This window comes from Solanum dulcamara, chromosome 3 (assembly GCF_947179165.1).
Source record: "Solanum dulcamara chromosome 3, daSolDulc1.2, whole genome shotgun sequence".
Lineage (NCBI taxonomy): Eukaryota > Viridiplantae > Streptophyta > Magnoliopsida > Solanales > Solanaceae > Solanum > Solanum dulcamara.
Genome location: NC_077239.1, coordinates 64721170 through 64793258, shown reverse-complemented (window position 1 = coordinate 64793258; position 72089 = coordinate 64721170). Strand labels below are relative to the sequence as shown.

The following is a 72089-nucleotide window of genomic DNA, read 5'->3' as shown; positions in this document are numbered from 1 at the left end:
GAAAAAAATACAAACCTAGGTGTCTCACAAGATGACATAAATAACTAAGTACCATTGCTCTATAATCGCAGTGCGAGCAAAAAACAACAATAAGAATAATACTAATAAGCAATAATATAAAGACATAGTAGGTATCTTACCTCTCTGTATTAATATAAAGTAATATGACATCACCCTGGGTATGAAACAAATGAGGATATTTGGTTCATACCATCCTCATCTTTCCAAGTCACCTCTTTTCTATTTTTGTTTCTCCACAATACTTTAACAAAAGCCACATCTTTGGTCCTCAATCTTCAAACCTAACTATCTAATATGGCAATTGTAGTTTACTCACAAGATAACCCATCTATGATCCTCAATTGGCACAACTTGAGAAGGGTCTCCTATGCACTTTTGCAACATCGATACATGTAAAACTGAATGAATAGATTCTATCCCGAAGGCAACTCTAACTCTTAAGCCACTTGTCCTACCCTATGAATGATTTGATATGGCATAATGAATCATGGAATAAGTTTTTACTTCTTACCAAATATCATAATACTCCCCATAGGTGAAACTTTTAAGAGTACCCATTAATCGACACAAAACTCTAAGTACCTTTGTCTCACATCTGAGTATGACTTCTATCGGCTTTGACTTGTCAAAAACTGCACCCGAATGAGTTTAACCTGCTCCACTATCTTCTGTACTAAGTCGGCTCCAATCAGCACACCTTGGACCATCTAATGAAGGATCTATATTTCCGCCCATACAAAGCCTCATAAGGTGTCATCCTGATGCTGGAATGATAACTTTTATTATATGCAAACTCAATAAGAGGCAAGTGGTCATCCCAACTTCCCTTGAGCATCTGAGTTATACGCTCAACCCGATCGTCAATCTGAGCGTGAAAGGTTGTACTAAGATTAACCTACATTCTAGTCTTTTCTAGAAAGACTCTTGAAGTTAGCGATAAATTATGACCCTCTATCAAAGATAGTAGATATTGGGATACTGTGCAACCTAACAATTTCTCTAATATAAAGCCATGCATAGTATTTGACCATAAAAGTAGTTATGACTGGTAAGAAGTGGGTTGATCTTTTTAGCATATCAACAATTACCCAAAATAGAGACAAACTTATTCTACGATCAAGGTAACCTAGTAATAAAATCCATATTAATTGCCTCCCACTTCCTCAAAGGAGTGGCCATCTTCTAGACTAACCTAGTTGGCTTCTGGTGCTCAACCTTCACCTTTGTCAATTAGGACACTATGCTAGAAACTCAACAATGTCCTTCTTCATGTCGTGCTACCAATAGATCTCCTTAATATCTAGTATGCTTTGGTGGATCTTGGGTGAATAGAGTAATGAGAATGGTGTGCCTCTTCAAAAACCTATTATCAAAGCCTACAACATCTAAAACACATAGCTGATCTTTGAATCTACATACTTTGACTCCTACTAAATCCAAAGCTAAAGGCTTCTGTTGTTGAGCCTTGCCTCCGAGCTTCTCTAAGCTGGGATCGTTGTATTGTTGTGCCTTTACCTTAACAACTAGAGGTGATATTGTTGTTTCCTGATCTATGACCTTAACCATATTAATGTCTAATAGTCTAAGACCCAAACTAGTTAGCTGATGGAGCTTTTAAAACATCTCTTGCGTCTCCACTCCCAAATATAATAGATTGTCAATAGACTTATGACTAAGGGCATTCGCTACTATATTGGCATTCCCCAGACGATATAAGATATCCATGTCATTTCAAGCTATCAATGTTGTCACAGGTTTAACTCTTTCTATTTTAAAACATACTAGAGATACCTATGATAGGTATATATATATATATATCAATATTAACGATATACAAATAATGCCTTAAAATCTTTAGGCATGAATAAATATAGCCAAGTTTAAATCGTGGGTGGGATAGTTCTTCTTATGCTTCTTTAACTGTCTAGAAACATACGTAACTACCTTTCTGTTTTGCACTAGAACACAAACTAGCCTAATGCTTTAAGCGCCATAATACATTGCGTATTCCTTTAGACCCTATGGTGTGGTCAGAACCGGTGCTGAAGTAATCTATCTTTAGGCTCATGGAAAATTTGCTCTTAGGTTGCAATCCATAGGAACTTAGTTGCTTTTTGAGTCAGCTTTATTTAGCATGCTGAAAGTGAAGAAAATCCTTTCACAAACCTTTTGTAATACCCTGCTATCCCAGAAAGCTATGAACTTCTATCGTGGTCGTGAGTCTAGTCCAAGTCTTCACGGACTTAGTCTTTGGTAAGTTAACTTGGATACTAGCATTTGATACAATAAGGACCAACAAGGCCATGTAACGCAACCAAAATACATACTTTAGGAGCTTAGCATACAACCTCAGATCTCAGATCACCTGAAGCACTTCTTGTACATGATCTCCATGCTCGGTCTCTAAACTAGCTATACCAGAATATAAATAATAAACACAATCTTTCTTGCTATCAAAATCTAAAAAAATATATATATGGAAATAAATTGCGCTATTCATCAGGTCCATAAATACTGCAGGGGTGTTCTCCAACCCATTCAAAATTTCCATATCTAGTCTTGAAGGTTATCTTCACAGCCCGTGGTCTGCTTCATGGCCTGTGAAGGACCCTGTGAAGTTCACCTGGTGCCCAAAAAGCTATAATTTCCAAGGTTTCCCTTTTTGAACTTCATTTTCCCTCTTTCCAACTTTTAGGGTCTGATGCTAGTGAACTTTTACCTAGACCTGACCGCCCATCAAAGATCAACCTGCTGCCCTAGGACTTATATTATGGGGGTGAAAGTGATCCTCCTAAATCTCAAGGTCTAGAGCAACCTTGGTCCCCTATCTAAAACCTTTGGGGCCTAGCTCTCTTTTGGTGCCCTCTCTCAACTTTCTCAGTCATATACTACTGATTTTAAAACACTTTTATATTCTACACAGTGGCAAGAATTCACATTATTTATATATTTTCATTATGGGTGGTTTGAGAATAAGCCTGATAACAATCATAAGCTGAAGAACTCAACCCTTATGACTTAGCTCTATAGCATGATTTGAGTAAGCAAAAGGGTAACATTCTAATATGCCTTGTAGCTTCTGGCTAATAGAATCTGGTGCACAACACATTTATAAATAAGACTTTACTAAACACGACATGAAGACTCCTAAAGATATGACATTCCTTTGATACCAAGTTTGTCACACCCCAAACTCAAAGGGCATAACATATACCTAATACCAAAACTTAGGCCTGAGTAGCCCTACCGTACCACTTGCTAATGGAGCATGAGATCTAGACACTATCAAGAAACCAAACAAGTATATCTGGGCTTAAAAATAAGCCCTCGACCGGCTAAGCACTTGTCAATATCTCTAAAAGAAAATAGCTACTCCAAACAATTTATATAAAGCAATAACTATCTAGCACACAAGCCTGTTGGGGCCGCCAAGGCCACTATGGTATCTAGAAAAGCATATGTCACGACCTAACCCCATAGGCCATGACGGGTGCCTAAACTGGACACATCTGTATACCCGACCAACTATACCTAGTCTGTCTCCTGATCACACTCAAAATACACTAATAGGTAAGAAAACATACAAGCCGACAAGGCTATTGTAACCTATGTGTTCGTTCCATGATACACATATATGCGAGCCGATAAGGCCGCCACGACACAGGGAACGCCCTAAACCATAAGTCATATCAGTGCAACTGTACATTTACGCATATGCGACTCATATACCACTCATATATAGTTCATATACACTGCATTTACAACTTATATACACTTATATACATACACAACTTACATACGTACAACCTACATCCATATCCACAGACCTCTAAGAGTAAGAAAACAATAACATAAGGCGGGACAGGGCCACCACCGTACCCATGAATAAAACTAATATGCACATCAGAGTTTAGTACCCAAAATTAGGCTCCAGCACAATGGAGCACTCTTGGACTACTAAGTGGGACTCCTACGCTGGCGGATCCCCAACCTGTGTACCTGTACCTGCGGGCATGAAACACAGCCCTCCAAAGAAAAAGGGGGGTCAGTACGACGTATGTACTGAGTATGTAAAACTTAACATAATACAACTGGAGGTATATCCGAAATAGAGAAGTAGGGAACAAATTATCAAATCAGAGACTTGTACCTGTACTCTGTGAATCACAAAAGCATGCATGCTCAATTTATACAATATAGCCGGCCCTTTCAGGGGTCCGGTGAATCACATCTGTAGGACTATTACAAGACTGGCGCCATCACCACCTTATTCCAATCCATCATCATATATATACATACGTACCCAGCCCTCTAGTGAGGGGCTCGGTGAGTGATGCAGTGAATTGTGCACGATAACGTACCCAGCCCAGGACTCGGTGAAAGAAGGGTTACAGTATACACGAGTAGAGTCGTGAGTAACTATATGCAATTTAAATTGACATCAAAGACTCAACTATGTAAGAGGACTAAACTATCGTCTGAGGATTCAAGTAATAGTATAGTCATTCTAGCTGCCCTCTAAATGCCATTAGGGGCTATATTAATTAGCATCTCGAGGTCCCTAGACGTATACTAAAGTATTACTATTCACTTAAGAACTCCAGAGTATTTGCCTTCGTATAGTCCTATGACTAGGAATCCATATATTCATTAAGTCCTCAGTATATAAACGATTCAAGGCAAGTAACTTAACTATCATAAAAGCTCAACATTCAGAAATGAATAAAAGACATTTAGGGATGGAATCACTTTAGAGATTATATCACTATTTACTTACCTCTACGACATGCCAAAAGAAGAGAAGGGATAGGCTTCACATACCTCTTATGGACTTCCCTTAATCGTGTTCACGTCGTTGTCCTCGAAACCTATTTAACATAGAAGTAATGCAAGTATTAACAACATTAGACTTTTCAGCAACTTAGACTACCCATGAGTATTCATATCATTCATCCCTTCGCTCGCCTTCTCGACTAGTCCCTTAACTAGTTAAGGCGTTAACGGAAATCGAACAACACCTCCCCTATAATGTGCCCTATACGAATTTCCAATCATGTCCTTAACATCTACAGCCAACCAACAACATAACTAGAAGCTCATATATATGCATATTATAGTAACATTACACAATATAAACCCCACACAACTCATTCGAAACTACGATACCAAAACTAGGGTTATTATCCTTCCTTTCGTGAATTCTTTAATTGTGTAAAATAGAGGGTCGTGTGGCTTCAACCAGCAGATCCCACGCCCTTATTAACTCATATTCCAGCTTCACAATACATCACCACACGACCAGCAGTGACACACCACAAGCACAATGCATTATTCAATTATAATTCAACTATAGCTATTCCAATTTTGTTTATTTCGAATGTCGAAATTTTCACAAATTTTTCCCAACTTCCATCAGCCCAAAAGGTGTGTAATACTCCCTATAATTACATCATAAACTTCAAATTAGAGGAGAAGACCTTACCTTTCCCGGAATTGGCTAGAACTCGCCGAAATTGTACCTCGGAACTTTTGTTTGTGCGATATAACGTCGTGGCAGCTTGCTGAACGATTTTTGCTGCAAAAAACTCTAATTTTACACTACTAATACTTATATATCATCTTGGTATACGCTAGGTACTTAATTCACGGAATGAAATCGGGACTTGCCTTATTTTTCCCTTCTAGCCGTCACGTTTTTCTCCCTAGATTAGGGTTTGTTTTCTATTCACTTTGGCTTGAATTTTGGGATAAGAACTGAGGTAAAGTCACATATTACATATATATAGGTGCTCCTAGGAGGTGACACGTGTCAGCCTCTAGAGGTGATACGTGTCCATCCCCTATTGGGCCACCGCATCCATGCGTTGAAGGAGAGGCGACCACGTGGAAGTGGGGCCCACCTCCCCAAGAAGGTGGGTCACCTACTTGAACCCAAGCAGGTGGGTCACTTTCTTTCTTGAGGTTCTTCCATGTGTCACCCCCTCGTTGGCTGCCCCGCGTTATTTTTTCTTCCTCGTGGGTTCATAATCTCCCCTTATTTTAAGAGCCTATGTCATTCGTGCTACGCAAGCTTGGTATGTATTCAAATAGCTTAGGTATGTAAAACTTCTAAGTTAGGGGCGTACGTAGGTACATCGAGTCTTACGACTCATTACTTGGCCTCCCACTCCTTCCGACTTCTCTTGACCCTATTTTCAACCTTCCCTACTATGGGGTATCACATTCTCCCTTTGTAGTGTTGTTTAATAGTGTCGTAGCCTATCCGTATTACATGATAATGTCCAAGGAACTTAAGAGACATTTCAAGTTTAAAAAATGTGGGGTGTAACATCCTTCCCCCTTTAGAACATTCATCCTCGAATGTTAGAAAAAACTTCTCTTAGCACCTCATACAAATCGTAGAGAGATTCTTTATTGTTTCCATAACACATACTTCTATCCAAGTACTTAATATACGAGTTTCAGGTGTTGGGGTTACTTGCTAATGTCGGTAATAGGTGAGAATACTTGCGTTTCATGTCTTCCTCGGCTTTCCAAGTCATTTACGCGCGATTTCTATTCTACTATAACACCTTAACCGAAGCTACATCCTTAGTTCGCAATCTTCTAATCTGTCGATCCAGGATGGCGATTGGCTATTCTTTGTAGGCTAGCTCTTTAGTGACCTAGATGTCATCCAGGGAATGCACTCGGGATGGGTCACCTATACATCTGCGAAGCATTGATATGTGGAAAACTGGATGTACTACTTTCAGGTCCGCTGGCAAGTCTAGTTCGTAGGCAACCTTGCCTATTCGGTGAAGAATCAAGTAAGGGCCAATGTATCTCGGGCTCAACTTCCCTTTCTTGCCGAACCTCATTACTCCTTTTATGGGAGACACTTTCAAAAACACCCATTCCCCCACTTGAAATTCCAATGGCCGACATCGACTGTCTGCGTATGACTTCTGCCGACTTTGGGCAGTTAATAATATTTCCTGAATGAGATTTACCTTTTCCATTGCCTATTGGACTATGTCTGGACCCATTAGTTACGTTTTGCCAAAATTGAACCAACCGATAGGTGACCTACACTTTCTGCCGTATAAAGCTTCATACGGTGCCATCTGGATGCTGGAGTGATAACTATTATTGTAGGCAAACTCAATAAGTGGTATATGATCATCCCAACTACCTTTAAAGTCAATTATGTAGGCTCGTAACATATCCTTTAGTGTCTGAATAGTGCGCTCGGCCTGTCCATCAGTCTGGGGATGAAATGTTATGCTAAGACTTACTTGTGTTCCCAAGCCTTCCTAGAATGACCGCCAAAAGTGGGTTGTGAACTGGCTCCTCTGTCCGAAATAATAGACGTGGGAACTCCATGAAGTCGTACTATTTCCTTGACGTAAAACTTTGCATAGTCCTCGGCTGAATATGTGGTCTTGACTGGGAGGAAGTGGGCTGATTTTGTTAGCCTATCTACAATAACCCATATAGAATCCTGCTTCCGGGGAGTACTAGGTAAGCCAGTAATGAAATCCATGTTAATCGCTTCCCATTTCCAGGTTGGAATCTCCATCTCCTATAGTAGCCCACCTGGTTTTTGATGTTCAACTTTAACTTGCTGGCAATTCGGGCATTGGGCTACGAACTCTGCTATATCCCTTTTTATACCGTCCCACCAATATAAACATTTCAAGTCGTGATACATCTTGGTTGATACCAGATGAATAGAATAAGGGGCATGATGTGCCTCTCCCAGTACTTGCTGCCGCCAACCTGCAACTTCAGGTACACAGACTCTGCCTTGATATCATAATATCTTCCCAACCGTGACTTCAAATGAAGTGTTTTTCTTTTGGAGAGTTTCATCCTTATACTGTGCTAGGACAGGGTCCTGGTATTGACATCGTTTTACTTCCTCCATGATCGAGGATTCAACAACTCCTTGGATAGAAACTCCATCATCACCTGAATTAGCTAAGCGGACTCTAAGGCTAGCGAGCTGGCAGATCTCATGGATCATCTCCTTCTATTCTGGTTCTACCTCTGCCAAGCTACCCATTGACTTACGGCTGAGTGCATCCTCCACCATATTCGCTTTCCTAGGGTGGTATAGGATTTCGACATCATAGTCCTTCAATAATTCCAACTACCTTCTCTGCCATAAGTTGAATTCTTTCTTTTTGAAGATCTACTAAAGGCTTTTGTGGTCCGTATAAATGTCAACATGTATACCATACAAGTAGTGTCTCCATATTTTCAAGGCATGAATCACCGCTGCTAATTCCAGATCATGCATTGGGTAGTTCTTTTCGTGTTTTCTGAGTTGTCGGGAGGCGTAAGCTATAACTCTACCATGCTGCATCAGAACGCACCCTAATCCAATATCGGAAGCATCACAATAAATAACAAGGCTGCTTGGTCCTTCTGGAAGAGTAAGGATAGGAGCCGTAGTCAATTTTTCTTTTAATAGATGAAAGCTTCGTTCACAGGCACCAGTCCATTGGAATTTAGCCTCTTTTTGAGTCAGTCTTGTTAAAGGCGCTGAAATGGAAGCAAACCTCTCTACAAATCTTCTATAGTACCCTTCTAACCCCAAGAAGCTATGTACCTCCATAGGGGTTGTAGGTCTTGGCCAAGCCTTTACGGCCTCAATCTTCTGTGTATCCACTCGAATACCGTTAGTTCCAATAATGTGTCCAAGAAAAGCCACTGATGTTAACCAAAATTCACATTTAGAGAACTTAGCGTATAGTTTTTGGTGTTGAAGCACCCCTAGTACCGCCCGTAAATGGTCCGCGTGTTCCATCTCTGATCGTGAATAGACCAGAATATCATCAATAAATACGATCATGAACAAATCTAGAAATGGTTTGAACACTCGGTTTATTAGATCCATAAATACCGCTGGAGAGTTTGTCAGCCCAAAAGACATCACCATAAACTCATAATGCCCATATCGGGTCCTGAATGCGGTCTTTGGTATATCTGCCTCTCTTACCCGCACCTGATGATAGCCTGACCGTAGGTCTATCTTTGAAAAATATTGGGCACCCTGCAACTGGTCAAACAAGTCATCAATCCTGGGGAGGGGATATCGATTCTTAATTGTTACCTTATTCAGCTGCCTGTAGTCAATACACATTCGCAGCGATTCGTCTTTCTTTTTCACAAATAGCACTGGTGCTCCCCATGGTGATGTGCTGGGCCTAATAAAACTCTTCTATAATAGGTCCTTCAGCTACTCCTTTAGCTCTTTTAACTCCACGGGTGCCATTCTATATGGGAAAATAGAGATAGGCTGAGTATCTGGTGGCACATCCACAGTGAACTCTATCTCCCGTTCTGGAAGGAGGACTGGAAGTTCATCTGGAAACATATTTGGATATTCATTAACCACGGGCACCGACTGAAGAGTTGGCACTTTTGCTTCCAGATCGTGTACGCGGACTAAATAATAAATGTACCCCTTGCTGATCATTTTCCTTGCCTTAAGGTATGAAATAAACCTACCCTTTGGTGACGCTGTGTTTCCTAACCACTCGACAATTAGTCCATCTGGGAACTAAAACCGAACCATTTTATTTTTACAGTCTACATTGGCATGACAAGAAGCTAGACAATCCATACCCATAATAACATCAAACTCCATCATATCTAACTTTATCAAATTGGCCAAGGTACGATGACTATACATATTTACCGGGCAATGTCTATATACCTGCTTTACCACAATAGAGTCCCCTACTGGTGTAGCAACCTCAAATGATTCTATTAACTCAGGCTTAATTCTAATTCTACTAGCAACAAAAGGAGATATATATGATAAAGTAGAGCCTGGATCCATCAACGCATATACGTCATGAGAAAAGATTGATAATGTACCTGTGACCACATTCAATAACGCTTCCTGGTCTTGTCTATTAGCCAAAGCATATATACGGTTAGAAGGACCGCCAGAACTAGAGGCTCCCCCACAGCCTCTACCACGGCCTGCTGGTATCTGCATTCCCCGCCCCATTGGGCGCATAGCCACAGAAGAAGAAGAACCCGCAACTGACCCTGTTGGCTGCGCCATACCACTTGGAGTACTTTTAAGTGGACACTCCCTCGCAATATGGCCTTGACGGCCACAAGAAAAACAAGCACCTGTAGTCCAATGAAATTCCCCAAAATAAGGCCTATTACAACGGGGACACTGGGCATCAGCTGTCTTGACTGTCGAGAACTCTGGTTCACTTGTATACCTGAAGCTCTAGAGCCTTGTCCTACCTTTAAATATCTAGCGCTTTCAACTCGTTCACCAAGAAATTGTGGAGGTACATTTCGAACTGGCTGGGAGGGATACCTACCAAACTGCTGGAATTGCCCGCTACGAAATTCCCCTGGATAACCATCTAACTTAGCCCTCTTAGGCAAACTTCTATCAAACTCTCTGTCAGGCTGACGCCTGCTATGTCGCTCTTCTACCCCTTGGGTATACGCTTGTATTCGGGCAATATCCATGTCTAGCTGAGAAGCCACGACCATACAACTATCAACCAAATAAAGATCCAAGCCCATGACGTATCGATGCACCCTATCTGCCATATTAGTTACAATTGTGGGGGCATGTCTTGCTAATGAGTCAAACTCGAGGTTATAGTCTCGAACACTCCTGCCGTTCTGCTTCAACTGCAAGAATTTATCTACCCTGGATCGTCTCATTTCAGCTAGAGGAGCATCCTCGCCCCTCGAAAACTCTCAAGACTCGTGCCAGTTAGCGGCTACGTCATGTAGCCGATATGAGGCCAATTCAACTGACTTAGTCTCCAAAACCCTAATAATTCGCAGTGTACGCTGCATTTGTCGAATGAATTCCTATGGATCCTCTACAGTTCTCGATCCGTAAAATTCTGGAGGGTTACAAGCTAGGAAATCACGGACCCTCAGGCTGTCTTGTCTATTAGCATCATCTGGGCAATGCCTCTGAGCCTGTCCTGCCATCAGTTCAGTCAATAGCTGCACTGCATCTCTCATAGCTCTATCCTCCGCCCCTTACTATGGGACGGGAGGTTCCTGTACTAGAGGTTCAGGATCGGCAGCTGTTGCTGCCCTAAACTCCTCTGGAGGTGGCGGCGTAGTAGATCTTGTCGACTGAAGTACGATCCTTGGCATAGACTGGGCCCTGGCCTTGGTAACTCTCTGGGTCTGACTAGTTTCCCCTGCTACCGACTTGCCCTTCTGGGCAGTGTTCGCTTTCCTTGGAGGCATTACTATAAACATATAACTCGGTTAGTGAAGGGTCATCCTGAAAGTATAGCTCTATCGCACGATCTAAGATAAGAAAAGATAATATCCTAAATGTCTTGTAGCCTTCTATTTATAGATGTGGTGCACAACATACCGATAAACAAACCTCTACTAGACACAGTCTGTGGACACTCCAAGAAAGAACTGCTCTGATACCACTTCTGTCACGACCCAACCCCGTAGGCCGTGACGGGTGCCTAAATTGGACACACCTGTATACCCGGCCAACTATACCTAGTCTGTCTCCTGATCACACTCAAAATACACCAATAGGTAAGAAAACATACAAGCCGACAAGGCTATTATAACTTGTGGGGTCGTTCCGTGATACACATATACGCGAGCCGACAAGGCCGCCACGACACAGGGAACACCCTAAACCATAAGTCATATCAGTGCAACTGTACATTCACGCATATGCGACTCATATACCACTAATATATAGTTCATATACAGTGCACATATAGCTTATATACACTTATATACACACACAACTTCCATACGTACAACCCACATCCGTATCCACAGACCTCTAAGAGTAAGAAAATAATAACATAAGGTGGGACAAGGCCCCCGCCGTACTCGTGAATAAAACTAATATGCACATCAGAGTTTAGTACCCAAAATTAGGCTCCAGTATAATGGAGCACTCTTGGACTACTAACTAGGACTCCTACGCTGGCAGATCCCCAACTTGTATACCTTTACCTGCGGACATGAAACATAGCCCTCCAAAGAAAAATGGGGGTCAGTACGACGTATGTACTGAGTATGTAAAACATAACATAATACAACTGGAGGTATGTAGGGAACAAATTATCAAATCAGAGACTTGTACCTGTACTCTGTGAATCACAAAAGCATGCATGCTCAATTTATACAATATAGCCGGCCCTTTTAGGGGTCCGGTGAATCACATCTGTAGGACTATTACAAGACCGGCGCCATCACTACCTTATTCCAACCCATCATCATATATATACATACGTACCCGACCCTCTAGTGAGGGGCTCGGTGAGTGATGCAGTGAATTGTGCACGATAACGTACCCGACCCGGGACTCGGTGAAAGAAGGGTTACAGTATACACGAGTAGAGTTGTGAGTAACTATATGCAATTTAAATTGACATCAGAGACTCAACTATGTAAGAGGACTAAACTATCGTCTGAGGATTCAAGTAATAGTATAGTCATTCTAGCTGCCCTCTAAATGCCATTAGGGGCTATATTAATTAGCATCTCGAGGTCCCTAGACGTATACTAAAGTATTACTATTCACTTAAGAACTCCAGAGTATTTGTCTTTGTATAGTCCTATGACTAGGAGTCCATATATTCATTAAGTCCTCAGTATATAAATGATTCAAGGCAAGTAACTTAACTATCATAAAAGCTCAACATTCAGAAATGAATAAAAGACATTTAGGGATGAAATCACTTTAGAGATTATATCACTATTTACTTACCTCTACGACATGCCAAAAGAAGAGAAGGGATAGGCTTCACATACCTCTTATGGACTTCCCTTAATCGTGTTCACGTCGTTGTCCTCGAAACCTATTTAACATAGAAGTAATGCAAGTATTAACAACATTAGACTTTTCAGCAACTTAGACTACCCATGAGTATTCATAGCATTCATCCCTTCGCTCGCCTTCTCGACTAGTCCCTTAACTAGTTAAGGCGTTAACAGAAATCGGACAGCACCTCCCCTATAATGTGCCCTATACGAATTCCCAATCATGTCCTTAACATCTACAGCCAACCAACAACATAACTAGAAGCTCATATATATGCATATTATAGCAACATTACACAATATAAACCCCACACAACTCATTCGAAACTACGATACCAAAACTAGGGTTTTTATCCTTCCTTTTGTGAATTCTTTAATTGTGCAAAGCGGAGGGTTGTGTGGCTGCAACCAGAAGATCCCACACCCTTATTAACTCATATTCTAGCATCACAATACATTACCACACTGCCATCAGTCACACACCACAAGCACAACGCATTATTCGATTACAATTCAACTATAGCGATTTCCAGTTTGTTTATTTCTAATGTCAAAATTTTCACGACTTTTTCCCAAATTCCAGAAGCCCACAAGGTTTGTAATACACCCTATAATAACATTATAAAATTCAAATTAGAGGGGAAGACCTTACCTTTCCCAAAATTGGCTAGAACTCACCAATATTGTGCTTCAGAACTTTTATTGTGCGATGTAACGTCGTGGCAGCTTGCTGACCGTTTTTTGCTGCACCAAACTCTAATTTTACACTACTAATACTTCCATATCATTGTGGTATATTCTAGGTACATAATTCATGGAACGGAATCGGGACTTACCTTATTTTTCCCTTCTAGCCGTCACATTTTTCTCCCTAGATTAGGGTTTGTTTTCTCTTCACTTTGGCTGGAATTTTGGGATAAGAATTGAGGTAAAGTCACATATTACATATATATAGGTGGTACTAGGAGGTGACACGTGTCAGCCTCTAGAGGTGACACGTGTCCAGCCCCTATTGGGCCACCGCATCTATGTGTTGAAGGAAAGGCTACCACGTGGCAGTGGGGCCTACCTCCCCCAAGAATGTGGGTCACCTACTTGAACCCAAGCAGGTGGGTCACCTGCTTGCTTGATGTGCTTCCACGTGTCACCCCCTCGTTGGCTGCCCCGCGTCATTTTTTTCTTCCTCGTGGGTTCGTAATCTCATCTTATTTTAAGAGCCTATGTTATCCGTGCTACGCAAGCTTGGTATGTATTCAAATAGCTTAGGTATGTAAAACTTCTAAGTTAGGGGAGAACGTAGGTACATCGAGTCCTACGACTCATTACTTGGCCTCTCACTCCTTCCGACTTCTCTTGACCCTATTTCCAACCTTCCCTACTATAGGGTGTCACATTCTCCCTTTGTAGGGTTGTTTAATAGTGTCGTAGCCTATCCGGCTCACATGATAATGTCGAAGGAACTTAAGAGACATTTTGAATTTAAAAAATGTAGGGTGTAACAACATAAACGCTATATAGGTTGTCAAAGCTATCATGATCTCTATGCAGAAGCTGAAAAAAGGTATATATCTAAATTGCAACTATCAAATTGAAGCTAATCAGTACACAAGGACAATATGGCCAATAACGTGGATACACAATTCAACACACTAGTCTGCAAGCCTTGAAGAGTAGTAAAGCTTGGCAGGAAAGGGCCTCGACCTACCCAAAAATACATATAACAAAAGCTAACAAACCTACAAACTCTGGATGAAAGGGCCTAGCCAACCTAACAGAAGTCAACTGTGCTACTAAGGAGGTCTATCTAGTCGTTAGTCGAGGCCTATAGGCTTGAATACAGTGCCCCCAAGCAATAGGGCGTCAATATAAAATAATGTACCGAGTATGAAAGGCAATAGAGTACATGAGCATTATAATATATTGAAAGTAATCAAGTAACGAAATCAAGAATAAGTTAAGCGTATTGACATGCTTCTGAATTTAAGCATGCCAAAAATAATCACACAATAACCTAACCAAGCCCCCATAAGGCCGACAGGTACAACAAACAAACAAGACCACCTACCCAGGCCCCCATAAGTGTAGAAGGTGCCAATTAAATTTATATACCCTTATCAAAAGTCCCCTAGCCCCATAGGCAGTCACATCTCCCTTTTAGGCAACAATATAGCCCCGTAGGCAACGCATAAACTTCATAAGCATCAACATAGCCTCGCAGTCAACTCATAGCCCTCTTGGGAAATAACATAGCCCCGTAGGTAACACATAGCCTTCTTAGGCATCAATATAGCCCCGTAGGAAATTCATAACCCTCATAAGCAATAATATAGCCCTGTAGGCAGCACATAGCCTTCTTAGACATCAATATAGCCTCGTAGGCAACTCATATCCCTCTTAGGCAATAATCACATTCCTACAGCTAACCACAATAGCCTAAAGGGAAACTATAATAATTCAATAGGCTAAAAGTTAGCAATAAGGTAACCTAGTAATAAAATCTATATTAATTGCCTCCCACTTTCACAAAGGTGATCAACCTTCATCTTTGGAAATTAGGACACTGTGCCACAAACTCAATCCTTCGTTATCTATTGTATGCTTTAGTGGATCCTGGGTGAACAGAGTAACTAGAATAGTGTGCCTCTTCCAAAACCTGTTGTTGAAGCCTGCATTATTTGAAATACATAGATGATCTTTGAATCTAAGGACTCCATCTCCTGCTAAATCTAAGGCTAATGGTTCCTGTTGTTGAGCCTTGCCTCCGATATGCTCTAAGATTAGATTGTTGTATTGGTGTGACTTTACCTCAACAACTAGAGGTGATGCTGTTGTTTCTTGATCTATGACTCCAGCATCATCTGAGTCTAATAGTCTAAGCCCCAAACTAGTTAGCTGATAGGGCTGTCGAAACATATTTTGCTTCTCCATTCCCAAATACAATATATTATCAATGGACTTACGACTAAAGGCATCCGCTACTATATTGGCTTTCTGGGGACAACATAGCATAGCCATGTCATATTCTTTAAATAATTCAAGCTATCAGTGCTGTCGCAAGTTCAACTCTTTCTATCTCAAAACATACTAGAGAAACCTATGATCTGTATATATATTAACATTAAAGATACACAAATAATACCTCAAAATCTTCAGGCATGGATAAATATAGCCAACTCTAAATCATGGGTAGGGTAGTTCTTCTCATCCTTTTTTAACTTTCTAGAAACATACGTAATTACCTTTTTGTGTTGTACTAGAACACAAACCAGCCTAATGCTTTAAGCACCATAATACATTGCATATCCCTTTGGACCATATGGTATGGTTAGAACCGATGTTGAAGTTAATCTATCTCTTTGCTCTTGGAAACTTTGCTTGTAGGTTGTAGTCCACTAAAACTTAGTTGCTTTTTGAGTTAGCTTTGTCAAGTGTGCTGAAAGTGAAAAAAATCCTTCCAAAAATCTTATGTATTACTTTGCTATCCTAAAAAGCTACAAACTCGTGGTCGTGGGTCTAGGCCAAGTCTTCACGGCCTTAATCTTTTGTAAGTCAACTTGCATACCATCATTTGATACAATGAGGACCAACAAGTCCATATAATGCAATCAGAACTCATACCTTGGGAGCTTAGCATACAACCTCCGATATTAGATACCTAAAGCACTTCTCAGACATGGTCTCTATGTTCGGTCTTTGTACTAGATATACCAGAATATCAATAATAAACACAATGACAATAAGTCTAAGAATGGCTTTAAGATACTATTCATCAAGTCCATAAATACTGCAGGAGTGTTTGCCAACCCAAAAGACATTCGAAATTCCCATATTTAGTCCTGAAGGCTATCTTTGAAATATCACTCTCTAGAACTCAAACCTAGTGGTACCCTAAATGTGAATCAAGCTTCTAGAATCATCAGGCATCCTGGAGCTAAAAACCCCCCACAACCTTGTGGTCAGGACCTTCCCCGGACCCTGCGCATAGCAGGAGCCTTAGTGCACCGGGCTGCCCTTTTTAATCTTTGGTAGTGAATATTTGTTTTTTCTAGTCACCTTATTCAATTTTTGGTAGTCTATACACTTTTGCAACAATCCATCTTTCTTCTGCTCAAATAATAGTGGTGCACCCCATGGTAATGCACTAGGCCCGATGAAGCCTTTATCTAATAAATCTTTCAGTTGGTCCTTTAATTCCTTCAGTTCTACTGGTGCAATTCTATATAGGTGAATTGATATTAGCTAAGCATCTGATAAAGTTGCGATAGCAAAATCAATCTTTCATTCTAGGGGAATAGCAAAAAGCTCGTCTAGGAACTCATTAGCCACTGAAATAAACTAAAGAGCAATAAGTAACCTATTCAAATAGTCTCTAAAACATGCCTAACATAGGACCGCTACTAATAGAATAAGAATCCCAACATAAGAGAACTATAACAACTCAAGCAGCCAATAACCAGCAAACATGGCTACGAGTATATCAACGATAACAACAACCTTCTTGTATATCTCCTAAGCTTTAAGAACACATGTCAAAAGAAGGAAATAGCCTTAACATACCTTTCAACTGAAGGCTTAAAGCTTTCTGTATGAATCTTAACCAACCTATCATAACACAACAATTGCATGAATTAACAAGGCTACGAAAATGAATCATAGACAATTAATAAAGTGTTAATGTCATACTTATGACCATCAAACTCCAACGCATAAAATGAGGTCAATAACAATAATAAATGGCAGCTAAATCCAACAACAATATGCTAACTACATCTCAAAGGAGTGACGAGCTCTCGAGGCACTATTCGTAAACATACTTTATGTCATTCGATCCAACAACCTTCTTACATGACTATGATAAGAAGAAAACCAACCCCCATTCCCTTCAACACCTTAAAATATAATTAATATATAATAATAATAACTCAATTCAATAAGACAAAGGGGCTTTTTGGAGCAACAATATCCAAAACACCACTTCATGGCTCAAAAATCTATAAAAATGATACTACAGCAAAGGATTATGAGGGGGGGTCGTAGGGGGATGATTTCATTGAAAAAAACTTTGAAATATTAATCTAGAAATCTTCCTCTTTGAAGTAACAACTACCAAAGCCAAAATCAACAAGAAGATACTACAAGTCATCGGCAACTACAACTTTTGTAACTAGAAGCTTAGTATCTCGATTCAACAAATAGATAAGTATATGAGATACTTACCTTGCCAATATATATCCATAATTACTACCAAGTACTCAATAAACACCTTTTATCTCACTGCCACAACACCCATGAATATATTTCACGAGATCGATGGGGCAAACTATACAAAAATGATAAGGTTGCTATGCAAAGCAACTTCCGTTAAACTTTCGAGTTGAAAGAATAAATATCCATGGAGAATTTAGGGACTTTTTCTCTGATTTTATATGAATTTTTGGTGATTTTTATGAGTTAAAATGAAGCATGAAAAGCTTCTATAAAGCTAAACCTAGGGGCCAACTTAGACTTGCCTTCTTGCATAGTCATATGAAAATGTATATATATCTGTATTCAAAAGTCGTACGAATGACCGGTTTGATACATTGGAAACTATACTCATAGACCTTAGATTTGATAGGTCAGGGGCCTTCTAAATGCTTCTATATGAGTAGAAAATCTCCAAGATATTTGACCTAAATTTCAGAGAAAAATTTAAACGAAATAGATGATAACTTTCACCAACTTTTATTTTTCAACTTGTTTGACTTCGAAACTTTAGATACGACCCTTGAATAATTGAAATATGTAATACCACATCCTTCTTAACTTATTAATAAATTTTAGTCTTTCCAAAAAGGGTACGGGTTAATTATGACATTTTAAAAAATTAGGGTGTTATATCCCTCCCTCCTTAGAAACATACATCCTCGAATGAAAAAATCTTAGCCACGTGGTTAAGTCCTTAGGAGTTGCCGAAAGTTTAGCAGAGTATCTTTTGTAAATGTGACTATCCTGGAAACTGAAACATAAAAAATTTCAACCTAGGCGTCACACAGGAGGACACAAATAGCTAAGTACGATTGCTCCACAATAATAGTGCAAGCAAAACACAACAACAACAACAACAATAATAATACTAATAGGCAGCAATATAAAGACCTAGTAGGTATCATACCTCACTGTATTAATATAAACTGATATGCCATCACCCTGGGGTATGAAATAAATGAGGATATTCTCACCTTATGCCATCCTCAGCTTTCCAAGTCACCTCTTCCTTATTTTTGTTTCTCCACAATACTTTAACAAAAGCCACATCCTTGGTCATCCATCTTCGAACCTACTGATCTAATATGGCAGTTGGAGTTTCCCCACAGGAAAACTCATCTTTGATCCCTAATTGGGACAACCCGATAAAGGTCTCTTATGTATTTTCTCAGCATCGATACGTGGAAAACTATATGAACATATTCTAGCACCGAAGGCAACACTAACCTATAAGTTACTCATCCTACCCTTTGAAGGATCTGATATGTCCCAATGAATATTGGACTAAGTTTACCCTTCTTTCCAAATCTCATAACACTCTTCATAGGTGAGACTTTCAAGAATACCCATCCATTGACACAAAACTCTAAGTTCATTTGTCGCATATCTGAGTATGACTTATGTCGGCTTTGAGTAGTCAACAACCACTCCCGAAGAGGTTAACCTAATCCTGCTGTAATAAGTCAGGTCCAATCAACCCTGACTCACCCACCTCGAACCATCTAATGAAGGATTTGTATTTCCTCCCATAGAAAGCCTCATAAGGTGTCATCCTAATGTTGGAATGATAATTATTATTATATGCAAACTCAATAAGAGGAAAATGGTCGTCCTAACTTTCTTTGAGGTCTAGAACACGTGCCCATAGCATATCTTCGAGTGTTTGAATTATGCGCCCAGCCAGACCATCGGTCTGAGGGTGAATGTTATATTGATATTAACCTACGTACCTAGTCTTTCCTAGAAAGACTCCTAAAATTTAGCGGTAAATTGTGCCCCTCTATCAAATATAATAGATATTGGGATACTGTGCAGGCCAACAATTTCTCTAATATAACGCCATGCATAGTATTTGACTGTAAAATTAGTCTGGCCTGGTAAAAAGTGGGCTGGTTTTTTTAGCATATCAATAATTACCAAAAATAGAGTCAAACTTATGCCATTGTAGTCAACATCATCATTTTAAAATCTGATTGTATGGTAAATATTGTCTTTGGTGATTATTTCATTGCTCTAAAGTAGGAAACAAACCTACCTTTTAGCATTATCGTATTACCCTTCTACTCTCAAAATACTTCCCAGTGAGAATTAGGATAACATACGATAATGTGGAACCTGGATCTATCAAAACATAAATACACTGGGAGAAACCACTTAATATACCTGTCACAATATCTGGCGATGACTATGAATCCTGATGACCTTTAGCACATATATGCAATTCTGGCCACTGCCAAAACTAGATGATCCCTCTTGGCATCGACATCTACTGATAAAATCTGGAACCACGCTCTAAATATATAATTAGGAAGATGATCCTGTTGCTAATCTATCTATCTTTTTTAAACCTTGCTTGTTCCTAAATGGGAAATACCTTTGTATCTGACCCTCTAGGACACAAAATCACATATTGTGGATCCCTGATGACATCTCTTTACATGTGTATATTGCATGTATCATAATGTGGCGCAACTGATCTAAACTTCTCCGGGTCCATGCATTGCTGCGAGCCTGTCACGACCCAAGCTAGGCTTTAGGTGTGACATGGTGATTGGAATTCAGAAGGACTCAACCAAGTCTCTTAACATAATATTCATGAGTATACTAAGGTAAGTAAAGCAATAAAGCAAAGAAACAGATGCAAAAATAAAGTCTCAACATGGAAAGTGTCAATAGAAGAGAACAAGTCTCAAACTCTAAATGAAAAGACAACAAGACTCCACGACATCCAAAATGCCTCTACTTAACTAGATGAGGACATATGACAAGATCCTAATGCATCCATGACAACATATAAAAGCCATAATAATGATGAAAAGATAAAAGTCTTGTCCTCGAAGCATCAGGACTCACCAACTATAAAAAAGTAAAGCTCAATATGATATAATATAGGCAAAAAGTATACGTTAATACATGAATGCACTAAGTATGTGAGAAGTAAGGATGAATAATAAAAATAGGACATAGTCAATATGAACATAAGATGCATGACCAATATCTTAAAATATGAGTAAAACCTTGAAAACCTTAAAACATCATAATCACGTGGTAAATACATCAAAACTAATCATGAGGACAAATATATTTACATATAAATTTTGTGTGGGATAGGACCTTATCCAACACTTAAGACCATATGGGCTATAACATAGAATCCGATGTACTCCTACATCGAGAAGGGGGAGACTATTTGCCAATGTAGACTCTGTGATGGGATATTTCTTTAACTTTAAGCTATTTTTGGATCCACTAGCCACGCCATATTGACACTTTAAACCTACGCGGGCAATGTAGTTAGGGACTAAATATTGCTACTAGGATTCCCTTGGGTAGCTACTTTAGCTACCGAATTGAACCCCACCTTAAAGTCCTCTCGGTGCTTGGTCATTATCCAAAAGGAATTCATGAAAATATAGTCATTAACATCATTAGGAAATTTAAAAATAGATATCAATCCTTATTTTAAAACAATTGTAAGAGTAGCTCATTCATCATCTTCATCATTAGTTTGTAAGAAAAACTCATCACAACCTTTATACTTTGCTTGAAACATCATTGGAACATCATAGTTCATCATCATTCAGTACTTTTCATGAATCATTCATAAATCTTGATAATCATTCATAATCATTCATTGAAATCTTTTGAAATTCATGATCATAAACCCTTAAAATCATAGTTGAAAATAACATATAGTATGGGTAATTGAAATTTAATTTAAAATCATGCAATATGAAGTAAATTTTGCATAAATTGATTAATAATAATAAGATAAATTATAATTGATATGATCCAATGCAATTTCATGAAAGACTAGGGCTTGGAAGAAGAATTCATAAAAGAGAATTTGGAAAAACCTTGGGGCTCCATGGATGAAAAGATCCATGGATGAATTGCCACATTCCTTAAGGTTTAGATGCCCTAAATTGCAATGAATTGAATTATTGACCTGGTTTCCTCTTGGAATTAGCTTAAGGAAGAAGAAGACCCTTAAGAGAGAACTTTAGAGAGAAAATTTTGGAATTTGAGTATTAGGGTGAGAATGAGAGAGTTAGGAGGGATTAGGGTTGTTAATAGGATAGAATAAACCCTTTAAAACCATCCACATTCATTAATGAGTCAGTAGGGAAAATACCAAAATACTCATTAACTTAACTGAAATGAGCAACTACACGGAAGGGCCACCATGGTCCATGACGCCCTCTACGGCCTATGGTGGTCGTTGTGGTAAGGGGAATTGGGCATGGGTTTGAGGGGTGACTTCCAAGAAGGACACCACGACCTGTGGTGCCCACCATGGGTCGTGGTAGCCCTTGTGATTCTCACCCTATTTCCAATTTGCACCAGGCTGGATCACGATGCCTCTTCATGGCCTATGGTCTCCTTTATGACCCGTGAATGACTCCATAAAGTTCACTTGGTGTCAAAAAAGCCACAATTTCTAATGTTTCTCTTTTTGAACTTTGTTTTCCATCTTTCCAACTTCTGAAATCTTACAATCTCCCCCTTAGGAACATTCTTCCTCGAATGGGACTCAAACTACCAAGAATAGAAAGGAAAGAGACATAAAAGCCCAACATGAATGCCAAACATATCGAAAAATGCATAAAATATGGAATATTCATTCTCAAGCTAAAACATGACTTTAAAACTTATTTCGTGAATATGAATGCATATGAAAATATGAGAACGACTGAAACATATGGTTTGAATAGACCAGATCATGAAAGAACACAATACCTCAGCTAGGAATGGAAGGAAAGAGATAAGGATATTGTGAGATCATATTAGCTTTGGCTTCCCATGTAGCACCTTCAACCTCTTGGTCTCTCTATAACCTTAACTGAAGCTATTTCCTTGTTCCTCAACTTTATAACTTACTGGTCTAGGATCTCAACTAGAACTTCCTCATAGGGAAGACTGTCTTTCATAACAACATTGTAGAGTTAGGATCACCAATAAACTTCCTTAACAAAGACATATGGAACACCAGATGCACCGATGCCAACTCCGAAGGCAAATCCAACTCATATGCCACCTTGCCAATCTGCTTTAAAATCTGATATAGGCCTACATATCGGGGATTAAGCTTCCTTTTCTTGCCAAAACACATCAAACCCATTATTAACCTCAAATTTCAGTTCCTTTCTCATCACATCTGAATAGGACTTTTGTCGACTATGGAAGTCTTCAACCTTTCTCTAATCAATCTCCCCTTTTCTATAGACTCGTGCACTAAGTCGGGTCCTATCAAGGCAACTTCACCAACTTCAAACCAACCATTAGGATACCTACAGATCCTACAATATAAGGCCTCAAATGGAGCCATCTGAATGCTGGAATGGTAACTGTTATTATAAGCGAACTCGATCAATGGCAAATGATCATACCAGTTACCTTTAAAGTCAAGGTCTTAATAGTACACTCGGCCTGACCATCTATCTGGGTGAAAAGTTGTACTAAGCTTAACTTGAGTACCAAGACCCTTGTGGAAAGATCTCCAAAACTGAGATGTAAACTGAGTACCTTGGTCCCAAATGATAGATAGTGGGAAACCATGAAGCTTAATAAACTCCCGGATATACAATCTAGCATAGTCCTTAGATAAATAAGAAGTCTTAACATAAAGAAAATGAGCTAACTTAGTCATTCAGTCAACGATCACTCAAATCAAATCATGTTGCCTATGTGTACGAGGCAAACCTGTAATGAAGTCCATATTCAAGGCTTCCCACTTCTAAGTAGGAATTTTAAAATCTTGAGTCAAACCTCCTATTTTTTATGCTTAACCTTCACTTGTTTACAATTAGAATATTTTTCCATAAATTCTGCAATATCCCTCTTCATGGCATTCGACCCATACACTTTCCTCAAATCATGATATGTCTTTGTGGAACCAGATGAATAGAGTACCGTGAGCTATGAGCTTCAAATAATATTATTTCCCTCAAGCCATCAACATTGGGAACACACAATTGTCCTTGATATCTTAAAACACCATATCCCTCCTAGAAAAAAGCCTCAATGGATTTTTCGGCAACCACTTTCTTCAAACTCAACCAAAGTAGGATCATTATCTTGTTTTGCCTTAACATCCGCCATAAGAAATGATTCAGAGCCTCTTTGAATGATGATACCACCATTTTCGAAATCAACCAATCGAACATGGAAAATATGGGAAATACAACTCATGGACAACCTACTAAGGGCGTCGGCAACCACATTTACTTTTTGGATGGTACAATACACTCATGTCTTAATTCTTCAACATCTCAAGCCATCTTCTTTGGCGAAGATTTAAATCCTTTTGACTAAACACATACTGCAGACTCTTATGATCGGTGAATACATCAACATGGAAACCATAAAGGTAGTGTCTCCAAATCTTCAAAGCAAACACCACCTCCGCTAACTCTAAGTCACGAGACAGATAGTTATTTTCATACACCTTGAGTTGCCTAGAATCATAGAATATCACTTTACCATTTTGCATTAGAACACAACTAAGACCAACTCTAGAAGCATCACAATAACCAATGAATCCATCGAAACCTTCCAAAAAAGTCAGCACCAAATGAAAGTAAGCCTATCATTCAACTCTTGAAAGATTTTCTCACATTCCTCGAACCATTGTAATTTCACCTTCTTTTAAATCAAAGTAGTCAAGGGCGATGTAATGGATGAGAAACCTTCCACAACCCGTCTTTAATAGCCAACTAAGCCCAAGAAACTTTGAATATCAGAAGGAGAAAAAGGTCCAGGCCAATTCTTAACCGCTTCGATCTTCTTAGGATCAATCATAATACCTTCAAAGTGACCATACCGAGTTCTAAAAGTCATCTTCATAATGTCATATTCCCTTACTCAGAGTTGATTATAACCCAATCGAAGATCAATTTTATAAAAGTAGCTTAGTCCTTGAAGTTGATCGAAAAAGTCATCAATCCTTGGAATGGGATACTTATTTTTTATTGTGACCTTGTTTAATTATCAATAGTCAATACACATACAGAGAGAACCATCCTTTTTCCTAACAAAGAGAACCAGAGCACCCCATGGAGAGATACTCGGTCTAATGAAAACCTTATCCAATAAATCTTTCAACTGATCCTTTAACTCTTTCAATTCCATTGGGGCTATTTGATAAGGAGGAATAAAGATAGGTTGGTAATCGGGGAGAAGATCGATACCAAAGTCTATTTCCCTTTCGAGAGGGATACCTAGGAGGTCATCGGGGAAAACTTCCGAAAGCTCATTAACCACCAAAACTGACTCAAGAGTAGAAGCTTCAGAATTTGTATTTCTAACCTGGACTAGATGATAGATACAACCCTTAGAAATTATTTTTCGAGCTTTAAGGCACGAGATAAATTGACCTTTAAACATGGAATTACTACCTTTCCATTCTAAGACTAGCTCATTAAAGAATTGAAACTTAACCACATAGATCCTACAACATATATAGGCATAACATGCATGAATCTAATTCATACCAAAAATCACATCAAAATCAGTCATATCAAGTTCTATAAGATCAACTGAGGTGATTCTATGGAAAATTGAAACTGGGCAATTTCAATAGACTCTTTTAGCCATAACTGAATAACCAATAGGAGTATAGATTGGAAAAGGCTCTAACAAGATCTCAGAACTAACAATGAATTTCATAGCAAGATATGCAGTAAGAAATGATAGAGAAGCATCCAGATCTAACAATTCATAAACATCAAAGTCAAAGACTTTCAACATATTGGATGAAGTACCCTGCTAGGTCAGGCAATCTGAAGAATCACTAGGCTCAACCTGCTGACGAATCTCCCTTCCCTTCCTAGAAGCCACTGAAAAGTCCCTCTTCTTATGTCCACTCTCGCCACAACCATATCAACTTTTTGTACCGGCCAAGCACTCCCCTAAATGATTCTTACCACACTAGTAGCACAAGGAGTATGATTTTTCCTTTCCATCACTCTTCCTTGAATACTAGCTAGATGTTTCCCTATTTGACATTCTATGATGGTTAAAGTCATTTTCTCTCCTAACATTCCTTTTGCTCATCCATTTCCTCTTCTTAGACTTTGTGCTCACATGAGTTACTATTTGTTAGTTCAATAAAATGGTCACCATCCGAGCCAATAAAAAGATATCATCACAAAATTCTGCATTAGAGATATTGACACTTGAAAAGGGTTACCATCTTGATCAATCTTTTGATAGCTCTCTTCTTGATGAGATATATTTTGAAATGCATAGGACACGAGTTAGAAGGAATCCCTATAGACTTCAACTCTATCACACGATAAGATCATGAAAGAAGTGATGTTTTTTCTAAGAAGCCTCATAACCTCCTATTCATAGATGTGGCGTGTGTTGACACCCAATTTTGGCCTGATTTTTTTAAAAATTAATACTTTTAAGTTTTTAAATCTTTAAATATTTCCATTTTTTTAATTTTAGAATAATTTATCGATAATTATTCTTAATTTTAAAATATTAAATTTTTTTCATTGATTTATTTTGAACCTTAGTCAATTTTAATTATTAATATTTTTATCATAGTTTGTTAAATTTTTGAATATTGTCTTATTTTGTTAAATCATTATTTTTCTATAAATTATGTCTTTATATGTGTCATTAATTACATTTGTTTTCTATTTATTTTAGTATTTTTAAACATTGTCTAAGAAATCATGTTGAAGCCTAGATAAATATTAGATTATCTGGATATTTAACTAGCCCATATTTTAGGCTCATAATTTTATAAAGTGAGTAATTTTTTTTATTATTCTTGATAAATCTTTTGGAATGAGTAGTATAAAGAAGTCAATTAGGGCAACCCGAAAAAAAAAGTTTCTTGTTCTCCCTTTGGAGGAGAAGCTGCCACCCCTATATTTCTCCATCTTCAAAAAAAAAAAAAAAAGAAGGGAAACTGCCGCATACACTCAGTTGAGAGAACAATCTAGACCAAACACCCCCCATTTCCCTTTGTTCGCTGAAACCAGTAGCTCCGGCGAGGAGCTCCAAGCTCCGATGAACCGGGCTCCATAACAGCAATAACAACAGAACCCACACCATGAACTTCGGTGAAGCTCTGCAAATCGACAACCACTGCGAGCTTCAAGCTCCAAAGCCTCCGCTAAGCAGTAACTAGAACAACACAACAACTCCAACTCCAGCAAATGGTATTTTTCTATATTTTTATCTTTCGCTATTTTGTTTTATTTTATTCTCTGTATTTCAGATCTGACTGGAGGAGTTCAAACTCCGGTCATCGTTATTTATATATTTTTCCATTTCTAATGTAGTTTTCCGGTGAACTTCGCTCTTTCTTTACGTTTTGGTACTTCTATTATCACTGTTGCTTAGGTTCTTGGCGGATTTTTGTGTTATTGTGGTTTTCCATTGATTTTACTTAATTTTTTAGTAGCCTGACCACCTATCCTTCTTATTAATGACTGTGTCATAACTCTATATAGTTTGTGTTTGAAGATTTGCCCCGATAAAAGCTTCATGTTGCTTCAGCTATAATTAATTTTGTTTATTATCTTTATTCTTTTCATTACCAAGCTTTCTTGCTCATTATTATTATCATTAATTGTGTTATCATAGTACTTCATTGTTATGTATTAGCAATATTTAGTTATACATATTAAGATCCTTCCAACAATAAAAAATAAAATAAAATACTTCACTGTTATGTTTTTCTTAGACTTTTCCTTTATATTATTGTTATTATTGTTATTTACATTTTTGCTTCTCTTTGATTAGGTGTTTTGGTTTCATAGGTTAACTTGTTGAATAAACTAAAAGTGGCTAATATAAATTATATATTATATTTTGTAAGTTGAAATAGTCAAATTGTCATTTTATTTTACTTTGTCTTTCAATGGTTGTTGCTATTTTTGCTAATATATATATATATATATATATATATATATATATATATATATATATATTTGTTGACTATTTATAAATTTTATTGGAGAAGTTGAAATTTTGGCAAAACTTTTGACTATAGTTTTAATACTTGGTTCTGTTATTTGACTTGGTTTGATGATTCTGTAAATGGGTGTTCATAACTTCGTTATTGTGACCATTTTCTTCTCACGAATTATTTATTGTTTCATACATAAACTTGCTACTTTGATTTATTTTTTAGTGATTTCATTTTTTAAGTTGCGCAATTTTAATTTGGTTACTGTTTTTCTATGTTTTATTAACTTTATGGTTATTTTAATTTTTTACGGATTATGTTTGCATTTTCCAGTGATCCGGATATTCTTCATTCAATTATTTGTTTATTGTTATTTATATTTCCTTAATCATTTTACTTTTTTGGGTTGGTTGTTTGATGTTGTTTACTTTACTTATATTGCTGATTCTATTTTTGTTTACATATGATTTATTAAAGTTGGTCTCATTCATTTTTGTAATAGTGCTAGACTCGTGTTGCTATATTATTTAGCTGTTATTATTAGTTTGTTATGACTGGTATTATTCACTTGTTGCATCTTATTAGTTAATACGTCATTGTCTTTCGTTTGTTTCATGCAATTTTATGATTGGAAATATATTGCAAGCATTGGCCAATGAAAAAATCTCTCCGTCGGTTTTCGAGGCCTCTCCATTTTAAAAGACGGAAATTTAATTTAAGTTTATATTATATATTATATGTTATAAGTTGAAATAGGTCGATGAAAAAATTACCGTCGATTTCCAAGGCCTTCCATGTTTATAAGACGGATTTTATTTTTAGTTATTATTATTATTATTATTATTATCATCATCATCATCATATTTATTCCTTACTAACACTTCTATTAAGTCTTTTACAGGTACTCAGAATTACTTCCTGAGAAAGCTATTCGAATTAAGTTCGAATAATATGTTTAATTTATTATTGTGTATATTATTGACGTTAGGCAAACATTAGACCGTTTCTTATATTATTATTTTAATTTATTCTTTATGTATATTTTATTACATATTTGAGAAATATTTTCATCTCCTCAATTTAAAAGCTGAGTTTAGCTGGGACCTGCAGTTGTGGATTTCGAAGGATGCTGATACCTTCCCTTTGAAATAACTTGAACCCCTTACTTAGGATCCATTGAATTTGTAGACATTTTTAAATAATTGAATGGTTTCTAATTATTCTAAAATTATGGTGACTCCTTAAGTTAAACTATTTTCTTTTAAAATCTCTTTTGAACAATTGAATTGATTTTTTACGGATTCCCATGACGTTCTAATAGGGATGTAACACTTATTACAGTTACGCCTCTGAGCTTACTATAAAATATAATTCTATTTTTTGTATTATATATACACACATATTTTAAAATAATTTTGATAATAATTTATTCATTATTAATATTTTACCAAGTGTCTGTACATGTATTCGGAGATATTTTCTGCAAATGATATTCGAAATTATTTTTCTTTTCATATGATAAAAGAGTTCTTTGTTCATATGAATAAAGGGCTATTCTTTTAATATTGCATAAAAATTACCTTTTTTATATATATATATACTTTTCTCATATTTTTCTACACATAATTGATGATAATATACTTTACTTACTTAGTACATACTTTTTTTTTATATATATATTCTTATACAATTTTAGTGTATATATTTTTATATATATGTTTGTTATACTTGCAAATAATAATTTTATCTCCTCCCTTTTTGATGAATTAAGTCTAGCTAGGTACCACATTTTGTGGATTTCGAAGGATGCCTAACACCTTCCCTTTGGAATAATGTAAACCCTTACCTAGAATTTAAATTAATTTTTCGCAGATTGAAACGTGAGTCATACAGGTCATGCATCAAATAGGTTTTTCCTTATTTTCCTAAATAAATTAGGTGGCGACTCCATACAATAATTAATCTTTTTCAGAGTCCATATGTTGTGCTTTATATCTAACCTCGGTTAAAAATAGGGCATAACAGCGTGCTTCACACTAATGAACAAGACTTTACTTGATGCGGCACGTTAGAATCTCTAAAACACTTTAAACCTTATACTCTGATACCAAGTTTGTCACAACCTAAGATAGGCCCTAGGTGTGACATGATGATCGAAATCCCAGAGGACTCCAACAAAACCTCTTAACATAACATTCATAAGCATATATGAAGGAAAGCAATAAAGCTAAAACATAGATGCAGAAATAAAGTCTCAACATGGAAAGCCTCAATAGTAGAGAACAAGTCTCAAACTCGAAATGAAAAGATAACATAGACTCCATGACATCCAATAAGCCTATACTAAACTAGATAGGGGCATAAGATAAGATCCTAGCTCACCCGTGACAACATATAAAATCCATACAAATGATAAAAAGATAAAAGTCTTGTCCTCAAAGCATGATGATTCACCAACTATAAGAAAGTAAAGCTCAACTCTATCTACGAGTGGGAGGTGCATGATGATTGTCTGATCCTACATTATGCTATAATGTAGGCAAAAAATATGCATTAGTACATAAAATGCACAATTTGAGTAAAAAAAAGTGTAACCATTCTAACATGCCCTGTAGCTTCCTGCTTATAAAATGTGGCGCATAATACATTTATAAATAAGATTCTACTAGATGCGGTTTACATACTCCCTAAGATACGACATGGCTCTGTTACCAAGTTTTTCACACCCCAAATTTGAAGGGTGCAACTGGTACCTAATGTCAAAACTTAAGCCTGAGCTAGCCCTGTCGAACCACTTGCTAATGGCTCATGGAACCTAGACACTGTCAAGAAAATAAAAAAGTATATCTCGACTTAAAAATAAGCCCTCGACTGGCTAGGCCCCTGTCAACATCTCTAAAAGAAAATGGCTACTCCGAATAATTTATATAAAGCAATAACCATTTAGCACACAAGCCTATTCGTCAAGGACACTATGGTATCTAGGAAAACATAAACACTACACGGGATGTCAAAGCCACCATGATCTCTATACAGAAGCTAAAAACAGGTATATCTCTAAATTGTATATCAAACAGCTATCAAACTGAAACCAATCAGCATAAGGCCAACATCGCTAATAACATGGCTGCACAACTCAACACACCAGTCTGCAAGCCTCAAAGAGTAGTAAAGCTTGGCGGGAAAGGACCTCGACCTACCCAAAAATATATATAACAAAAGCCAACAAACCTGCAAACTCTGGCAGCTCTGGATGAAAGGGGATAGCCAACCTAATAGAAGTTAATTATGCTGCTGAGGAGGTCCATCGAGTCGTCTGTCGGAACCTGCAGGCATGAATACAGCGCCCCAAGCAATGGGGTGGCAGTACAAAATCATGTACCGAGTATGAAAGACAATAAAGTAAATGAGCAGATATCATAATATATTGAAAGTAATCAAGTAAGGAAATCAAGAATAAGATAAGCGTATTAACATGCTCCTGAATTTAAGCATACCAAACATAATCAAACAACAACCTAACCAAGCCCCCATAAGACCGACAGGTACAACGAACAAACAAGACCACCTACCCCGACCCCATAAGCCTAAAAGGTGCAAATTAAATCTATATATCCCTACCAGTAGTCTCCTAGCCATGTAGGCAGTCACGTCGCCCTCTTAGGAAAAATATAGCCCCATAGGCAGCACATAGCCTTCTTAGGCATCAATATAGCCTCACAGTCTACTCATAGCCCTCTTAGGAAACAACATAGCCCTGTAGTCAACACATAGCCTTCTTAGGCATCAATATAGCCCCGCAGGTAATTCAGAGCCATCCTAAGCAACAACATAGCTCTGTAGGCAGCACATAGCCTTCTTAGGCATCAATATAGCCCCGTAGGCAACTCACAACCCTCTTAGGCAACAATCACATTCCTGCAACTAAGCACAATAGCCCCAACGACAACAATAACAATTCAATAGGCTAAAAGTGAGCAATTTAGATATAATAAACCTATTTAAATAGTCTCTAAGTTGTGCCTAACATAGGGCCGCTACTAACAGAATATGAATCCCGACAATAGAGACCTATAACAACTCGAGCAACTAACAACCAATAAACATGGCTATAAGTATATCAACGATAACAACAACCTTCTTGAATAGATCCTAAACTTTAAGGAAACATGCCGAAAGAAGAGAATAACCTCAACATACCTTTCAACCGAAACCTCAAAGGTGTCTGTAAGAATCTCGACCAACCTATCATAACACAACAATTGCTTGAATCAACAACTCTACAAGAACTAGCTATAGACAATTCATAAAGTGTTAATGTCACACTTATGGACAACCAACTCCAATGCATAAAATGAGACCAATAACAATAATAAACGGCAGCTAAATCCAACAACAATATGCTAACCACATCTCAAAGGAGCGACAAGCTCTTGTGGCACTATTCCTAAGTGTACTTCACGTCATTCGATCCAATAACCTTCTTCCATGACTTCGATAAGAAGAAAACCAACCCCCAGTCCCTCTAACACCTTAATATCATTAATATACAACAATAATAACTCAATTTAATAAGACAAAGGGGCTGCCCGAGGCAACAATATCCAAAACACTACTTCATAGCTCAAAAATTTATAAAAAACGACACTAGAACATAGGATTATGAAGGAGGGTCATAGGGGAATGATTTCATTGAAAAACATTTGAAATACCCATCTAAACAATCTACCTCTTTGAAGTATCAACAACTGAATCCAAAATCAACAAGAAACTACTAAAAGTCATCAACAACTACAACTTTTGTAACTAGAAGCTTAGAATTTCGATTCGACAAATAGATAAGTGTACGAGATCCTTACATTTCCAATATATATCCATAGGTACTTCCAAATACTCAATAAACACCTGTTATCTCGCTGCCACAACACCTATGAATATAAGTCACGAGATCGATGGGGCAAATTATACCAAAATGACGAGGCCACTATGCAGAGCGACTTCCGTTAAACTTTTGAGTTGAAAGAATCAATATCCATGGAGAATTTAGGACTTTTCCTTTGATTTTATATGAATTTTTTCTGATTTTTATGAGTTAAAACGAGGCTTGAACATATAAAGCTAAACCGACATAGGGGATAGGGGCCCACTTTGACGTGCATGCTTGTGTAGTCTTACAAAAACACAAATATCGCTCTATTCAAAAGTCGTATGAACCAACGATACGTTAGAAACTAGACTCATAGACCTTTGATTTGATAGGTCATTGACCTTCTAAATCTTTATTGATTAGGAGAAAAGCTCCGAGACATTTAACCTAAATTTCAAAAAAAAATGAAAATGAAACTTACGATAACTTTCATCAACCTTTGTTTTTCAACTTGTTTGACTTTGAAACTTGAGATACGACCGAAGAAATTCTTTTTCATAGTCTGTTAATTTTCTTCTTGTTGTATCTCGTCGATATGATAGGTTGATTTACATGTGTGTGATCGATTGGAAAGCTCCTTCCCCTTTTCGCCTAGAAGAGGGTCAGTCTCAAAGAAAATGAAAGCAGTTGATTTGATGCGTTCCGGAAAGAGCCAAAATCGCCAGTTCTTCTAGATTGCAGTCAAGGAAGGCACTCCTTTTGAACTACGAGGGCCCTAACTTTTGAATGTGAATCAGACTAACCACCTGTTCATTTTCTTCTATTTGCAGGTACACACACTTGAGGATCAAGACTAGAATATCCATGGATGGACTCTGACTCTAAACGTGTGGTCTTTCCCAGCCTTACCTTCTGCTGGGTATTTTACCATTAGACCAACATTCTGTTTCTTCTCTGCTTCAGTCTGTATTTTCAATTCCATTACCTTCTTCCTCGGCATCCTCCTTTTCTGGGTCCTTGTTAGTTTGGTCCCAGTGCTTAACGCCAGGTTCCCTCCACATACATATGAAAAGTAAGCCAGTTGTATTAGCGGGCGAGATCGATTTTTTGTTCGAGGTTCAAGAGGAAGGAGAGGAACCACCGCCCAATGATGCTTTTATGAAAGTATGGTCACCAGTGGCTAATACCTTCTCAAGACTATTGAAATATGTCATACCACATCCTTCTTAACTTATTAATCACTTTTATTCTTTCCACGAAGAATATGGGTTAATTTTGACATTTCAAAAAATCGGAGTGTAACATTTCTTTAGAGAGAGATGAAATCAAGTGACTCATGATAAGTTGGTCTTATTGTATCCGACTCATAAAATTTGAATTTGGCTTAGATGAAAGTATTAATTAAAATTTTATTTTCATATTACAAATGACAAAATAATGAATAATTTTGAAAGGTTGATCTACATCTTATCCTCGATCCAAAATAAATGAATTTCTGACAATTTTTTAGTGGTTCAAATTAAATGAATTTTTGAAAGCTCAAAGATATATTATTAGTTTTTCTTCAAATTACCCTTTTTTTAATGAAATTTTCAATTATCTTTTAACTTTAGAAAGAGTTTGGGAAGAAGCAAAGAGTAATATTTGATAATATTCTTTATGTAATATTAATTATTAACTAACTTTTCTTAAGGATTGTGTAACACCTAGAAACTCATTTATTTCGAAGCAGAGGGCTCCTAAAATAAAGAAAAAATTATCTAAATATATAATTTATTTTATTATATCCTTTAAAATTCTTTACAATTTGAAAAAATTATAAAAATATTTAATCTCTCTTATTTTCGGATATATCACTTTATGCGATGTATTGATCGGATATATCACTTTATGTGATGTATCCGGACATACATGATGTATCAGGACGTTGAGTGATGTATTCGAAATTGAGACATGATGTATTGAGACGTTGAGGAATATATTCAAAATCGAGATACGATACATTACATTTTGTAATGTATCCAAATTCTATCAAATTTAAGAAATTTTTATAATTTTTTAAAAAATAAAAATATAACGTAATTAACTCTTTATGCCACGAAAAGATTTGTGTAATTCCTACTAAAGTAATTGCATGCCTCTCGTTTCTCATCTACATTGTGATGTAGTATTGAGTGTTGAGAGCCATTTTTCCTGGAAAATGGCGACTTTAGGACAGCTGCTTCCAAGCGGCACTGCCGCTGGGCTAAAGTGTAGGACCCTTTTGCCGTCTCCCTTCACTCATCCTCTCACAATTACAACTAGGTACATTCATCCTCTTACTTTGGCCAATTTATAATTCAGGATTTTAAGACTACATTATTCTGGAACTTAATTTAAAGATACATTTTTTAGAAAATACGTCAGCACTGGCCACCAGCTTAAGTTTCTTGGGAAAGTTTCTTTTAACAAGCTGACACTTTTGTGGGTGCAGAAATTTCAATGTGAAAATGTCTATTCAGGCGACTCAAGCTTCCATAGTGCTCCCCGAAAATCGCATCATAGTGGGTCTTTTTTTTTTTTTTCTGTTTCTGATGGAGGTGTATTGGTTAAGTTGGGGTTGTTATACTACAATATCTGATGAATTTTTGTTATGTAATTTGAGCAGTTAGGTTGTGGGGCGGTGTCAGTGGACTTCTTGGCTGCTGTTGCTTCTTATCCTAACCCAGATGACAAGATACGAAGCACAAGCTTTGAGGTTCTTTATTTTCTCTTCATCGTGTTCTTTGACCTCACTCTCTTTTTTTTTTTTTTATGTTGAGAAAAGTGATTATTCTGGTATAACAGGTTCAAGGAGGTGGTAATACTGGGAATGCTTTAACTTGTGCAGCTCGCCTAGGTCTAACTCCTAGGATTATTTCAAAGGTCTGTCTGACTATTCTAGCTAGCCTTTTGGAATTTCAGTTCTTTATGCATCCTCTACTTATTGATTTTCTATATAAGAAATAATCCCATCTTAAAACTCGTTAATAATGCAAAGTTTTGTTTCCTGCCCAATACTCTACATTACTAATATAACTCCCACTAATACAATGTTTGGTTCCAGTGTAGCTCCCTATAATCTATAGCTGCATATCTCTTTTTGATAACCAAGAAATCATTGGTTCGAAACTAGGGAGGGCATGGGCTCACGCTCTATCCGGCTCCCACATAATACTAGCTTCTTGTCAGGTGCAGTATTTGAAGTTATGACTTATGACATTCCCCGAATCATACAATTCCATGCCATTTGCTCACCATTGAACCATAGCACTGGGGGCTGTAATAACTGCATAATTTATGAGGATACTTATGTCATATTTATACAGGATTGACATGTATTAGCAATTCCAAGATAAGCTTTGATATCACAGTATCTGCATAACAATTCATTTATTGTAGTCCATTACTAGTATTTCAACCCAACGACCAAATGGTGATGCCTTTCATTATGTTTGATTGCTAAAAAACAGTCTTCAGGCAGTAGCAACTTTAGAATGAGCACTCCTCAAACTTGACCTGCTGAAACAAGATTTTTGGGTATCTCTGATATTGTTTATTTTTTGGTAAAATCACTAATCAGATACAATATACACATTGCATTATATAGGAGTTCAAATTAATGAAGTAAGACAGACAACACAAAGACCAAGAAGAAGAGAGACAACAATCACTTTTAAGTTAAGCAGAAGACAATGTTACCATAGGCCAAACATAGAGAAGAAAGAGAAACAAAGCCTCTTTTTTTAAGCACAACAAAGCCTCTTTTCTAATTTCCTTTTCGATTCTTAACTTCTGTAACCTTTTAAAGTCATTGAAATCTTCACTTCATCTCTTATTCCAAGTTGTTTTCTTAGGTTGCCAATGACTCTCAAGGAAAAGGGTTACTGGAGGAACTAGAAGCTGATGGTGTAGATTCGTCTTTTATCGTGGTGAGCCATTCAGACATATAGTGCTTCTAGTGCTAGAAAAATGATAACTTGAAGGCCTTTCTGTGTTTTTGTAGTTTGTTTATCTAAAAAAATGGTGAAATTGTGATTCTGCCTCTTTCTGTCCTCAGACTTGTTGTCATGTACTCGTCTCTAACAAGAGGTATCTTATTACTTATACCATTTGTTTTTAATTCCAGGTGTCAGATGGGGGAAATTCTCCGTTTACCTACATCATTGTTGACAACCAAACGTGAGTGCCTTCTGCTCTGTTTGCCGCCATTACAGACTGCCTTGGTGGTGATTAGTTACAATTGTGAAGTGGTTTTCCTGACATATGAATTTATAGCCGTTAAGTTTATATCCAAGTGTTAGTTGCGAGTTTCTATGTAATTTTTCTTTAATTGTCTTTGTCAAAAGTTATATGTTATACTATTTTCTGGAAGGAAGCTGCAAATTATAGCATTGTGCCATTGAAGCCATAATCGAACTAGATTTCAAGTGTCTGAGTACTTCTCAGAAGTGGAGCAGTGCTGCTTCCCATCCACCATATATATATTTATTTATTTTTTTTGGGGGGGAGGGGGGTTAATAGAGACTACACCATTGTTTCACGAACTCATTCAGTCTCCACTGTACAAGTTACTTCCATTCTTGCTAAACACTGAATCAGCAGGAGGTTTTCTGTATACAAGCGATAAATAAACCCAAATGTTCATTGATTTGTCAGTCCCCATTTATACCATCCTACCAAGTACCTACTACTAATGTGTAGTTAACTAAAACCTCTCAATTTCCTAATCTTGAGCTATTCATACACTGATACTCACACCTCCGAAAAGCCAAAACCCTGCCAAATTATGATATCTTCTGAGCTGCTAAAACAGAAGCACAAAAAGCAGCCTGAGAAATACTAACAGAAGCATCGTAGCACTATTCAATTGATCTGAAATCCTGAAACACCAATATCTGATTCTCATACCCATAAATGGCTTAGGTTGTAGTAGCTTGTTTTGCTTCAACATAAGGTGAGACTGTACTCTATCCTCATCGGAATCACTCCTGCAAGAACTTCCTGAATCTGAATAAGATGCCCACCATTACCAAAAATAAATAGATAAATAATGAAAATATTATGTGCTCTAACTGTGTTGACTTCTTGTGTTTTAGTTCCCTTATTACTGCTTCTGGTAAGTGAATTGTCTCTATAGAGAAACTGGGTTGAAATTACATCAAAAGCTTAACATGTTTTAAAGATGGAGAATGACATGTCTTGGATACTGCAATATCTTTGCAGCTTATATACTAATCAAATGAATTGTGCCTTGATCTCAAGCTTGTTGGGCTTGGTTATGAATTTTCCAAAATGATTCTGCTCTATTTGAGCACATTTCATTTCAATATTGGTTAACAGTTTATTTTTTAAGGCAAGTTAGAGTTTCTCCATAGGTAGATGTTCTCGAAATATCGCATTTTCCCTATACCACAATATAATTCTCTAACTGAACTGAGAACTTCTAGCAAACACCAGACCTGACGATAAGGAATCTTATTCTCAACGAGTAATTGGTATTACATATTGATCATTTAGCTAAATATGCATTTATCCTTGCAGCTTGCTCACTGATTAAATTTAATTATGGAGGTTCTAGCAGTTAATTTAATGAAAATGGGTTGCCTATCTATTGATGAACTACTTGTGTTTGATGTTTCAGGAAGACTCGCACATGCATTCACACCCCTGGCTATCCACCCATGATACCTACTGATCTTTCCCAATCAAATTCATTGTCAGCATTGGATGGTGCTAAGCTTGTCTATTTCGATGGGAGATTGCATGAAACTGCTGCTATTGTAGCAGAAGAGGTATTTTCCTCTCACTTCTCTCTCTTCAAGCTTTCTGAGCTCACATAAATACTCCTGTAGTGAATGCATTTAAAATGGAAATGAACTGCATGCTTTTGGGTTTTCCAGTGCAGGCAAATAGAAGGGGTATACCCATTTTAATTGATGCTGAGAGGAAAAGGGAAGGATTGGATAATCTTTTAAGCTCTGCAAGCTATGTTGTTTGCTCAACCAAATTTCCTCAGGCAAGCTATTCACTCTTATAAACTACATCTGTCTAGTTTCTTGGCTGCATGAATATGCCTTTTGATCGAGTTGGACTGTCACTAATCTTCATAAAGAAGAATTTGTAATTTTGAGCATTGACTTCTAGCATGGGTTGCCTGATTCAAATTGTGGTTGTATCTTCCATGAGACAGCACTAGTGGTAGTATTGACTGGTTTCATGGTTTTGCTGACATTATTATCAACTGTGGATGCCTTTAAGTTTTCTGATATGGAAAACAAGATGTTTTCTACCTAGGTTCAATTTTGGATTGGGATAATTTCCTATAATTCCTCATTAATCTTTGTCATGGACCTTTAATGCAGTCCCATGAAATGATTTGACTTCCAAAATTCAATAAGATTGAGGATATCAAAAGAAAGGGAGTCTCACTAATTCTTTTAACATTGAAATGTCCTCAATGTTACGGTATTACGCGAAATCGAAAATCCAAATCGAACCGACAAATTGACCAAAAAAATCTACTTGTGGTTTGGTGTTGATTAAAACTATTAGAATAGGAGTAGGTATATACAATCCTACTTAGAATAAGAATAGGAATAGGAATAAGAATAGTAATAGTAAATAGTATCCTACTTGGTAAAGAATTGTATTGTAGTGTCTATAAATAGTGTCTCTATGTAATAATGTAGAGATACAATTCAACAATATTCTTTTCCAATATTTCTCAAATGGTATCAAAACTTCTAGGATTTTGGTAGAGAATCAAAGAGATTCTGCTGCCGGCAGGAGGCTATGACCATATATGCCGCCTGTCTGGTCAATGATTATGTTAACAAAAGTAGGGTCAATGATATTTGCAACAACAACAACAATCCAGTGGAATCCCACAAGTGGGGTCTGGGGAGGGTAGGATGTACGCAGACCTTACCACTACCTCATGGAGATAGAGAGGTTGTTTCCAAAAGACCCTCGGCTCAAAAGTCATAGTTCCAAGTACGAGAGAAAAAAAAAACAATATATATAGCATAAAGAAAAAAGAAAAAGAGAAAAAATAATAAATAAATAAAAAATAAAAATAAAAATAAAATGCAATGCAAAATTTACAAGACAAGAACAATAACTATAGCAAAGTACTGCAATAATCAAAGGCAATAGCAACACAACTATAAAGACACGCCTAGACCTACGACCACCCTAAATCGACACACGGTAAGACACCATTTTATCCCTACTAGCCTTCTACCCTAATCCGCGACCTCCACTCTTTTCTATCCAAGGTCATGTCCTCGGTGATATGGAGTACCGCCATATCTTGTCTAATCACCTTTTTCCAATACTTTTTTGGTCTACCCCTACCCCTCCGCATAGCCCCCAAATCCAACCGCTCGCACCTCCTAACTGGAGTGTCGACACCCCTCCTCTGCACATGCCCAAACCATCTCAATCTCGCTTCTCTTATCTTGTCGACTGCGGATGCCAATGATATATGCATGAACCCTATATTTAGGGGAAGGAAACTCAGTCAGGTCACTGTGCGTCAATTTTCGGTGACTTTTTAGGTTGTTTTGTGTCAACCCCATATCCATCAGTGTTTGTGTAGTAACTTCATCAACTGCAGAATGGAACACGAAACTAGCGAAAGTAGTTGTAATATCCCTTAGATTGGGAAGTGTCATTATCTTTGGTAGTGAAGGATTTTAGCTCACAAAAATCTGCGATTCGGATTTGTCAATCTTTCCGTCCTGATTCGAGTCTTTTGTGTAGCACCGCGCCATTTTTCTGTTGACTACTTTCTCATATCTGATTTGCGTAGTACCGTGGACTTTTCGGAACTACTTTCTCATATCTGAGTTGCAAAGCACCATGTGTCTTTTCAGTGACTCTTCAAATTTGATTTGCGTAGTTCCATGCATTTTTTCGGTGACTCCTCAAATTTAATTTGTGTAGGGTCGTACCATCATTCTGACCCTACCCATATAATTTTTTTTTGTAGGGTCATGCCATCATTCCGACCCCACCCTATAATTCTCTTTCTCAGTAGGGTCGTGCCATCATTCCGACCCTACCCATATAATTTTATTTCTCAGATTGTGACCACTTTCAACCATCAAATCCAATAATCCGACGCATAAGCATGTTTCGGCCTGTTTTATGGCGACTTTCTTGTTTAAGATCTAATCATTCCTTGATTTCAAGATGATCCATATATTTTATATCAGGTTTTGAGCATTTTTTGCTTCAGATTTACTTTTGCCAAATAAAAAAGAAAGGTATACTCAGATATTTGGGTTGGATTACAATGATATTTCTCTTTGGTGGCTAAAATAGCATATGTTCGTCTATTCCTGTCTATGGTTGTTGTTCGTCATTGGCCTTTTAATCAGTTGGACATTAAGATTGTTTTTCCTTACGGTGATCTCGAGGAAGAAGTCTATATAGAGCAACCACCTGGTTTTGTTGCTTAGGGGAAGTCGGGTATCCTTGTATGTCAATCGTGTAAGTCACTCTATAGTCTGAAACAGTCTTCTCAAGCTTCATTTATAAAGTTCAATATTGTAATTTTATCACTCTGTGTTTTATCGACATTATGCATCAAATTCAATATTTCATAAGAAGATTAAGCAAATTGAGATTGACTGGCATTATGCAAGAAATCCAGTATTTCATAAGAAGACTAAGCACGTTGAGATTGACTGCCAATTTTGTGAAATTGAGTAATCAACTTGCAGATATCTCACCAAGCCCCTCATCGGTCCTCGTATTAATTACATTTGTAACAAGCTAGTTACATATGACTTGTATGCACTAGCTTGAGGGGGGTGTTAGAATAGGGAGTAGGTATATATAATCCTACTTTAAATAGGAATAGGAATATGATAGTAATAGTAATAGGAATAATAAATAGTATCGTACTTGGTAAAAGATTGTATTGTAGTGTCTATATGTAGGGTCTCTGTGTAATAATGTAGAGACACAGTTCAATAATATTCTTTTCCAATATTTCTCACAAAAACGCTGACAATTTTTTGGTTTGGTTTTGATATTAACCAAGAAAAAGTCAACTGAAAACCAAACCAAATGAAACGGCCAACAATACATGTCATTTTCTTAAAAAATATCATATTTAAATATTTATCTTAAAGAAATTTGTATATGTGTTATTACTTTTTCATCTTTTTTTTCTACTTGGCTTGTAATTTTATGGAGTCCAGAACTTAAATGACGGGAAAAAAGGCCAAGTCAGCCGGATTAATGTCATAAAGACCTTGCATCTTTCTACCTATAGTGCATGAAACTATTGCGCTCTAGGAGCCTTAGTAATGTCCCAGGCCTAATGACCGTTAGGTTTCCTTGGCTCCTATAGCGTAAAAATTTCGTGCACTACATGGATCAATAATTTATCCTACATTTTCTGAAATGATTCTACTGCCAATTCGTACTAGATTTGACCTAAAAGTGCTTAGTGTAGAAATTTCATGCTCTATATTTGTGTAAAGTACATGTGCGAGCAAACCTCCACGACATTGGTACACACTTGTCTTTACTCTTTAGTCTAAAATATATCGAGTTGCGGGTTGCATGTTGAGATTTGCTATGATGCTCAAATAGTTTGACTGGTTTTAACATCATTGTTTCACATACTTTGATCTAAACATGAACCGCTCCACAACCTGCCCGAATGTCATTCTTACCGTTGCAGTTAGGGGTGTACATTGGTCAGTTTGGTTTGTTTTTTCATTTAAAAAACCTAAACCATTTATGTCGGTTTATTAAATCTAACAACCAAATCAAACCACATAAAGTCAATTTTTTCGATTTCTGGTTTTTTTGGTTTTGTTTTTTTTTAAATAATTATACGGTGATTGAAAAAAAGATCAAATATATTTTAACTTACCTATGTGATAGGCTAAACTTTAAAAACGTTAAATGAATAGAAATTTTCAGAAACACTGTGAAATTCACATGAGTACAAAAGACTTTCGTTGAAATAACAACGCTCTTTATGTTAAATTAATAAGATTAAAGGCTACAATCAAATTGAATACTAAATAAAATATTTACAAAATAGATTGTTAACTTTGAATCTGAAAAACACAAAATGAGATGTGCTTTTTCTATCATCAACATTGCCTGCATAATCACTATCACAATATCCCACAAGGTTAAAACATCAGAAGAACAATAAAAAAGCCCAAGGTCGATCATACCTTTTAGTTAACGAAGAATTCTTCTAGTGACCTTCAAGTGAGTGAAGGTAGGAGCCCCATGAAGCGACTTACTATTCCAACTGAAAAAGTATATTTGGTCTTGTACATATCAAGTACCTTAAACATCCCACAAGACATTTTTCAATAGAGTGGAGTCCACCTTTTCTCCATCATCAAATTTGACAATTTTATTCCACTTTCCATTCCATTGGGGTGTTCACAGGGTTGCAATCGAACATGTTGAACTTCTTCAAAACCTCCTTTTTATAGCTTTCTTTCTTGAGATATGGGGATGCCTTCTTCCCTTTGCTTCATTTCTAGGTCCAAGTAATATGACATGAACCATATGTCTGTCATCTTGAACTCAAGGGACATCACTTTCTTGAAAGCTTCAAACAAAACTGGGTTGTTACCCGTCAGAATAAGATCATCAATATAAAGACAAACAAGCAGAATATCTACTTTAGTATGAACTTTAATGTAAAGAGCATATTCATGGAGGCAACGAGTAAATCTATTGTCTTGAAAGTACTTGTCAATGCAACTATTCCACGCTCGTGGAGCTTGCTTCAACCCATATAAGGCTTTCTTCAACCTCAACACCTTATCTTCATGATTTTTGATCACAAAGCCCAATGGTTGCTCAACATAGACTTCCTCTTCAAGATATCCATTCAAGAATGCCGATTTGACATCTAGTTGATGGATTTTTCAATTCATTTGCGCTGGCAAAGAAATCAGCTGATGGATCATCTCCATGCGGGCAACCGGTGCATGACTTCCTTGTAGTTAATGCCATGCCTTTGCTTGTAGCCTTTAGCCACAAGTCTTGCATTATATCTCTCCACCTCTTCATGAGCATTTTTCTTTGCCTTGTATACCCATTTGACTCTAATTGCTTGATGATCCTTGGGAAGAGTCGTTAACTCCCAAATGTTGTTCTTCTCTATTGACCGGATTTCCTCCTCCATGACTTGTATGCACCTTTTTTCTATAATAGCTTCATCAAAATTCATTGGTTCATTATCAGTAAAGAGACAATACAAAAAATCAAAATTAGTAACTTCTTTTGTGTTATCATAGAGTTCTTGGATGCTCGTCATCCTTTGCGGCCTTTCACTTGCACTCTCTTGAGTAGACGGAGATGCAACATTAGCTGGTGAAGAAGGTGGGGTTGCATCTTGTGCAAGTATCATGGTCTCTGGTTCTTCTTCATCTCCAAGGTATGGAAGAAAATCATATGTTCTTTCTTCTTGAGCCTCCCAATTCCATGCTGCTTTTTCATCAAATTCAATATCACAGACTCACCACCACCTTGCTATTGTTTGGGCTGTATAACTTGTAGCTTTTTGAACTCGCGTCATAGCCAACAAACACATACTTGACACTTCGATCATCAAGTTTAGCTCTCCCTTGATGTGGAACAAGAGCATAGGCTATGCTCCCAAAGATTCTCAAGTGCTTGAGACTTGGCTTTCTTCCTCTCCTTGCTTCTTGAGGCGTTTGATTTCTCACATTTTTTGTTGGAGATCTGTTGCTCAAATAAACTGCACAACAAATGGTCCCGGCCCAAAATTCTTTAAGCATACTTTTAGCTTTCAACATACATCTTGCCATATTAAGAATTGTTCTAATTTTTTCTTTCTGCAACTCCATTTTGTTGGGGAGAGTAAGGTACCGTTAGAGGGAGAAGAATTTCATGAGATTGACAAAAGTCATTAAATTCTTTTGAAGTGAATTCGCTTCTTCTATCGGACCTTAATGCTTTTATTTCATAGCTGCTTTCTTTTTATACAAGTGCTTTGAAAATTTTAAAAGCAACAAAAGTTTCTAATTTTTTGCTTCAAGAAATATACCCAAGTCTTTCTCCTAAAATCATCAATAAAGAGCAAGAAGTATTTACTATTACCAAAAGAAGGTGGATCGATTGGACCACACACATCAGTGTGTACAAGCTGGAGTGGCTTGGTTGCTCTTGACATGGCCTCTTTAGGAGAACTCCTCCTTGCATGCTTTCCATGAAGACAAGCTTTACACAACTGATTGGGATGGTTGATTGACGGAATTCCACATCAACCATGTTCTTCTCCTATTGATTTGAGTGCTTTAGAATTCAAGTGCCAAATCGCATGTGCTAACACCATGAGTCACTTTGCACATTAGCCTTCAAATACTTTGCATCGATGGTCTTAAGATTTAAAGGGAACAACGTATTATTTGCCATATTTACTTTAGCAATTAAGTTGTTACTTGAATCTCTAAGCCAAAGATGCATCTTTCATATGAATATCATATCCTTTTTCAAGAAGTTGACCTAGACTCAAAATATTACTTTTCAATTTTGGCACATAGTAAACCTCGTCAATCAATTTATGGCCACCATCCTTATAGGATATCAAAATCGTACGTATCCCTTCAATTTGGATCTTTGAGTATCTCCAAGAGACACATTACCTTTCACCGTCTTCTTTATCTCTATAAATTTGTCTTTGTGTCCACATTTATGATTGCTTGTTCCATTGTTAAGATACCATGAACTGCACTCATCTGTATCTTCTTCTTTAAGTACCATTAACAGTGTTTACTCATCTTCGTCTTTGTTGTTGTCAACAAGGCTAGCTTTCTCTTCAACATTAGTACGACATTCCCAAGAGTAATGTCCAAATTTATGACAGTTATAGCACTCTATTTGAGATTTGCCATGCCTCATTCCATATGTACCTTGCTAAGCTCCACATCCTCTACCTCCTATTGTCCATGACCACGAGCTCTGAATGATTAATGGCTTTTATCTTCATTGTTGAATTTGTTAATATAGCTTCTTCCTCTTCCACGGCCACCATGACCGCACAGCCTCGCCATTGTCTATTTCCTCTATAACTTTTTACACCTTCAAATCTTTGAAGGATGCCTGAGTTTTAAGAAGTTGCTCTAGTGGCTCTTCTTTTCTCCTTTTCATATTTACTTCGTGGGCTCGTAAAGAACCTTCCAATTGCTCTACCATCATAGAGTAAATCTTTAAGACTCCTCAATAGCACACACCGCATAATCAAATTTAGGTGTTAAAGAGCGAAGGATCTTTTCTACCACACGCACATCATCTTCTTCCTCCCATACCTTCTTAGTTGATTCACAACAACCATCAATCTTGAATAGAAATCCGAAATGGATTCGGATTCTTTCATCTTTAAAACTTCAAAATCAGCCTTTAGAATTTGAAGCTTTATCTTCTTTACTTTGTCAACTCCTTGAAGAGAATTTTGTAAGATCTCTGAAGCTTCTTTTGAGGTGGTTGCATCAGCCACCTTCTCAAACATGCCATCACACTCATTCTTAAGTTTTTGGATGATGGCATGTTTGAGGAGGTGGCTGATGCAACCACCTCAAAAGAAGCTTGGGAAATTTTACAAAATTCTCTCCAAGGAGTTGATGAAGTAAGAAGATAAAACTTCAAACTCTATAGGTTGATTTTGAAGTTTAAAAATGAAAGAATCTGAATCCATTTCAAATTTCTGTTCAAGATTGATGGTTGTTGTGAATCAACTAAGGAGGTACGGGGAGGAAGTAGATAATGTGCGTGTGGTAGAAAAGATCCTTTGCTCTTTAACACCTAAATTTGATTATATGGTGTGTGCTATTGAGGAGTCTAAAGAGTTAAGACTCTATGACGGTAGAGCAATTGGAAGGTTCTTTACAAGCCCATGAAGAAAAGAAGAGCAACTTCTTAAAACTCAGGCATCCTTTAAAGATTTTGAAGATGTAATAAGTTATAGAGGAATTGGACAATGGCGAGGTTGTGGACAACGAAGACGTCGAGCTTATCAAGGTACCAATGAAATGAGGTATGACCAATCTAAAATTGAGTGCTATAACTGTCATAAATTTGGACATTACTCGTGGGAATGTTGAAGAGAAAGCTAACCTTATTGATGAAGATGAGTAAACATTGTTAATGGACACTTAAAGAAGAAGACACAAATGATTGCAGATCATGGTATCTTGACAATGGAGCAAGCAATCATATGTGTGGAGATAAAGAAGACCGTGAAAGGTAATGTGTCTTTTGGAGATACCTCAAAGATCCAAATTGAAGGGATAGGTAGGATTTTGATATCCTGTAAAGATGGAAGCCATAAATTGATTAACGAGGTTTACTATGTGCCAAAATTGGAAAGTAATATTTTGAGTTTGGGTCAACTTCTTGAAAAAGGATATGATATTCATATGAAAAATATGCCATCTTTGGCTTAGAGATTCAAGTAACAACTTAATTACTAAAGTAAATATGTCAAAGAATAAATAGGTTGTTCCCTTTGAATTTTAAGACCATCGATGCAAAGTGTTTGAAGGCTAATATGCAAGATGACTCATGGTGTTGGCACATGCAATTTGGGCACTTGAATTTTGAAGCACTCAAATCAATAGGAGACAAGAACATGGTTGATGTGGAATTCCGTCAATCAACCATCCCAATCAGTTATGTGAAGCTTGTCTTCTTAGAAAACATGCAAGGAGTTTTCCTAAAGAGGCCACATCAGTAAATACTTGTTGATGATTTCAGTGGAAAGACTTGGGTATATTTCTTGAAGCAAATATCGAAAACTTTTGTTTCAAAGCACTTGTAGAAAAATAAAGTGACTATGAAATAAAAGCATTAAGGTCCGACTATGTTGCTCGGACTCGTCAAAAAAGTCAAGGTGTGTGTGTTGGATTCTCCAAAAGTAGTGTATTTTTGGAGAATCCGACACGGATGCGGCATCTAAAGTGAAGAGTTCGCACAACTTAGAGGTCCGATAGAGGAGGCGAATTCACTTCAAAAGAATTTAATGATTTTTGTCAATCTCATGGAATTCGTCGCCCTCTAACGGTACCTTACTCACCCCAACAAAATGAAGTTGCAGAAAGAAAAAATAGAACAATTCTTAATATGACTAGATGTATGTTGAAAGCTAAAATAATTTTGGGCCGGGACCGTTGTGCGATTTATTTGAGCAACAGATCTCCAACAAAAAATGTGAGAAATCAAACGCCTCAAGAAGCAAGGAGAGGAAGAAAGCCAAGTCTCAAGCACTTGAGAATCTTTGGGAGCATAGCCTATGCTCTTGTTCCACATTAAGGGAGAGCTAAACTTGACGATCGAAGTGTCAAGTATGTGTTTGTTGGCTATGACGCGAGTTCAAAAGGCTATAAGTTATACAACCCAAACAATAGCAAGGTGGTGGTGAGTCTGTGATATTGAATTTGATGAAAAAGCAGCATGGAATTGGGAGGCTCAGGAAGAAAGAACATATGATTTTCCTCCATACCTTAGAGATGAAGAAGAACCAGAGACCATGATACTTGTACAGGATGCAACCCCACCTTTTTCACCAGCTAATGTTGCATCTCCGTCTACTCAAGAGAGTGCAAGTGAAAGGCCGCAAAGGATAACAAGCATCCAAGAACTCTATGATAATACAAAAGAAGTTTCTAATTTTGATTTTTTGTATTATCTCTTTATTGATAATGAATTTTGATGAAGCTATTACAGAAAAAAGGTGGATACAAGCCATGGAGGAGGAAATCTGGTCAATAGAGAAGAACAACGCTTGGGAGTTAATGACTCTTCCCAAGGATCATCAAGCAATTGGAGTCAAATGAGTATACAAGGCAAAAAAAAATGTTCATGGAGAGATACAAGGCAAGCCTTGTGGCTAAAAGCAAAGGCATGACATCGACTACGAGGAAGTCTATGCACCCGTTGCCCGCATGTAGAAGATCCGTCTGTTGATCTCTTTGGCGGCGCAAATGAAGTGGAAAATCCATCAATTATATGTCAAGTTGTCATTTTTGAGGAAGAGGTCTATGTTGAACAAGTTTTAGGCTTTGTGGTCAAAAATCATGAAGATAAGGTGCTGAGGTTGAAGAAAGCCTTATATGGGTTGAAGCAAGCTCCAATGGCATGGAATAGTAGCATTGACAAGTACTTTCAAGACAATTGATTTACTCATTGCCTCCATGAATATGCTCTTTACATTAAAGTTCATACTAATGGACACATTCTGCTTGTTTGTCTTTATGCTGATGATCTTATTATGACGGGTAACAACCCAATTTTTTTCGTAGCTTTCAAAAAGTTTATGTCCCTTGAGTTCGAGATGACGGACATAAGGCTCGTGTCATATTACTTGGGCCTAGAAGTGAAGCAAATGGAAGAAGGCATCTTCATATCTCAAGAAAGCTATACAAAGGAGATTTTAAAGAAGTTCAACATGTTTGATTGCAACCCTGTGAACACCCCAATGGAAAGTGGAACACAATTGTCCGAGTTTGATGATAGAGAAAAGGTGGACTTCACTCTGTTCAAAAGTCTCATAGGAAGTCTGAGGTACTTGACATGTACGAGGCCAAATATACTCTTTGCAGTTGGAATAGTCAGTCGCTTCAAGGAAGCTCCAACCTTCACTCACTTGAAAATTGCTAGAAAATTCTTCATTACCTAAAAGGTATGATCGACGTTGGGTTATTTTATTCTTCTTCTGACGATTTTAACCTTGTTGGATATTGTGATTAAGCAGGAGATGTTGATAATAGAAACAACACATCTGATTTTGTGTTTTTCTTGGGTGATTGTGTTATTTCATGGAGTTCAAAGAAACAATCCATTGTTACTCTCTTGACTTGTGAAGCTAAATCATGGCAGCAACATCATGTGCCTGTCTGCTATTTGGTTGAGGAGATTGTTGAAGGAACTCAATTGAAGCCACAATGATTTGTGTTGATAACAAATCTGGGAAAGCTCTTGCCAAGAATCCAGTGTATCATGACCAGAGCAAGCGCATAGATACAAGATATCACTTTATCTGAGAATGCATTGCCAAGAAAGAGGTAGAACTCAAGTATGTGAAAACTCATGATCAAATTGCAGATATCTTCACAAAGTCTCTCAAGTTTGAAGATTTTCAGAGATTGAGATCAAGCCTTAGAATAAAGAAGAAAAATCAAAATTGAGGGAGAGATTTGTAGGATCAAATATTGGTAGCCATGACGAGCACATTTGTTGAAATTAGTAGTACTTAAATTTTAGTGAAAGTTGGCAGCTAACTTTGCAGAAATTGGTTGCCATATTTGTTGAAATTGTTAGTTAAATTTTGGTGAAAGTTGGCAGCCAAACTTTGTAGAAATTGGTTGTCACATTTATGTCACTAATGATGTAATCAAGAAGTTCAATAACTCTTAACTAGAGTAACAATTGAACATTTGAAAAATACACCAAGTTAGAGAGAAAATATTAGAGAGAAAAGTTAGGTATACCATAGACTATAAGAAAATAGTTTGTGAAGAAAAATAGAGCGTGAGCGATATTTTTAGTAATGTGGAAAATCAAAAAAGTGTTATTCCTTTTGAGTGTGTTGTGGTTACTTTGATTATTGTACTTGTGATTACCTAGTGTAAAATTCTTTACTATAGTGCTATTAGTTGCTTCTCTTGGTCCATGGTTTTTTCGTTATTTCAAAGGAGTTCTAGGTAAAATTCTTGGTGTCATTTTTCCCCATTTTATTTTCATTATTTTGACCATATATATTGTTGTGTTAATCTGCGTTTTTCCAACAAACCACAAATCATTTTTTTCGGTTTGACTTAACAGGCAACCTTGGTGAAGATTTCAACAAGTCATGAAATGACTCAGACATGTTTGTTGTTAGTATCTCCTATGATCATCCTTGTGTAAGGTCCATTTTAATGATCTCACCGTCCCAATACAATACAACCCTGATAGTTTAAACATTCGATATTTGAGAGTAGATTAAATGCAACGTTCTTTCAAATTAGGAGTTAGATGAATTGAAATCCCATCCAAAGTCTGGTTTAACTAGACATAACATGAGCTATTGGACTAAAAAATTGATAAAAAAGTGCTATATAGCACATGAAGTTTCTTCACTATGCATTTTACGTCAAATCTAGGACGAAGTGGTAGTAGAATCGTTTCAAAAATTGCAGGGTGAATTATTGACCCATATAGCATAAGAAATTACTGTGCTATAGGAGCCAAGAAAATGGTTAGGCTTGGGACGTTACTAAAGCCCCTACAGCGCAGTAATTTCTTGCGCTATAGGTAGAAAAGATGCAGTTTGTTTTGCCATTGTTTTGGCCTTTTCCTTGTCATTTAGGTTGTGGACTCCCCGGTGGAATAGTCGAGAGGTACCTACATTGATCGCTTAAGAAACAAAATATTTAAAAAATTGTGGTAGAAATATTTTACAATTTTATTCAAATATATTTCATAAATATATGTTTTCCTTTCCACTCCCTTCTTCCATTTTTTAGCTCTTATATTTTTAGTATTTTAAAATAAAGACAATGAAGCTCTAGCTTGAGAATATGCATCTTTCATTTATATGGTTTTTGAATATTTCATGCATGTATGGTGCTAATTTCTATAATTTACTTTTTGAGAAAACAATATGAACAATGATTCTCTTATAGATTGTTTTAGAGGATTTCAGAATGATTTTCTATTTCTATTTCTATTTCTATGAAGGTTTATTTTCTGTGCCTCATAATTGCTGAATGATTATAAAGGTTTAGTCTTTCTCTCTCTCTCTCTCCCTCTCCTCAATTTTTATGCGTCTGCTGCCAAAACCAACAACACCACGAGGAGCGGAACACTCAGGCGAGCAAACACCAGGTAGCTCCTCTGAGATCTGCTCAGCCACGCGCCGTCACGCGCCGCCAGCAGCCCCAGATCTGCGACGCCACGCGCTACACGCTCCGGCGCGTGTGGCAGTTTCCGGCCATTTTTCGGCTCCGTTTTTTCTCCCAGGGTGGTCGCCTCTGCATTCCGAGGCTGACCATATATTTGTATCCTGTTTTCCGGCGAGTGAACAGTGCTCCGGCGGGTGAACAGTACTTTCGGGCAGTGAACAGTACTTTCCGGCAGTGAACAGTGTTTCGACAGTGATCAGGTTTTACTAACTTGGAGTTGGTACCTCCAATAGTCCATTTCCGATATTTTAGCCTATAAATATTTATTGCAGTGCCAAATTAAGTACCTGTCTCACTGTTCTTAAACAATTGCTAACTTGTGCTATACTATTGATCGTCCGTTTATCTGAGAATAACCTTTCAGTAGCGTATTTCTGCTTTTCTGGCTTTAGTGTGCGATGGTAGAATAGGGTCATGTCCTCGGTTGGGATCAAGGGCCAGGGTTGGGAGGGCTAAGGGGGCGGAGGGAGCTTCTAGATTGAGAGTAGGGTCTTGGAATATTGGGACCTTATCGGGAAAGTCCATAGAGTTAGTTAAGATTCTTAAGAAGAGGAAGATTAATATAGCTTGCGTCCAAGAGACTAAATGGGTAGGACCTAAAGCTAAGGAGGTGGATGGGTTCAAACTTTGGTTCTCGGGCAAGTCGAGGTTTAAGAATGGAGTAGGGATATTAGTAGATAGCGAGCTTAGAGATCAGGTGGTAGAGGTTAAGAGGACAAATGATAGGATGATGACGATTAAGTTAGTCGTTGAAGGGATCACCCTGAACATTATTAGTGCCTATGCGCCGCAAGTGGGGTTGGACGAGGAGACAAAAAGGCGCTTTTGGGAGGACTTGGACGAAGTGGTGGTCAGTATACCGCCTACTGAGAAGCTATTCATAGGAGGAGATTTCAATGGGCACATTGGGTCTGTTTCGACGGGCTATGACGAGGTGCATGGAGGATTTGGCTTCGGGTGCAGGAATAGTGGAGGAGCCTCACTCTTGGATTTCGCAAAGGCTTTTGGTTTAAGGGTGGCCAACTCGAGTTTCCCAAAGAAGGAGGAACAATTGGTAACCTTTCGTAGCTCGAGGGCGGCGACGCAAATAGACTTCTGGCTCCTTAGAAAAGAGGATAAAAGCCTCTGTAAGGACTACAAGGTCATACCAAGTGAGTACCTTACGACCCAACATAAACTATTGGTCATGGACTTGGAGATAAGAAGGAAGAAGAAGAAAAGGGTCGTGGATGACCGACCGAGGATTAGGTGGGGTCGTTTGACTCCGTCTAGTGCCCTAGAGATGGGGGAGAAGCTGATGGCTATGGGGGCGTGGGATAGTAGGGGGGAGGCGAGCAGTATGTGGGATAGGACGGCCAGCTGCATTAGGGAAACAGCTAGAGAGGTGCTGGGGGTCTCACGAGGCCGCCATGGCGGGCACCGAGGGGATTGGTGGTGGAATGGAGAAGTCCAGGAAAAGGTAGAAGCAAAGAAGCAGGCATATGCAAAGTTGGTATATAGCAAGGATGATGAAGAGAAGCGAACGAACAGGAAAAAGTATAAGTTAGCGAATAAGGAGGCGAAGATGGCAGTTTCGACGGCCAAAACGGCAGCCTTTGAACGCCTTTATGCAGAACTAGAGGAAAAAGGCGGGGATAAGAAGCTATTTAAGCTTGCCAAGGCGAGAGAGAGGAAGTCACGCGACTTGGATCAAGTGAAGTACATCAAGGACGAGAATGGTCAAGTACTGGTACAGGAATCCCGCATTAGACAGAGATGGCAGTCATACTTTCACGAACTCTTGAACGAAGGAGGGGACAGAGACTTTGTGTTGGGAGACTTGGAGCACTTGGATAGGCGTCGCGACTTTGGGTATTGTAGGAGAATAAAGGTTGAGGAGGTTAAGGGAGCTGTTCGTAGGATAAGCAGGGGAAAAGCGACCGGGCCTGACGAGATCCCTGGGGAATTTTGGAAGAATGCAGGTAGGGTAGGATTGGAGTGGTTGACTGCGCTGTTTAATGTCATTTTCAGGACATCGAAGATGCCGGAAGAATGGAGGTGGAGTACAATCATTCCCGTGTACAAGAACAAGGGAGACATTCAAAGCTGCAACAACTATAGAGGTATCAAGCTGCTAAGTCACACTATGAAAGTGTGGGAAAGGGTGATAGAAATGAGAGTGAGGAGTAGTGTGTCTATTTCAGAGAACCAGTTTGGATTTATGCCGGGGCGCTCGACTACAGAAGCCATTCATATCTTAAGGAGATTGGTAGAGCAGTATAGGGAGCGGAAAAGGGACTTACACATGATATTTATTGACCTAGAAAAGGCCTATGACAAAGTTCCAAGGGAGGTCCTATGGAGATGCTTGGAGGCGAAATGTTTACCTGTGGCATACATTAGAGCGATTAAAGACATGTATGATGGAGCTAAGACCAGGGTAAGGACGGTAGGGGGGGACTCGGAGCACTTTCCTGTTACGATGGGGTTGCACCAGGGATCGACTCTTAGCCCGTTTCTATTCGCCCTGGTGATGGATCAATTGACTAGACAAATACAAGGTGAGGTGCCTTGGTGTATGTTGTTCGCGGATGACATAGTCCTGATTGACGAGACTCACAACGGAGTTAACGACAAGCTGGAGGGCTGGAGACAGACGTTGGAGTCTAAAGGATTTAAATTGTGTAGGACCAAGACAGAATACTTGGAGTGCAGTTTCAGTGGCCTGCCGCGTGAGGCTGACGGGGAAGTGAGGCTTGGTACCCAGGCCATTCAAAAGAAAAGAAGCTTCAAATACCTTGGGTCTATTATACAGGAAGATGGGGATATCGACGACGATGTTTCACACCGCATCAGTGCAGGGTGGATGAAATGGAGGCTCGCCTCCGGAGTGCTGTGTGACAAGAAAGTGCCACCAAAACTCAAAGGCAAGTTCTACAAAGTGGTGGTTAGACCGACCCTATTGTACGGGGTGGAGTGTTGGCCAATCAAGAAACTTCATGTACAGAAGATGAGAGTCGCGGAAATGCGAATGCTGCGGTGGATGTGTGGGCACACTAGGATGGATAGAATTAGGAATGAAGATATCCGAGACAAGGTGGGAGTGGCATCGGTGGAGGACAAGATGCGGGAAGCGAGACTGAGATGGTTTGGGCATGTGAAGAGGAGAGACACAGATGCTCCAGTGCGGAGGTGCGAGAGGTTGGCTATGGACGGTTTCAGGAGGGGCAAAGGGAGGCCGAAGAAATATTGGGAAGAGGTCATTAGACATGATATGGCACAATTGCAGCTCTCCGAGGACATGACCTTAGATAGGAGGCTATGGAGGACTCGGACTAAGATAGTGGGCTAGGTGGCCGATCGGTTCTCCATAGTTGTCGTAGTCGCGCTCATCTGTCTTAACATATGATTTTGCATGGGATTACTGCTTATATTAGTTGGCCCAGTCTACTTTGGGTATCCTATTTTATCTATAGTAGTTAATGCTCCTTTATCCCCGATCTTTCCTACCCTGACTTTATCGCTTTATCGCTCTCATTATTCATATCTTTATATTGTCTGTTATATGCCTGGCTTTACTGACCTATGTCTTGTTTTTCCTTGTTTTTCCTTGTTTCTCCTCCCTTGTTTCTTCTCTCTTAAGCCGAGGGTCTTTCGGAAACAGCCGCCCTACCTTTTAAGGTGGGGGTTAGGTCTGCGTACACTCTACCCTCCCCAGACCCCACATGGTGGGATCACACTGGGTTCGTTGTTGTTGTTGTTGTTGTTGTTAGTCTTGCCAATATGTAAAGTATATTCCAAAATGATTTTATATTTGATACTTGGTTTAATGTAGAATTATGTAGGTATTTGTTGTTTCATCTTCTACCTCGCATAAGATAATACACAAATTTTCTCTTAACTTATACACGTATTAGTTATGTAGGTTTCTAATTGCAAAGCAAACGTCATATTAATTTTATATATGAATAACTTATTTACTTCCCTTTGAAGGATCAGTTCTTAGCGCGTTCATATTTGCCTTGATGAATTGACGGGGTATATTTAAGATGAGGTGTCATGGTGGATGTTATTTTGCGGATGATGTAGTACTGATTAATGAGACACCTAGCGGAGTAAACGCTAGGTTGGAGGTGTGGAGACAAACTCTAAAGTCTAAAGGGTTCAAGTTGAGCATGACTAAAAGGAAGTATTTGGAGTGTAAGTTCAGTGATGCAATGCATGAGGCTTGACATATAGGGGATCCTCAAGAGAGTTTCAAATATCTTGGGTCTGTAATCCAGGGAAGTAGTGACATTCATGATGATGTCACACATCGTATTGGTGGAGCATAGATGAAATAGAGGTTTGCCTCCAGAGTCTTGTGTGATAAAAAAGTACCACCTAAACTTAAAGGTAAGTTCTACAGAGTGGTTGTAAGGCTGACTTTGTTACATGGGGCGAAGTGCTGGACAGTCAAGATCTCTTATGTTTGGAAGATACAAGTTGTGAAAATGAGGATGTTGGATGGATGTGTGGACATACTAGGAGCGATAAGATTGGGAATGAGCATATCCGAGACAACGTGGGAGCGGCCTCTGTGTTGGATAAGTTGAGGTTGAGATGGTTGGGCATGTTTCCTTACTTTTCGAGGGCTTTAGCCTTATTCTTATAGTGTCTTGTTTTTGATATCTATTATCATTTGTTGTTTATTATGTTTAGATTGTTGCACTATTTTGTGGTTGTTACTGTTCCATTATTAGTTGCTTTGTTTTCTTCACTGTCGTTCTCTCTTTCTTATACCTACTTTGATATGTGGTATTCTAGCAAAGGGTCCTCCGAAAACAATCTCTCTACCTCCATGAGGTAGGAGTAAGGTTTGCGTACATTCTACCCTTCCCATACCTCACTTGTGGGATTTCATTGGGTAAGTTGTGATAACTTATTTCCGAACTAGCTACTAAACGTTATATAACTTACACTGAAATTAATACATGAATAAGTTGCTTTTTTTATAACCATGGTGTACGAACCAGCTTTCGCATACCTCGACTGATTCCATGGGATACATGCCATCTCCCACCAGCAATAGTACCAGGTAACACTGTCCACCACGGCTAGGACAGATGAGAAAAAATCGTCTAATGTTTTTTGTCTTTGCTAGGATTTGAACCTGCAACCTAATGATTCTTAATCCACTTCATTGACCACTAGGCCATACCCTTCGGTGCTACCAAACAACCCCTTAGTGGTGTAGGTCTTTATTCTACTCTTCTTGGTTAGTCTATGTAACCACATTTAATTACCAGTATACCCACTATACATAGGTGTCTGAAATAAGCAACTTCTTGCTATGCGACTCCTGTTAATAGATTTCCTCCCTATGTTGTAACATAGTTCCATGATGGTCATTTTATTTTTTTGCTAAAAGTACCTAGTAAAACTTTTAAGTATGTGGTATGTGAGTCTTTGTGATTAGGAAAAAAACAACAAAGAAAAATGAAACGGAAAATCGGTTTGATTTGGTTAACAAACCGACATAATTGGTTTGAACTTTTTAAAGGAGAAAATCGGTTCAAATTTAACCACATATACCCATACTCAATGTTATTAATATAACTCAGCCAAATTCTTAGTATAGCGGTCTATTCTTCGTTATTCAGGGGATCCTTCATAGTTAGACTATTTAACGCTAACCGTCAACCTATTGAAACTCCCCTTTATTCTAGCTTGAGATTGGTTAGCAGAGTTAAAGTAAGTACACAGGAACTTCTTTATCTAAAGAAAAAAAAGTACAAGGACTTAAAAGAAGTTATTTAGAAGATCACTGCAGAAAGGATAGAGAAAAGCTCCCTGATGAGGAAGGGAATTATTCTTGGTTTTTTTATGAAGAGAAGATTTTGATGAATACAGAGATGTCATGTGGGAAGGGAGTAAGCATTAATTAACACATTTACTAAACAAAATGAATCTGAAAAGGTCTTTGTTTTTTGGTGGTAATAATTGTAATAAGGCTGGGATGAGATATATAATGTGATTTTAGCTTGTGGTGGCTAGCATTAGCTCAACTCTTCCAATTTAAGGTCTTTCCAACTCCTGAAATGAGAAGAGAACTCAGACCAAAAGATCATGATGAGACCTCAGAATCAAGAGGGCCTGGCGAGTCTGCAGGAGAAAGCTCCTAAGCATGACTGTAGCTGAGTTTAGGAAATAGCAGTTCCTTGAAGTGAGTTTGTTTGCAGAAACCGTGGATGCATTTACTTCAGCTCTTCAAGTCCAACTACTCTGTGGATGGTAGGGTATGGTCGCTGAAGTAAAGAGCATCGACTTAGTTCATAGAGTTACTTTAGAGGTAACAAAGCCCTTTGAATTTGCTAGGGTCGGACATTTCTTTTTAGCCGGAGCATGAGGACCCCTGAAGAAATATGTAGGTGAAAACATTTAGACTACTACAAATGTAAGGCCTCATTTGTTTGCACTTAATGTAGATCTCAATCTTAATCATTCACATCTCAGTCATTAAGTCTGTCTATATGTTTGCAAGGTCTAAATCTTAATCAATAATTGTTTGATTTTCTTATTTTGCAACCACTTTATGGGTCTGAATTGGTCTGAATGATTAAGATCTATAACCAAGTCTTAATATCATTAAGATGTCTATTTAAGAATTTCTTTAAAGATAACAATTCACCGCTAGTCCATCTACTTTCACCTACCACCCACAACCACCATTTCAGCCACAACTATCACCACCACCTACGATCCATAACCACCATCCTAAGGCAAACTATAACCACCACTACCGTCAATTGCAAAAATCAATCGTCATCACCATTAGACATCATTCTCAATCATCACTATCAACCATTATTACATTCACTATTCACTATTCACTATTGATAATTACCACCATTAGTCACAATATTATATATCGCTAACCGTCATCATCATTCACCACTACCATTAGGTATCAGTATCATTCCATTACTAATTATCAGTCGCAATCACCATCAACCAGAATTAATCACTACTGTCAACCACTATATCATAAGATACAACTCACAACCATCATATTAGTCAACATCATCCCAAATCGACACACTCAATCATTATTGTTAATCATCACCACCACCAATTGTCATATAAATTTTTTAAAATCATTTATTGACATAATAAGATCAATTTAGTATTTTATTTGAATTTTATATTTATTATTTTTAAACTAAGACAAATTTTATTCATTCAAATGTGAAAAAACAAACAGTGTTAACTATTTGGTATTTAGATCTTAAGCAACATCTTAATATTCGGATGTATATTCGAATTCAGACCTTTAAATCTTAATGCACATCTTAATATTCAGATGTGCATTCAGATTCAGACATCTTAATCTTAATGAAAATAAATGAGGCCTACCTGCCTCATGGGAATAGCCCACACATTTGGTTTAATGATACATAAAGGGGCATACTGACTGAAAATTGTATGTCAGAAAGCATTTTACTAGTTCTCACTTACAAGAAGGTTTTGAGCTATTTTATATATACATCAGGTCTGCTTTGTGTGATGCTCTCTGATAAGGCAATAGTATTTTGATTGACTTTCAGGAATGGACTGAGGCTTCTTCTATTCCGAGTGCCCTTGTTTCCATGCTCTTAAGGTTGCCAAAAGTTAAATTTGTTATTGTGACATTGGGTAAAGATGGTTGCATAATGCTACAAAGGACTGAAATGGGTATTTAGCAAAGTTTTGTTTATTCTCTTTTTTGGTCAACTATAATTACCTGTACGGATGTCAATGAAGTATTCTAAAAGATGGCCCAGAAGACTATGCAACATTTTTATATGCATCCTACAGAGACTTCAATACTTTTGCAGACAATCTCCTCCCTGAAGAAATGGATGTCGAAGAGCTGTTTGAAAAACTGAATCTGGAGAAAGACACTAATTCAACATTGCCAGCATGCATATCCTCGGTATTTCACTGTTCAGCTAATCCTTTAACTTACCCACCACCACCACCAACTTTCTGCATTTCTTGTTTGGATTTCTCAAGTCTTGAATATATATATATATATATATATATATATATTATTGTGTAAATACCCTTTACCCCTTAAAAACTAGACATTCTTTGGTCTTCCTACCGTTTGATCCTTTTAGTCAATGTTGAATTCAGTCATGTCGTTGTTGTGCTTGTGGCTGCTAGTATAGAATTTTGTTTGTCTGCTGCTTATGCAATTTAAGATGTCAGTTGCATGGAGATATGATTGTGCTATATTAACTTCAGATTTTACGTTTGTATGGCTGCAGAATGTAGCAAAACTACATGCAAAAGGGATAGGGACGATCATCGGTAAGCTACTTGTGGGGACAGCTGAAAGTATACCTCAAACAGAACTAATTGATACAACTGGTGCTGGAGATGCATTTATTGGCGCGGTTCTTTATTGTAAGTATTTATTCTACATAATCTATTTAGTCTTGTCCCTTGTACTGTGGTCCCATGGTTTTCCTATATGCTATTTCAAATATTAGGGGCTGGATGTCCCTCACCTCCATTGATCTCCTTCCTTGTTAAAGTTAGGTTCAATTTGTTAATTAGCTCTTCAATGTGTTAGTGGTTCTTCTAGCATCTTGTTTTAGAATAGTTAGTGTTTTATGCGAGTATTTGACAGAAGAAAATTTGTCCCTCATTGATAAGATAGAAGAGGTTCTTTCCCCTGTTTGTTGTGTAACACTCCCCATTTCATATTGATTTCTTGTTCTTGTTGCTCCCATATCTATATCCCCTTTTTTCAGACTGTTTGGGCAGGCTTTATTTTAGTCGGGGGTTTATCGCAAACAGTCTGTCTATCTCTACGAGGTAGGGGTAAGGTTTGTGTATATTCTAACCTTCCCAAACTACACTTGGGTATTGTTGTTATTGTTATTGGTAAGATAGAAAAGAGTAGAAGTGTTTAAAACACTTCTTGTCTTGGTTTGAATAATTTGAGGGATGTTTTGGAGGGAAACCAAAAGCTCGGCTATATTATTAAATAGTCAAAGATGGGCACTTTAGGCACTTGGGAAGTAGCCCAAAATTTGTAACACTTCTTAGTCACCTATCAGTTTTTAAATTTATTTAATTTAAAGCATTTTCTTTTTAAAATAATTATTCAAAACATTTTTCTTAACAGTTTTTAAAATTCAAAATAGGTGACTGTTAATTCTAATAGGTGTTTGTTGGTAAGAGTTGAGTCGGTTAATTCTAGATTCCTAGAAGTATTATAAATACCCGTAGAAGTACTAGGAGTGATAAAATTAGAAATGAGGATATCCGGGATAAGATGGGGGTGACCTCTATGGTGGACAAGATGAGGAAAACGAAACTGAGATGGTTTGGACATGTGAAGAGGAAATGCGTAGATGCACCAATTAGGAGGTGTGAGGAGTTGGTTATAGAGGTTATGAGTAGAACCAGAGGTAGACCAAAGAAATATTGAGGAGAGGTGATAAGACAGGATATGACGCAGCTTCAGGTTACCCGAGGAAATGACCTTAGATAGGAGGGTGTTAAGGACACGTATTAGGGTAGCAGGTTAGTAGGTAGTGTAGTGTTGTCTTGTTTAGGGTGACTAGTGTTTTCCATGGTACTAGTTGGATTATTGTAGTTCTTGTTTTTTATTTTTATCATTGTTTATTATTGTTTTCAATAATCTATCCTAGTATGTTGTTATTGTGTTTTGATTATCACATTATTTCATTGTTGTTTTTGGCTCCTTTTCGGCAGACTTTGCACTGTTTCCTTGTTACTTGCTATATTCTCTTCTTCGTCTCCTTCTTTTTTGTACCTGGGTTTGTTGCACTTGAGCCGATGGTCTTTCGGAATCAGCCTCTCTACCTTCACATGGTAGTGGTAAGGTCTTTGTACATTCTACCCTCTCCAGACCTCACTTGTGAGATTTCACTGAGTATGTTGTTGCTGTATATTCTCCAAAACGAGAATTCATCTTTTCTTGTTCTTCTTTTTCTTTCTGCTCAGTACAAATCATAAATTTTGTTCTTGTGGGAAATTCGAGCTAATTGTCAAAAACTCGACTTTATTGGCTTTGTAAAATCCCGGAGGAGTTCTGCCATCATCCTTGCAAACAACATAAATGGGAGACTTAAATTCCTTTAAGAACAGTTTTATACTATCAAAACCGGTTTATTTATTCCCGGTTTTGTGAATTTAACTTCTAACATCTTGTTGAAGATCTCACCAGTTTGGTCACTTTATGTCAGTATGAATGATTTCTATTTGCTCTCGTATTTGATGTTTCGTCTCATGAGTCCTATATTACATATTGCAGCTATCTGTGCCAACATGCCACCAGAGAAAATGTTGCCATTTGCTGCTCAAGTGGTTAGATATCTTGTTTTCCTGGACTATGTTTTTCCCCTACCCAGAGAGGGTTGGGTGTGTAACTGAGGCAACAAATACAAGAAAAGACTAATCTTTGATTTGTGGGTGGATTGCAGGCAGCTATCAAATGCAGAACCTTGGGAGCTAGAGCTGGCCTTCCGCGTTACACAGACCATCGCTTGTCACCTTTTTTAGTCTAGAGAGCCCAAGGGATGGCCATGTTCCTACTGTTATTGAAAATGGTAGCAAAACTGGTTATCGACTTGGGCTCTTTCTTATCGTGTTTTTAACAGGGTTTCTCTGGACCGACATTCTGCTTTTTCTCTTACAGAATCTACCCTGAATTCTTTTTTGGCAAAAGTTGAGATCTGTGTATAATTTGGTGTCAAAAGCTTCTCGTTGTTTCTTTATGTCTGATGTAATTGTTTGTTCTTGTGGTTCTCAGTTCTGCATTTTTGTCCATCTCCTTTATTCCAAATTAGTTGGGATTAGTGAGGTTTCTGATATTGAATAATTAAACCAAAAAAAAAAAAAGACGACTTACTAGCATGCAAGATTCATAGATAAAATGCCGAGTAGATGAAACCAAAATATCCCTCCATTTTAACTAATGGTTTTTTGATTAAAAAATTGGGACGTTAATATTATTAGGTTTTGTATTTACAATTTTCGAAATTTTAAATTAACCAAGGCATTCAAAATTATAAAATCAGATGTAATGCTATTTTAAATTAAACTTACTTTTTAATCCTTAATTTAGTATTTTATTTCAGTATTATTAACATAGCGTCATAGATAAGTTCAATCACCAATTTGTTTGGCTTCCTCTATTTTGCTCTCTTTTATCAAAAGACAGAAGGAAGCCTGATGATATTGATTGAGTTGTTATAAATAGTTAAATACTAATACTTGTTAGTACTGGAAAAGCATGACTGCATATTTAATGAATCTGCCCATGAACAGAGCATCTACAAGAATTGAATTTGGTGAAACACAAAGTGTTTGAGAGAGAAAAGTACCCTACAATGCAACAAAAGTAGAACAAAACAGATTAGTACTGCATAATCACAAGGAAGGGCATTTCAAATCTACATCTGAAATCCAAAATAAGAAAACCAAATCCTAGTCTGATCCTACAGTTCACAAAATACTACATGCCCCACTAGTGACTGCTAAGATTTTACAACATGCTATCTGCCCTGGTGGGCAGCCGCTTCAAGAAACATACAGCACTAGATGGCAACCTGTTCCTGAACCTAGGTGGTCTCAAATAATACAAACCCCAAAGAGTCACCACCCATTTGATTGGCACCAAATAGAAACCAAAGGCAGCAAAGAAGCAAAATATTACAAACAAGAATGTTGCTCTTGGATCCCTCCAGCTTAACAATGCCTGAAATCTCTCCCCTTGAGTTGCCATATCACCAACCACAGTCTGAATCCGACCAGCCACACTCCTCAGTCTATCATATCTCATTCGAACGATTTCTGCATTTCTGCTGGTTGGGAACGAATCAAATTCCTCTTCTAGTTCATCTGGATAAACACTCTCTGCATATGAGAGTCGAGTATCCATGTGGGGAGGATGGCGTGGGCGTGACCTATAACGCCATAGTCCAACTGCAGCCAAGTTGAGTAGTACACAAGGGATGATGAGCTCGGGCACCAATACAAGAATGGTAAAGGCAATCAGCGCTAATGCAGAGTGCACTGGCTTGTGCCAATTGCGCGCAGACTCTAGAAACCTGCTCATGATAACAAACCAAGAAACCACATTTGTTAGCCTAAAGAAATTTGCTTTGCTCTTCCTCATGCTCCACATATGAGAATCATGATCGAGCATGTACTCTACCACTTCTCTTCCCAAAGGTGGCTCGGATCGACTAAGCCTTGTTGCCACCACATTCATAGCCTGGTGCCTCAAGCTGTCCAACTGACTTACAGACAAGGGCTGAACATAATGCATCTTTGGAAGCAAAGGCATTGTATACATATGAAGCATATTCACCATATTAGCACATGAAAACCGGACAGCCAAATGAAGCTCTCCCATTTTTTTCACCCCAGAAGGATGCAGCATCAAGAGTGGATATGCATGAGTATAAACTCTATCTGATTCAAGAGTTGATAGCCTAATCCTAACCTTACCAATTCGAGAGTCTCGATTTCCAGCCACAGGGTTAGCCATATTCTTGTCAACACGAGAATTATCAAACACCCCAATAGTGATGACAGTGCAAGGGTCAAAGACTTCCCAAGTATATTGTTCGTTCCATTTAGGAGATAAGCTGTCCACCACAGTCCTAGTTCGGACCCATTTCTGCCCATACTTTGCCACACAATACGCATCTACAGAGCCACCCTTGCCTTCTTTCATTTTCATTGGCACGAGATTGGTAGCTCCCAAAACCCCAACCTCGAGAACTCCAATGTGGGGCTTCCACAGCTGCTTTGCTGTCGGCCTAACATCACTGCTGTACATTGTTGCCTCATCAAGCACATGGTAACCTCCATCAAGTGAAGCACGGAGGTGAATCCGCGAGGCAAATCTAACCACAGCTTTGGGATCATTTGGGTTGCTCAAATGAGTGTCCAGATTGAACCACCTCGAAGTCACTGGCTTCTCGTTTAGTCGCCTTTCTAGGCTTGAAACAGGCAAAAGAACTCTTGCCACGACTTCTTCTCTGTTGGGAGCAAGTCTGTCCTCGATCGAAACAAGCAAGAAGTCTTCAAATGGCTCAGCAACCACAAACATTAAGTCCTCATTCCAGAAAGGGTTTGTAAGGCTTCTAGTAGCAGCAGGCGGAGAAACTCTAGTCCTCAGAACCTGGTTCCCAACTTGAACTTTGGCAAAAAGTTCAGGGTATCTCATAATTGATGACCCTTTCTCCCCCATAACAATATCTTGAGCTTCAATAACCCCAACTCGTAAATACCAAAGCTTAGGTGACAGATACACTTTAGACTTGATAGAACACAAACCATCAAAATGCACATTTGCTGCTTTAGAATGCCAAGCCTCAGCAAAGGCTTCATCAGCTTGAGTGCCAAACCATATGGCAACCATAAGTTCACCACCTTTAGACTTGTCACCTTTCTTGTCTTCCATTCTGTACCATTGTGGAGCCAACTGACTATCGGGCGGAACTCTTTTAGGCACCTCATTCAGATCAAACCAAACACGACCCAAGAAGTCATCTTTGTTATTTTCCTTCACAAAGATCTCCACCACAGAAGACTGTACACTATCTTTTGAAAAAGCAAAAACTTGGTCCCATTCAGCATGATTTGAAAAAACCCTTTTAGTAATTCCTCTGTAGTTTCCAAGTTTCACCTCAGCTACAAGCTCACCACCACCCCCAACACCAAAAACAGAAAAATCCTTAGCCTTTACAACTCTAACATACAAATACTGCATTTGTTCCACCAAGTCATATGTTGAGCTAGTCTTGTCCTTACCACCAAGATGTGGACTTGTTTCTTTCAGAGAAAACTCACCTTGCCCAGAAGAGTACAAACCAACCCCACCACCACCAACACCGCCACCAGACACGGCCGGAATAATAGGTCCAGGAACACTAGTAATAACAACAGGCTTAATGTCACCTGGGACTGACTCCACTGGCTTTGAATGGTTCTGATTTTGCAAGTTTACCTGTTCATAAAAGTGTATCATCTTTTAAAAATTACTATTTTTTTAAAGGGGGCGTTAAAACATGATATAACAAGTAAATATAACTTCTTTTTGTCTCTAAAAGTTCAAAATGAACACAAAAATTCAAGATTACCTTATTTTCTTGACCCATTTGGACCACCATGTTAGTTCCATTTGTCTGTTGCTGCTGCAATTTCTTGTTCTTCTTAGAAGAGGAATTATTAGCATTTGTGTTAACAGAAGACACCACTCCTCTACCAACAGTATTACCAGTAATGACTTGTTTCACTTCCTCTGTTGTAGATAAATAAATCTTCAAACTCAACTCACCACGTACATGAGAAAAAAGACTCCTTTTATCAAGTGTATAAAGCTGCGCCATTTCTTCCCCTTCTTTAGCAATGCTGGAACCAGAAATCCGAGCTCTACCCAGAAAATTTCTACTTGTGTTTGACCTTTTTTCATTGAAAACATTCACTTCAATGGTCCGGTAAGGAAGATCAGCAACATCATTTACATGAAAAACAAGCTTTTCATTCCATACAGGGTTTAAATCTCTCATTTTTACTTGTGTTTTTTGTCTCTGATTCTCAAACTCAACTTCTACAAATGGTGATGAAGAACCTTCACCATCTTTTGGCATCAAGTTATGTGCTGCCACAACTTCTACAATCAACTTTTCTTTACCATTGTTCATGGCTGATGAAAGGCAAAGAAAAAAACAGAGAGAAACGAGACAGATAGGAAACAGAGGAATAAGATTTTACAACAGTGAAGTGACTATTTAGAGAGAAGCTCAAGTAGGGGGTAGGGGGTAGGGGTTTAGAGTACAGAGAAAGAGACATGGATTTAGTTGCCTTAAATACCAGGGAGCCTTCTTCGTTATTGGTTCGTTATATGGCGGAACATCAAACACATTCTCTTTTTCAGTCAAAAAAAATTGGATGAAAAATTAAATATTATTTGCTTTATTAAAAAATATTTAGAATTTGAAAGTATTTTTTTCTGAATATGACTAATACTTCTTTAATTTTAAAGTAAAATCATTTAACTTGATTAATTTATATGAAGCATATAATTAAATAATACTTTCAAAATAGATAGTTGCATAATGTTATAGATTAGATCTCATATATGAGCTATTAAATACTATTATAAATATTTTTCACTATATTTGGATTGAAGTTGAAGATGTATTTGGTTATAATTTTTTACAAATAATATTTGATTGTTTGAACACAACTTTAAGGCTTCATTATTTGATTGTTCAAATTTTAAATACAACTTTAAGTTGTGTTTGAAATTTTAATGGTCAAACTTTGTTTGCAAATAAAATGAATAATTTTCCTAAAATGTTATGCTGGTCATTAACTGGATTATTATAGTAATATGATAATGACTATTCTAATTTTTTTTTAAAAAACTCAGATTTTGTAACGTCTTTATCAAGAATTATGAAATTGCCTTAAGTACTAGCGTCCTTGCTATACCAAAATCACTTCCCAGAAAAATGCAATCAAGAAAATGAGGCTTTTTCTCCATATTTGAATTGTATAACTTAGGAAAGATTTTGAATATACCAAAAAATAGTAAGTGTGTATATCGAAAAATTGCGTGGACAATATGTACACATTCGCCCGTATTATAATAATTTTGAAAGTACGATTGCAAATGAAAATTCAAGTTTAATCTTATTTGGAAATTAATTTAGAAAAATATAGAATAATAAAAAAAAGAATTAGGAGTTGTTTGGTCTAAAGACAAAGTATTAAGTGATCATAATATTGAAATTAATGATAAGAGGATCGTAATGAGTAAATTATTACTTATATTACAAATTACTGAAATTTAATTTGATATATTACAAATTAGAAATACAATGTATGATTTAAATATGCATTTATTTTTGAAATAAAATAAAAATATAAAAATTAATTTTGTCATTTAAGTATTTTTAATTCATGAACACGAGTAACATAAAAACTTTACCTTATCAAACTAGTTTAATCAATTATGACATATATATTTCATATTTATAGGGAAAATTACACAAAATAGACCCAATTGTGAAATTATTTACACAAATTGGACTCAATCTAAATTATTTACTCTTAATAGACTCCTGACCCAAACTATTTACCTTCTTATCTCACTTTCTCCCTTTTACATGACGTCATGTTGATGTCAACATCACTGCTATGAAATAATCTTCTGTGATACTCAATTGATACCATATCGATATCATATAAGATTGAGCTTAATTTTATGTGATACTCCATCGGTATATATTGATACACTATCAGTATCATATAGAATTGATCTTTTTTTAAGAAATAAAAATAAAATAATTAAGAGAAAATTATTAAAATCACAATGTTATTTATTAAATTCTGAATTAGTAAATATATTCTTTGTGATACTCTATCGGTATATTGATACTAGAGGCTGTTTTCAAGGCTTGAACCCGTGACCTCCTGGTCACATGACAACAATTTTAACAGTTACTCCAAGGCTCCAGCAAAGCTTGCTGCAGAGGGGGGAGCGTCTACCTCCTCTCCCAAGCCTGATGAATGGGAAATGATCTTCATTGGTAACTAATCACCTTTGGGTAGAAGCATGGTAACAAAAAGAAGAACGTCAGCCTTGAGGGGCCCCAGAACGCTAAAAGGTGGGGGAATAAGAGTTGTCACGATAGAAAAGAGAAAAAAATCAATGACTATAAGGAACCAACGACTATGCTTGTACGTAGTTACTTTTAAATAAATCCACTAAAATGAATATTTTTGTCATAATTAGTGAAATAAAGTTACATTTTGTTTTGTTCCCTTTTGATCATCTCACTTTGATTTTACTTGATTCATATTGATTAGACATATTTTTAAATTAATTTATTTAAAAATTTTTAAAACTTCAAATTTGAGTATTATTACTAATTTATTTAATTATTTAATATTAAAGATAGTATATGATAAAAATAATAAAACTTTCTTGATTTGTTATGATGCATACATAAAAAAAAAATTAATATAGAAGACAAATATAATGAAACAACGGAGTATCTCATTTCTTCATTTCATTATTAGCCAAATATATTTCAATTTCAAAATAATTTTGAACTATTTCTCAACCAACTTTATTTTTAAGAAAATGGTCAAATATATTTTTAATTATTTAAAATTGATCAGTTTTATCATCCGTTATGTTTTTGGGCTAAAAAAATCTAATTGTTACATGTTTTTTTGCTCAAAATTCCCTCAAAGTATCAAAATAGCTCAAAAATATTCTTCCTACAAATAGTTACTACAAAACAAAGAGAAATAAATCATTTTTCTTTGAACTATTCAAAATATCATAGTTTTTCCCTTGTTCTTTTAAAAATATGATTAAGGGTGGCGAATTAAATGTGTGAAACATATGATAACATACAACACAATAAATAGTATAAAGACTTTCTATTTTAACAAATAAAAATGATGATATTGTTGTAAAATTAGACTAAATTAACAATTTAATAATGAAAGAGAGAGTAAATAGGAGAACAGAAGAAGAAGCAAAGCAGAGAAATTGCAGTGTATCAATATTTTTGTTCTTCACAATCATCTATTGCCAATTCATGGCAATGTATATATAGAAGATTAGTGTTAGTAAATGATTAGTGGGTTGCCCACTTTTAGTGGGCCCCACTTTAATATAATATGTGGTGGACATTCCACTTATATGTGGACACTCCACTTAACACTCCCCCTTGGATGTCCACGTGTAATGTGTTTACATAAAAACACTTTACAAGAAATAATATACTAAGTTATTCTGATGTTGTGTCTACATATCTGATAATACGCCTTGATTGCTGCCTCATTAAAAACCTTACCAGGAAAACCCAATGGGACAAAACCTTGGTGAAGGAAAAAAGAGTGCAGCGCGTATTTACTCCCCCTGATGAAAGCTTCATTTGATATTTTGGAGACGGCGCATTCCAACCTTATGCCTTAGCTTCTCAAAAGTTGATGTTGGTAATGCCTTTGTGAATAAATCTGCAAGATTATCACTTGAACGAACTTGTTGTACATCAATTTCACCATTCTTCTGAAGATCATGTGTGAAGAATAATTTTGGTGAAATGTGTTTCGTTCTGTCTCCTTTTATGAAGCCACCTTTCAATTGAGCTATACACGCGGCATTGTCTTCGAATATAATTGTGGGTATTTTAACATTATTTTCTAGACCACATCTTTCTTTGATGAACTGTATCATCGATCTCAACCACACACATTCTCTACTTGCTTCATGAATTGCTATTATTTCAGCATGATTTGAAGAAGTAGCAACAATGGACTGTTTTGTAGATCGCCATGATATAGCAGTCCCTCCGTGTGTAAACAGATAACCTGTCTGAGATCGAGCTTTATGTGGGTCTGATAAATAACCTGCATCTGCATAACCAATAAGGTCTGTGCAACCTTTGTTAGTATAAAACAAACCCATATCAATAGTACCCTTCAGGTATCGCAAAATATGTTTGATACCGTTCCAATGCCTTCGCGTTGGGGATGAACTATACCTTGCTAGCAAATTAACAGAAAATGTTATATCAGGCCTAGTTACGTTAGCAAGATACATAAGTGCACCAATAGCACTAAGATATGGTACTTCAGGACCAAGAATTTCTTCATCCTCTCTTGGAGGTCGAAATTGATCTTTTTCCACTTCAAGTGATCGAACAACCATTGGAGTACTTAATGGATGTGCTTTGTCCATGTAAAATCTTTTTAAGATTTTCTCAGTGTAGGCAGATTGATGGACAAAAACTCCATCTGCTAAATGTTCAATTTGCAGACCTAGACAAAGTTTTGTCTTTCCAAGGTCTTTCATTTCAAATTCTTTCTTTAGATATTCAATTGCCTTTTGGACCTCTTCAGGGGTTCCAATGAGATTTATGTCATCAACATAAACGGCGAGTATAACAAACTCTGATTCCGTTTTCTTAATAAAAACACATGAACAAATAACATCATTAATATAGCCTTCATTTATTAAATACTCACTTAGGCGATTATACCACATGCGCCCTGATTGTTTCAAACCATATAATGATCTTTGTAGTTTTATTGAGTACATTTCCCGAGACTTTTTACATGTTTCAGGCAATTTTAATCCATCTGGAATTTTCATGTAAATTTCATTATCAAGTGAACCATAAAGGTAAGCTGTAACTACATCCATTAGATGTATTTCAAGATTTTTATGTACAGCTAAACTGATGAGATATCGAAAAGTTATTCCATCCATAACTGGTGAATATGTTTCTTCATAATTGACTCCGGATCTTTGAGAGAATCCTTGTGCAACAAGGCGTGCCTTATATCTTACAATTTCATTTTTCTCATTTCATTTTCTAACAAAACCCCATTTATAACCAACTGGTTTTACACCTTCAGGGGTTTGGACTACAGGTCCAAAAACCTCACGTTTAGCAAGTGAGTCTAATTCTGATTGAATTGCCTTTTGCCATTCTGGCCAATCATATCTACGTCGACAATCTTCGACGGATTTAGGTTCAAGACTTTCACTATCTTGCATGAGATTAATTGCAACATTATATGCAAAAACATTATCCACCATAATTTTTGATCGATCTAAATTTATCTCATCACCGGTAGAACTTATTGAAAGTTCTTCATTCACTCGAGTCTCGGGTTCACTGATTTCTTCAGGAATATCAGGATTACTCAAACCTTGACCTTCTTCAGGAAGTTCGTGTGTAGTATCATCTTTATTATTTTTTACGCTTCTTTTTCTAGGATTTTTATCCTTTGAACCCAACGGTCTACCACGCTTCTGGCGTGTTTGGGATTCAGAAGCTATGATACTTGTAGACGGTCCTTTTGGGACATCAATCCGGATAGGTACATTCTCTGCAGGGATATGTGACTTAGTTATCCGTTTTAAATCAGTAAATGCATCTGGCATTTGATTTGCTATTTTCTGCAAGTGGATGATCTTCTGGACCTCCTGTTCACATGTGCGGGTACGTGGATCAAAATGTGATAGTGATGAAACTTTCCACGCAATTTCTTTTTCTTTTTCGGGTTCCTTTTTCTCTCCCCCTAATGGTGGGAAAATTGTTTCATCAAACCGACAATCTGCATATCGAGCAGTGAATAAATCTCCAGTCAACGGTTCAAGGTATCGAATTATGGAGGGTGAGTCAAACCCAACATATATGCCCAACCTTCGTTGAGGGCCCATTTT

The 72089-nt window shown here is 37.4% G+C and overlaps 2 protein-coding genes across 3 annotated transcripts; one reads left to right on the top strand and one right to left on the bottom strand.

Annotated features, from left to right (window-relative positions):
• Positions 1–35006: 35006 nt before the first annotated feature.
• LOC129882693 (uncharacterized) lies at positions 35007–62613 on the top strand. Of its 2 annotated transcripts, XR_008765821.1 has the most exons (14): positions 35007–35165; positions 35335–35404; positions 35509–35598; positions 35688–35765; positions 36737–36811; positions 37009–37061; positions 38524–38674; positions 38788–38898; positions 59404–59530; positions 59674–59771; positions 60109–60247; positions 61568–61693; positions 62130–62182; positions 62299–62370. XR_008765821.1 is itself a non-coding variant. In XM_055957101.1 (13 exons), exons 1-13 carry the CDS (start codon positions 35062–35064, stop codon positions 62380–62382), a joined length of 1233 nt encoding a protein of 410 aa, XP_055813076.1. In that variant the 5' UTR covers positions 35007–35061; the 3' UTR covers positions 62383–62613. The 2 variants fall into 2 exon arrangements, 1 of the variants encoding a protein (XP_055813076.1); XM_055957101.1 differs by lacking the exon at positions 61568–61693 and having other exon boundaries at positions 62299–62613.
• Positions 62614–63155: 542 nt separating this feature from the next.
• On the bottom strand, positions 63156–66572 carry LOC129882692 (FT-interacting protein 4). The gene is made up of 2 exons (XM_055957100.1): positions 65971–66572; positions 63156–65837 (listed from the first exon to the last, which is right to left on the bottom strand). Exons 1-2 carry the CDS (start codon positions 66532–66534, stop codon positions 63363–63365), a joined length of 3039 nt encoding a protein of 1012 aa, XP_055813075.1. The 5' UTR covers positions 66535–66572; the 3' UTR covers positions 63156–63362.
• Positions 66573–72089: the final 5517 nt, after the last annotated feature.

Coding starts and splice junctions, on each gene's coding strand:
- LOC129882693 (XM_055957101.1), top strand. CDS start 35,062: ATGGCGACTTTAGGACAGCTGCTTCCAAGCGGCACTGCCGCTGGGCTA. Junction 35,166..35,334: donor CCTCTCACAATTACAACTAG/GTACATTCATCC, acceptor TTGTGGGTGCAG/AAATTTCAATGTGAAAATGT. Junction 59,772..60,108: donor TGCCAGCATGCATATCCTCG/GTATTTCACTGT, acceptor GTATGGCTGCAG/AATGTAGCAAAACTACATGC.
- LOC129882692 (XM_055957100.1), bottom strand. CDS start 66,534: ATGAACAATGGTAAAGAAAAGTTGATTGTAGAAGTTGTGGCAGCACAT. Junction 65,838..65,970: donor AAATGGGTCAAGAAAATAAG/GTAATCTTGAAT, acceptor TTTTATGAACAG/GTAAACTTGCAAAATCAGAA.